Source organism: Seriola lalandi, unplaced genomic scaffold (assembly GCF_002814215.2).
Source record: "Seriola lalandi dorsalis isolate HSWRI2012SDOR001 ecotype SW California unplaced genomic scaffold, Sedor1 jcf7180002054353, whole genome shotgun sequence".
NCBI classification, from domain to species: Eukaryota; Metazoa; Chordata; class Actinopteri; order Carangiformes; family Carangidae; genus Seriola; species Seriola lalandi.
This window is the reverse complement of record NW_019524906.1, coordinates 1,189,801-1,260,713: the sequence shown is the minus strand read 5'-3', so window position 1 is coordinate 1,260,713 and position 70,913 is coordinate 1,189,801. Positions and strand designations below refer to the sequence as shown.

Here is a 70,913-nt window from a genome sequence, read left to right as displayed (position 1 = left end):
AGCTGTGTGTTTCTGGGTCAATGTCAGTCCTGTTAAAGTGAGAGGTTAGCGCTGCACTTGAGAGACGGTCCCTAGCCTTTAGTGTTGAGGGTCAACGCTTCCCAAAAGAGAACGTGGAAAATCTCCCTGCACACATCACTGCGTCACATGAATAACCCCGGCAGCTTCCTGCCAATGTCAGGGACACACAGGGCATACAAACACCCACAGCGACAGCAGGGAGAGGAACCAAGAGACACAAGAGGACACATTTGTGACAAATTTCTGATTAAACACAGACTAACAAATATAGTATTTCATTCTTTTTCTGCGTAAGTGCATAAGTCTGTGTAGCAGACAGTGGGACGGTGAGCTGAGCTCGATAGATCCAGCACCATGCAGGCAGCTTCAATAAAATGTAAATAAAATAACTGATTGCTGCCTGGCAATGAGAAAGTAGCAGGTGTGTGTGTGTGTGTGTGTGTGTGTGTGTGTGTGTGTGTGTGTGTGTGTGTGTGTGTGTGTGCTGCTCATAGTATATGACTCTGGCTCAGGCAGCGTATGAATTCATTAGTTAGGGCTTCAGGACTAAAGCAAACCCTGTGGATGAGAGTAAATTCCCCTGGTAGGTTAGCTAATTAAACCACAGAAATTATTCATAACTCAGTCATAAAGTTAAATTAATGTTTAATTTTAAATTAAATGTGGAGAGGAGTGTATGTATGTAAGAGAGAGTGAGGAAAAGGTACACTGTAGTATTAGAGAAAGGAGGAAGCTAAGAAATGTATCATACTGAAGAGAAACAGAGGAACTAATTAAAGGTTGTAGTGTTGTGGGTGAAGGTAACATAAATGAAACAAAATAATACAAAATACTACACGTAGCTCAAGGATAATACACAACAGCTGAGCTCATCCATCAAATAAAAGCTTTTAGCCCGGAACGAGCTGAGGCAGCAAATGAAGGTGCGGGTGAAAATCAGTCATGGATTTGTGCCTCAATAAAGCTGAGGTTTGCAGAAATGAAGTGAGCGAGGCGAGCGGCTGCCACGGAGGAGGAGGAGGGAGTGAAGTACAGTAAGCTGCGGGAATGTTAAGACTGTGGAAGCAACAGAATAAACAGCCCGAGTGAAGAGCACATTAAAATTTATTTAATTATTCAATGTCACTGTCATGTCAAAAACTATTTGTCCAGTGCTGTAACGGACTGGCAGCTCCAGGTCATCATCATCCTTGTCTCTCTCTCTCTCCATCACTAATAGAACACACACACACACACACACACACACACACACACACAGAAGTCTGAGCAGGCAGCCTTGGCATGTACAGTATGTCTATAAAAAATGGCTCAGATTATTGCACAGCTCTGAAAGTCAGTAAACAAATATGCTTCTTTATCAGGAAACTGGATCACGCAGTCTCATGTGGACACATCTCGCCAACAATGCACAGCTGGATGTTTATTTCCAGGCTACATGAAATCATGGATCATATTAAATCAAAAGGGTGGAGTGTTCAATTCAATCTCAGGACACAGAAAGATTGAGGCCTACTGGGACCCACAAAGCGCAGCTATATAGAGAGAATGGCATGTTGCTTATTCACGGGGGGGGGACAACAACAGAATCCTTATTAGGTTTAAATGAGGTATTGTCACCACAATTGCTTCTTTCTTTACTTGACATGCACATTTTGCAGTGCATGCATAACACAATCATTATTTTGCCCCCGGCAGAACAAACACCTGCAATTATTAAAGCAACAAGCTTGACATTCAGCTAAATGGGACTTCAGCAGTATAGTCTCTGTTGCTCGCTGCCTGCAATGATTAGATGTTAAAAATTGAAGCTGGCAGGAGAGAACAGCTTTTATATTGAATGTAGATATATATAAATCTTTTTCCACATTTTGCCTCCTATACAGCTCCTATATACGTCTGGCTTGGTGACCTCACTTGGTCTCTGCCAATGCAAATGCAAACAAGTCTTCGCTGTATTGTTATTTGCACCATCTGCTCTCACTGACACACAAGGCATACAGGCCTCCACTGAGATTTACACTCCACTTCTACAGATAAATACACACACTATTATTACACTTGCCATTTCTAACTCCAACAGACTCTGTGTCCATCCTAGCTGCTGTCAGGAGATACTGATATCAAGTCAAATAAATGTCTTGTTATATATTATACATGTTTATTATTATATATTCATGCAAAAGAAAATGTTGAATTTTCACACTGAGTTTATTAGAGATACAATATTTCCAGTTCAGATATTGTCCAATCTGCCTCCCTTATTCCCCATTTGGACTCTTATGTTGCTTATTTTTCATTGCTCAGCTAATATTCTATAACACATTTTCATTTCTGTTCTATGGACCTTGACATACTGTATATTGTGTTTATTTAACAACTGAATTGAGCATTTTTATATTAAAATTCCTCTCTATTCCCTCTCTGTGAATTGGTACAATGAATCATCTTGAACTCGGGGGAAAGTTACATCATTTATTGCAACCAAATTCAAACAGCTCATCCACTCATCATATAAAACTGAACTTGACTTTTGGTTTGACCTTGATGGTTGCACGTTGTAGCAGATAAATATCATCGTAGGAGCTACAGGTTTGAAAAAAACTCTGTTTATGTGTATGTCTAAAGAATGAGGTATCAGTTAATCTCTTCTGATCTGATTTTCCTGAACTACACGGGTGATGTAGGTGTGTGTGTGTGTGCGTGTGTGTGTGTGTGTGTTATGTAAAAGTCCACTTTTGAGTGGTCCAATCAGATCAAATGGATTTGATTTAAATACCTTTCTTAGCTTTATATACCAGTCCACATTTTGTGTGTGTGTGTGTGTGTGTGTGTGTGTGTGAGTGACTGTGTCTGCTCAGATAGAGCCATCTGTTCCAGTCTATAGATTTAATGTATTATCCACTCTTACTGTCTTAAAATATCTGCTTTTGCACAGTTGAACTGAGAGAATATATGTATGGATTTTAGCCAAATACAATAAAAATCTGTATGTGTTTCTTCCCGGAGGCAATCCTTGAATAAATCTACATCGCTTTACCCACAGTGTCGGAACAAGAACTTTTTTTTAGAGACAGAGACAGCCCATATTTACTCACCAGGCAGGAACCTTTGCTCCCATCTCATCAGATGGTAATGACAGAACTGTCTGTAGCTGTCACCCAGAGAGACATACTGGCTTTGATTAATCCACCTCTTCTCTCCTCTGTTCTCCTAATCCAATCTCAAGTCCACTCTGTCTTTTTTTTTCTTCCAATCTTAACAAATGGACTGTCCAATCCACAGAGAGAGACAGAGAGAGAGGGAGAGAGGCTGGAGGACTCACAAAAAAAACAATGCCAGGGTCAGCTATTGATGAATCCCTGAAGGTAGTCCGCGAGCCGGGACTGCAGAGACATGGAGGGAAAGAGAGATATCAGGAGGGAGAGACAGGGAGAGAAACAAGAGAAGAAGAAAAACTTGATTCAGTGTGTAAGGCTGGTCGGCTCTAAAAGTAAAGCATAGCTGAGAAACAGTGTGGAAAATGTGATCACAGTTTCAATTCGAAGCTGTCAGGAGTAAATAAAGAGTATGTGACTGCAAGGCATAGAGGGCAGGATTACTGAGCCCCGCTCTGCTGCAGCTCATTTCCACCTTTCCTACAAAAAAAAAAAAAAAAAAAAAAAAAAACCCCAGAGCGTGAGACTCTAAACTGCTTAATGCCAACAGGAGGAAGGATAAGCCAACAAAAAAATATATAGATCCGGCATATAAAACTCCAAATGCATAATGATGAAAATTCATGGGCTAAATGTGGATTATTATGAGGAGAATCCTGCATCTTTTCAAGCTTGTGCATCTGCGTTTCCTCTACCAGAGAATCAGCTGCAGATGTGATGTGATGTCACCCTCTGCAACTTCTCAGCCAAGACAAAAATAACTTTAGCTTGGATGAAAAATATGTAGCCTGTGGAATGTGTCAGCGGGGATTAAGGGAGCTTGGTCAAAGTGATACTGAGCACTAAGTTAAAATCTTCGGGTTGCTTAGCGAGGGGGGAAGAAAACAGGGGAAAGTTTTTTTGTCACAACTTTGTTCCTTCCTCTCAACAATTTTGTGGCTCACATTTGAATGAGTGAGGTCGAGCGTGACGTGAATGCACATATAAAATCGGAAATGAACGTAAGGGTTTGCATGCAGCTGGAGGCAACAGTTGCTCATAGAGACTCCTCTGAGATTTCTATCACGTCTATTTAGGCTTACGGAGAAAGGCATGCTATATCAAAGTAAAAGATAAAATAAATATTGTCCCCCAACTAAATAATAGTACATCAGCATCCCCAGAGTATCTTCAGCCTCTAGCCATATTTGCTTAATATGTGCAATAACTACAAATGCTTTTTATTTCCTGTTTGTTAGCAAACATTTTAATGCAGATCTGCCCAGAGAACAATGAACTGCAGGCAGTAAAAACATATTATGGGTTGTGCAAAAACATGTAATACAGTTCAAACCTCGCCCTGCTCATTTGGTGCCGTGATTACAGTTCTGGTGCCTTTACTGAATGATAAGCGGTTATGTCTGTGTGTGTGTGTGTGATGCCCACACTTAATGTGGAATCAGATCAGTGAGTTCACACAATAGCCTCCCACATCGTATGCAGATCGAGGCAGAGCAGAGGATAGTGGGTGGATTAGAAAGCTCTGGGGTTATGTTTCTCTTTACTGTGGTTTCCAGCCGGTTTTAACAGCTCAGACAAGAGGAATCCATGATACAAGCGAATGAACTGGGGTAGATACAATAAAAACCAATTAGATCGACACAAAAGGACACATTTTCCATGCTCAGGCTTTGCTGAAGTGGAAAAAAATGTTATCAGTAAGTGTACATTTCAGAAATTGGATTTTTAAAATTACTTTAAGGGAGCAGAGAGATCATGTTCTCCCATTGGCCTCTGCTGTTTTACTCACCACTTATACAACACACTTCTGCAGCTGATATATGTATATGGCTTTATTTATATGCAGGATATTCATATTCATAAACATACAATGGAGTCTAAGCCTTCTCATTTGCATAACACTAAAACACACACACACACACACACAACACACACACACACACACACACACACACACACACACACACACACACACGTTGAAGTACTGATGACGACCTGCAAGGCAAAAATATCTGTGACTGGCTGTTTTTTCTTGCTGACCACTGCTGCGTTTTGCTTTAAGCTTGTTAGCGCTCAGGCCAGGAGAGCCGATTAGGATGGGTGGCCAGCTGAGTTAAGCTGAGCACTGTAATGCACATAGTTCACATAAACATCACTACAAATGTCAGGGAGTGAGAGGGAAAGATAGAGAGTGCACAGGGAGAGGAGCAGGGGGTGGATTACAGAGTGGAAAAAGATGTGAAGGATGGGAAGTCCACCGCTATAAATCAGAAGTTATGCAATCGCTATAGGTACAATTGAAGACATCACAGCAGGGTGCTGCGACAAACCGAACTCGGCTTGATGAGTCATGTGGAGCTGGATCGCTGTAAGATTATTTCCACCTACTATCAAAGCCACATAAAAGGCTACTGTTGGCCCCTGGATACATTTCAGAGAGATGCGAGAAAAGACAAAAAAAAAAAAAAACAGGTTTTCCCATTGTACTGGCACTCTCTCTCTCTCTCTCTCTGTCACCACATTGTTCTCATCTGCTGCTTATTTTCAGACCTGTCAAATGGCCTCTGCTTTTGCTGTCTCCAGGTATCAGGAGTGCTCCATGCCCAACAATTCATCAGTCCCGCTCGCATGCCTCCGGCTCCTCTCTTCATGCTTTTTATGTTATGTAAGGAGGCTGCATCCAAGCAGCACGTCTACAGTTGCCAGGTTCTGTTGCTGCTACTAATGCTACAAAGCTACTCTGCCACTCTCCATCACTACATCTCTCACTCTCTCTATGGGCCAGTTTTCAAAAGCACACACTCACCCATAACAATTCTCTGCTCACTCTGGATGCTTTCGTCTTTTTTGTATCCTCATTTCCATCACGAAATATTCAAATTCAAATAATAAACACTGAGGCAGGACTGACTCTCTTTCCTAAAGCTCCATCAGTGTGGGTGCACAGGCAATGAAGAGGCCAAATGGGCTATTGCCCCTTCATGGCCTTTCACAGTTAAATCAATCACATCGCTGAAAAACCTTTTGAAGGATCTGAGGTATAAACTCACTGCGGCCAATAACCAGTAGCCAGACAGCCAAGGTGAGGAGAAATGAAAACCTATTAAAAGCTGGGGTCTCCAGACAGTACAGTTTCCAAAGAAATATGTCACAAAAACCAGCCCGTCCGTGTGGAAATGTTATTTTCTGTGGCCTAAGGCCTTTTGAGTTGTCCCAACCTTGAAGCGCTGTTGAGGCTATGAGGTGTTACCTCCTGGTTTAATTTCCTGTTGACTCACCAATCACAGATAGAAATCAACACAGACAGGAGCCAGAGGAGGTCTGAGGGAGACATTAATATACCACTTAAAATCGATAAAACCCTCACACACACACAGACACACACAAGCACACGTATCTGCACTTGCTCTGCAGCCACGAGGGAAATTCATATTTGAAATGAGCTGAATCACTGACAGGAAGATGCCCAACAAACTAGTCATTCAGGCTGCAGCCAGGGAGCATGAACCTTTAGCTCCAGTGTGTGTGTGTGTGTGAATGTGGAGATACACGCAAACAGTGAACAAGGACTACAATAATTCTGTCTGAAAAGATGACAAATCTTATTAGTGGCATTGGGCACATCAAAGATGCAGGTTAAGGATTTGACTCTCTCTCTCACTGTGTATGTGTGTGTGTGTGTGTGTGTGTGTGTGTGTGTGTGTGTGTGTGTGACTAAGAGGAAGCTTAACGTTCACTCTGCATGTTATCACTACTGTCACTCAACTCTGCCTGGCACATTCTCAAAAAGCGCAGGACTGCGTGGAGCTGCAGGAAAAAACATAATGACAAACAAAACAACAGCAGAGAGTGAACCACAGAGAACGACATCCCAAAACAACCCCGACATCTAGGAGACACACAGCAGAAGAATTTGTCATTTCTGGAGGATACATCTTAACACAAAATAAATACTGTTCTCATGAGCCAGAAAATCTGAAGCTCCAACAAAATCCTCTGCAGTGGATGTCCAGCCTCAACCAACAGAAGTGTTTACCATCACAACCCCACCATCCTTTCATGTATCTGTCCTACATTCTGCAAAAAAAACATCATCAATACAAACTCTAGTCGTAAAGCAGAAACAGTTTCACTACAAGAACAAGAAACAGCAAAAACAAAAAAAATAAATAAAAAATGGGTTAATTGGACAGCTGGTAAACAGGAAAACAGGGAAGTAGGGGATTTGGGAGAATCTCAAGCTGTTGATGGCCTAAAAACACTCTGGTGTGATGAAGAGTAAAACATGTAAGAATTGTGGCCTTTAAAATGAGGCTGTAATTTCACAATCCAAAATAAATTACATCAAAGAGCCAGCGAGTCTCCACATTAGGACTTTATCAGCCATAAAACATGATGTCACTGTCGAGCTGATTTAGAGATCAGAGACGAGAGGGGTAAATGTTGTCTCCGGATTCTAATTGAAGCTGCTCGATCCAGTTTAGAAACATTTAAACACTACATGACACTTAACAGTCTTAATGAAAGGATTTCCTTTTATGTCTGGCTCCAAAACAGTGGTTCTTTATTACTAATTATTGTCTTATCATTTAACAGCCCACTCACTTTGCTTCCCCTGTCACCAACTCTATACTACACACAATATATGGAATGTGAGTTAGTGCATTAACATCAATACTGTATCATTATAATTACTCCACAGCATGAGAATTTACTTTATGACATTTGATGTTATGTTTTAACCTGCAGTCAGTCTAAGTTATGGAGGTGTTAACTGACCATCAACACCTGCTTTAAAGGGTTTTATCGATGAACCTACAGAGAATCATCAGCTGAATCTGCAGCTCCTCACGGCTTTAAGGAGATTTATAATGAGTTCCAGCTCATTGTTTGGCAGTCCAGCCACTATACTTACTCACTGTTCTGGTTCACGGCGTAGTTTTCGGCCGCACCTGGCAGCTGTTTTCAGAGAAAGTGTTTTAAAAAAACTCACTGTTCACTACCTTCTCACCTTCTCTAAACAACAAACGGACAAAATTGGCCACTAGCTGGTGAATATAGTGGAACATTTAGCAGCTAAAACAACATTTCCCCCAGGAGTTGGCAAAGACCAAAAACTGGGATAGAAGTTACAACTTACAGAACTTACAGTCAATGTAAGACTTACTAGTGGAAACACCACTTTAATCGATGATAGAGATGCTTTGTTACTGCCAGATGTGTAAATAAGCAATCGTGCCATATCAGTTAAAAGGTGACAATATGTAAATGTTGACATCTGGGGGCTGCTGCCCCCAAGTGGCCAAAAAACCTTTTACTGTCGGTTTAACATTGGCCGCAGTGAGGCATCAAAGTTCCCGTCCTCACTGTAAGGTGCAGGTTTTACACTCCGACACCTAAAGTTGGCTTACCACAGGCTAACATTTGCAAGCGAGCTAAGCACACATAACAAAAATGAGATAGCTTTGGAGTTACCATGAGTCGCGTTCCCCCCTCTTTTAGCAGAGTCTAGCTGCCTCGTCACACCTTCAACCTGAGCGCCAAACTAACACGTCCATCAAACTCTCTGTATGACGGGAGAAAAGTCGACCCTAAAATTGTTAGTTGTTTAGTAAGTATAATGTTATCACTAATTTTTAAATTGCAGTCCCTTACATTACTTACTGATAAAACCAAGACCATCACTGATTCGCTACTTTGCTAGACTCACACCCACGCGAGCACTTCCAGTTACTCTGGACAGATCTGAACTCTGGTCACGTGTAAACAGAATAGAGATATTTCACCAAACTCTACGTACTAATAAGGATGTTAACAGGTGGTCCTGCCCCATCAGACCTTTCTCGCAGCAGGCATTCTTACGGGAACACAGGGGAAACACATTTAGTTTAACGATGGCTCCGTTCCATTAAGTGTCCCAGTAAGCCATGACAGTGAATCAGCATGAACAATACCAGGACCACGAAACTAGCTAAAACAAATGGAATGCAGTCATTTTTAATGTCAACAATTATCCCTGCTGTGTTTTTCCTGCTATGTCAAGCCAAAACATAAAAAAAAAAAAAAAAAAAAAAAAAAAAAAAAAAAAAAAACAGATGCTCGAGGGAAGTGTCAGTCAAGCGCAGTATGACACCCCCACTGTCCTGAGGCCTAATTAGCCAACATAAGTGACACACTGTGCAATGGCTTTAAGATTTAACAGACAAAATATCAAAGTATGACGTATTATGATTTATTGAACTGCCAAACAGTATAATAACTAGTTTTTATTTTTAATTTACTCTGCCCAAACAGCTACTACATTAAGATGCTAATTAAACTTTAATGCACTAGTAGTGAATAAATCAAAGATACGTGAAAATACAACACTGGCAGCATTCACTCTGCATAATAAGTACTTTTACTTTGATACTTTAGATAACACTTTACTTCCACCCCCCAGTTTAGCAGTACAGAAGCAGTATATGACCATATAACTATAATTTACTGCAGTAACAACTATGATACAGTTGTAAGCAGATATAAGGACATTTCAGTGTACGTGTTTATTAGAGCACAGTATTTGTGAACAGTCACACCTTCTCCAATGAAGACATATTCTACATGATTGCAGCTGTGTTTTACTACATTGTCATTCATTATCTGTTTATACACTGGCCTCGATTCATGGTTGCCCACAGGGGGAGTTGTAGTTGTTAACAAATAGATTTAGAAACACTTACAATTACATTATGGTGTGTTTTAAACCTTTTTTTTTTAATATGTTTATATACTGCTTCCATAAAAAGGGGGCTGAAAATAAAGTGTTTTTTGTTGTGACTATTTATACACTGTGGTATCACAGCATAAGCCGCTGTGCCAGAAAGTCTGTCAAAAACAGGTATTTATAGTTTAAATCTGTCAGACCAAACATTTGTTCCTCAATGTATCACTGCATAATGTTTTCACTAATGTAATGCATCTTCTCCTAAAAGGTTGTGCATTTGACTGTCAGCTGACTGCTGCTCATGTTAATAGATAAACAAATTTTGCTATTTGTTTTTGGTGAATGTTCTGTCATGGGAAAATCATAGTCTCACAAATCAAGCTGAAAGTGACTTTTAAAATCATCAGTCCGCACAATATGTGAACAGGTGGATGCACTGTTGTAAGAGTAAGAGGAAACAGCTGCCTTCCGATCATCACTTGAGGAATATAAATCCCTTGTACCCATTTCTTGAAACCAAAATAAAAAAGCAACAGTTGACTGGCAGCACTGTGACTGTGCTGGGTTGAGAGAGGGATACCAGTCACACTGTAGACACTGCTACTGTAACTATTGCACATGGTTACAAAGGGTGCACTCACTTCACTGCCCCACATATAAAATGAAATGATTAATTCATTAATTGCTCTGACCAGCGTCTTTTAGAGCAGCAGTTTTTGTCAAACCAACAACTCTAGTCTGTACATACATTTTTCCTGTGAACAAAACATCTGGATGTAAATGAATGGGAAAAAAAACACAGCATTCCAGCTAAAATCTCCCTCTCTCTCTCTCTCTTTTTCTCCTCTTTAAAGTACAATGAGTTATTCAGCAAAATGAGCTGGTGAAGTGATTGTTTGGGATTAAAAGCTGCTGGGGGAATGGAAATTTAGAAGAGAGGAGCACGTATGCAGACACGATCTCTACTGCAGCTGAAGATAACACAAGGTGGAAAGTGTCAAAGTGTCTTTATTCAAGAGCTGAACCTACTGTCAGTACAGTTTTGAGGTGCTGACACTTGAATTTTTTTTTTTTTTCTTTTCTTGGGATAGAAGATTTAAACATTTCAAGCTTTGACTTTGAAAGTGTTTCTCATTCAAAGTTAAAAGTACATCATATTGCAGGATGATGACATGTTCAGACTGTTAAATTACCTGTCACAGTTTACTGCATCAATATTTGTATTCATACCTTGGATAAATCTATTTTAATGTTAATACTTCTATACGTCTGACTGACAGTTTTTCTACCAGCGACTGCTTCTGTAGAACCATTTATTATTTCATGTAAATTACAAAGGTTTGGCCAACAAACATTTCAATTAAAGACAAAAACACATGTACTCGAAAATGTGGAGAAACTCGCCCACAGTCCCTGTACCAAAAATACACAATGAACACATTTCCTGAGTGAAAACTGCAGCAAAAAAACCTTTACTTTTTGAAATGAGGCTTCTGCTGTCTGAAGGGTTGAATAGATTGAAATATTAAGAATTATACAGCTGCAGCATTTGGCAGACGTTCTCATCCACAACATCTTACAGTGCTGCACAGTATTCATGATGAAGACAGCAACAGATCAAGTGAATGTGAGTCATCCGAGCTGATTAGTTTGCTTCAAGTGAAAGAGCTGCTTCAAGATTTAAAAGTCTGTAGTCCAAATTTCCATTTTAATTTCATTTTTATGACATTTATCTTATAAGTCACATGCTTAATTCTGGTACCAAAACATTTTAATATTCACCTATTTGAAGAAACACAAAAACCAGCATATCTATCCACTATTTCTGTTTGTTATACAATTCCAGTCCTGGTAGACAGTTCACATGAAGTTTGTCCAAAACAGCCATTAAACCAGAAGTGCATGCTTCCGACCACATCTGCATATGCAAACTAAAATCAACAGCATTTACCCAACAGCCTGATAATGAAACTGAACCGCCATCTTGTTTCACTTCACTCATTGAATAATAAATCAGAAACATGGGAACCAGGTTACAGCAGAACCACACTTTGCTAAAACTTTACCCAAGTTCTGCATGGCACGTTCAAATAAATAAAGTTCATCTTCTAAACAATCTGCCACGCCTCCACCAGAGGGCAACAATAAGTCAAAAGCTACACATTTCAAATAAGACCATTTAAAAAGTAAGAAATATTAAAACTTTAATCACAACACAAATTGCCTTGTTAATAAAACACAACTGTATTCCATATTGTGACTCTTACAGTCCCTAATCTGACACCAGTTAAACAGCTTTTTGGTGTGGCTAACATATTTGACATTTGACCTCTCAAAGTCAGAAGTCCTCCAGCTGGTGTAAACAAATAGAATAAAATAGAGCTCCTGAACTTCAATAATACACACTGAGCTCTCTCACCTTCTCTCCCTATCTGTGTGCATGCCGTATCTCGCCGCTCTCTGGGCATCGGCTCAGAATACCATCCCAAATGTGTGAATGGATTTGCTTACCGGCATCAGCGGGGGCTGACTTCACACACTATGAGGGCCCTGCACAATTTGCTGGTTGTCTCAGCTGTGAGTCAGAGGTGTTACCGACCCCTGGACAGACAAGGACAACCACAATCACAGATAGCAGCAAAGCCTTTAAATCCTGCTGGATTGATCAAGGAGCATGGTGAGACATAAAGTACACTCATCCAGATGAGAAGCTGAGGTGATGCTGGCCTGCAGCTCAGGGGACTTTGGGGATAAGCTGGCCTGTCATAGTTCAGGGCATCAGATTATCATGTAAAACTATTTGAGGGGGATAAAACCAACATTAAGGAAATGAAAAACGTTGCCATGTCAAATTATCTCTAAAACAAATTTACTCAATTCTGTCTTGTTCCTAAAGCTTGACATGATTTTGAGAGACAGTGGCCTGAGGTAACAGATGCTCATCCACCAACAGTTGATCCTCCATTCACTCAACAGCACTTAGATTAACATTGATTCCACAAAAATCTGACTTGCATGTAGTTTTTCTTCACTCTGAAACTTTTTGAGAGCCCTCACTGTCCTCTGCATCAAAGTGTATGACTAACTGAAGGCTGCGTCTGTCTGCTTCATTTTTCATGCCTCTTTTCCTGCTCTACTTCTCTGAAGATGATGGACGCTCTTGAAATCTACGGGGACAGCTAGTCATTAGGCTCGAGGTAAAGCGAAACACACTGCGTGACTGTGCTGAGGGGGCTTCAGAGGGGCGACGTAGAAGGTTACAGCGGAAAAGTAAGAGGCAGGGGAGTGAGTTTGAGCACTTTTGTCGGCTGACATTACAGAGTCACATTGTAATGCAGTAGATAATAGCCTGCAGGTCAGACTGGGGGGGGCGGGGGGTGCAGCAGGCACCTGCTGCCATTCATTCAAGGTGACAATAAGCCGATGTCACCAAGTCCTAGTTGTGGCTCTGCAGAGTGCCGAGCCCCTGGGTGCGTGTGTGCGTGTCAGAGAGGTTTTATAACAATCTGTGCTGCATCAACACTAAAGCTGCTCACATAAATCAGCTAAAAGAACAATAAAAAAAAAATAAAAAAGCTGTGACATAATATGAAAGCACCTGCTGGCTGCAACATAACCACCCTGCATCTGTACTGATCACCTCAACAAATCACTCTGCATGCAGCCATCCACTACAAACCAACAAGACCACCACTGCATTCACAGCATGAGGCAGGCTGCCTTTTGTTTATATAGCCCACCTGGGACTGTGTATGAAATGTATAGCCCCTTCCAGACGCCATGTTTTCACCTTGCAGTTGAAAGGCAAAGACAGAGCTTCTGGTTTAAAAGCAGTCTCCAGCTGGCTCCAAACACCAGAGATAGAGGTCGATGCTCTCTATCGCTGCCTCCGCTGAGCAGTCTACCCTTCAAACGTTCAGACAGCCATGAGACCCCCCAGAGACCATCAGTTCCTGTTCTGTATCCAGCTCTCACTGCCGCTGCTGCCCTTCCCAGAAAAACACACACATACATACACACACATCAAGCGTTTAATTCATACCAGTGTTTCTCTGCTGCTTCAGTAAGGTGGCGGCTGCCTTTTTGCACCCGAGCGTCAGGAGGTGAAAAACATCTGAGAGGGAAAGAAAAAAGGAAGTCGCAAAGTTCACTGTCAAAACAACCTCAAGTGTTTTCAGGAATTAATTGAAGGCAGCTGGATGTTGCTGCGAACTAAAATAATCCCCATTTATACTAGATTTTGTCCCTTTTAAACCAAGTGCTGTCATCAGATTATGTTATAACATTAAATATATAGACACCATACAATAAAATAACCCTCGAGTAAACAAACAGCTTAACAGAGCTTTTAAGGTTGAGTGTTTGTTGAAAATGTCAGGGGTGCTGGATTTGGATTGCGCTGTGTTTTGTTACAAGCTTGAGATATTAATGAAAAAGCACCTGTTTTCCCAGGCTGAGTACTCCTCGTGACAATAAACTGACAAACTGACAATTATGAATAAAATAGGTGAAGTTTCCTTTCTTACATAACATGCTGATTCCGACAAAATAGTCTGATAAATACATCCTCCAGCCTCTGTCACACTTAACCCTCAGTGTAAAACTTGTATGTGAACCAGATTTAAGAAGAAAAAGAAAACCTTGTGCATGGAAATTACAAACTGGCAGTACAAAATACCAACATTAATTCATCACTAACCATGATGTGCTCTCCTACATCAGTGACAATGGGAAAATGGAGCGAGCGGTAGTGTCTCATCTACAGTGTGGGAGAGTGGGTGCTGATTGTTGGACAAGGACAAGTACTAGTTCAGTCATTTTCAAGAGGATCACCTACTCCCACAAACCGCTCACACTCAGCGGTGAACGGAGAAACCGCATGTGTGCAGATGGACGCAAGAGGTATGACTCCGTGGGCGGCTCAAAAGTATGCTTGACAGCCTCTCCTGATACCAGTCATATGAGAGCCACATGGCAGCAGCTTCCCCCCCTCACCTGCAGCAGAGAGCCAGTGGGATGTGAGCTCTGTGATAACACTCATTTTCTGCTTGGATGAACTCAGGTCAAACTGAAAGTCACATGCTTAAAGTCTGAAATAGCTCTGGTTTATCCTCTGCCACACTCTTAAAGTCAACACCAACAACAAAAGAGCAGATAACTGAACAGTTTCATTCCATTATGAGTCACATGTGACAACAGCGGCCTTCTTAAACCGAGTGGAAAAGTCATTTTTGGAATGGAAACCGAGACATTGTTCTTAAATAGTCATCAACCCCTGACCTGTGCTACAAATGTGTCTCCACCCCCCCAAGCTGTCCATAAAACGGTCCTGTATGGCCAGAAGTGATGCATAATTGTATTGGATTAAACTGTTTTTATTAAAATGCCATTACATTAAAATGTAATGTCCTCTGAGGCCCAAGTATACATTCTTGCCAGATGAGCTGGTTGTTAGGACAGCAGACAAAGAAATCTGACAATACTGGGAAAATGTGAAGGTCTTAGTCATTCAAGGGTTTTCCAGCTCAAGGATTTATGTACATTAGAGGCATCCCTCCTGTAAAGCCTGAGGTTTTACACACTTAATGATACGAGTTGTAAGCACACATTGTGGATTAGTGAGGCCACAAGCCTGGACTCCAGCTCTGTCACATTATTTGGTCTGAAATAGAGCTTAAGACCATTAATGAAACTGGACATTATGACTGTAAAAAGCATGTATGCAGGCAAACACCGACTTGTGAAAACCATGCATCCTTTTTGTTTAAGTATGACAACTTGCTTCCCTGATAATTCAGCTTCTTGATTAAATGTATGACAAGTTTGCATCTTGGGGAGGAAACCGACAGTCATCTTAAAAGTGGCTGTCTATTCTTTATTTGGTTAAAACCTAATTTTCCATTTGGATTCTTAGTGGCAATCAGGTAGACACTGAAAGCATAGTTGTACTGGTGAGCACCAAATAAAGCCTGAACCAATATGTTTTAACAAACTTTAATTGAACAAGCTGCACTTGACAGCAACTGTCGATACCAGCTGCATTCAAAGAAACCCCATGCAGACTGACAGCATTTAACCACATCTACTTCACTTGCACCTCGTTTCAAGCTCTGTTGCCAAATACAAATAGCATTACTGTCATCTAGTGGGAAACCACAGCTATGTCAAGACAAAAAAGGACAAAGTTTTATTGTTATATATAAACATACAAAACAAACACTGAAACCAGCAGTCAATACGACACATTAAACAGGAGGACAAGCGACTTGAGCTGGAGCAGATGGCTCAATATCCTGCAAACATTAAAAAGTCAAGTTAGTGCATCATTCTGATCAGTGATCACTGTCCACATGCTTTAAAGACAAAAGAATCTGCTAGTCTTACCGTTTTTACATCTTCTATAACGACCACACCTTTCCCCTGGACCTCAATATCACTTTCCGTATTATTTTGTGAGCAGTACTCTTCACTCTCCGTCTCGACAGAACTGGGCTGAGAAATTTGTCAACATTAAGATGACTGATGTTTCCTTTGAAGCCATTTTGTTAAATCAAATGTGCACAATTGTACTTTTGAGTCTAGGCATTATGTTTTCTACAAAGTGAACATGTAAATGCAGATTTAGAAATACTCAAGTCATGAATGGTCATCCTGTTTAGAACATTTCCATACCAATTTCAGTTCACATGTTAAACCAACAGTAGTACATATTTGTGATCTAGCGCCAACCTCGTAGTCAGGATCCTCCTCTGGGCCTTCGTCAGCGAGCTCCTGAGTGAGTGCCTCCACCCAGGTCTGATGGTCCTCTTCCTCCTCCTCATCCTCCAACTCATCCTGTTTTCTCTTGCTGCCCTTTCCGCAAGGTTTAGTGGGAGAGACTCTGATTTCTGTTGGGAAACAAGCTCATTTAATAAAAAAAAAAAAATGTTCCCTCTCTGCCACATCTGTGTAGAAAAAGTTTCCATGACTTTCAAACATCAAATAGTAAATCAGATTTTTTTATAAAAATAAAGTGAAGTAGGAAAACCCTAGTTGACAGACTTTGCACAATTACCCCATGGACCAAGAAAGTAGTAATGTGAAACTGTTGCACTTGGCAAAATATAATCTATATCAATCTAATCTACAACTGGAATTATATACTTGCTAAGGACATAACCTCAAGTGTGTTGAGTGTCAACTTTCATTTCAGCCATTGTGACAACACAGAGTGGCTGATTGTTGTTAGGTATAAGTCATGACATCTATGTGCAAAAACTTACATCACTGGTTTTAACAGGCCCCAGGTGAAGAAACCAAGAGACTTCCTGCCACAGAGTGTTAAAAGGGTTAGCTCGATTAAAAATAGTAATTTTTACCTGGGGAGAGGGAGCGCCCAATGTTGCTTGACACGGGGTAGCCCAGGGCACCCTGCACCCAGCGGGGCAGGATGGACAGAAGCAGGCGGGTGACCCGGCGCAGGCGCTTGCGGCCTGCGAGGTTCTGGCGTGCAGGACTGGGAACCGCGTGGCTAACGATGGTCATCTCCCTTGGCTGCCGGAAGCCCATGACCCACCAAACCCCGTGGTATGCACGTACCTGTAAGCAAGAGCTGGTGTTAAAATCGGGTGTACAGCTAAAGAGGCTAAATACAAAATCTGCATTAGGTGCTGCACGTACCACGATGCCAAATGGCCAGAAGAGGCCGCGCAGCATGGAGCGAAGCACACCGTCTCTCCTCACAACTGTGTCCTACAGGTGACGACATCAGACAGGTGAGAACTACCACAGCCGCACACATGTTCTCATGTTGCTACAAGTCGACGCTAGCAGCTAGAGTAAACTGAACGGCTACAAAACAACATAGCTTTAGTTTGCCGCCCCTCTTTACCTCCGTGTTTTCTGCCTGCTCCTGCTCCATGGTGTCTCTGCGGGGTTCACAAGTCATCCTGCTGCGGGTCAAAAGCCTGCTGGACCAGCCGGGCTGCAACGAGGAGGAGGAACTGAAGGACTACAGTAAGTGCGGGTTTCGACGCGGGGAAATGTACCCTGAACTCACTGCTGTGTAGCCAATCAATGCAAAGCGATGCACCTGTAGCAATCAGGGCGGACCAATGAACAAATCCCGCCAATTAATCTGCAACAGACCAAGGAGGGTGGTCACGTGACCAGGTTGGGCTATGGCTCTATACAAAGAGGTTCAAAAAATGATCATAAGCTGCACATTTTGTGATTTACTGCCATGTGGATACAAAAAAATTGAATATAACCATAACCATATAATAATATGGTTTAAAATGATCAGAATTCAAATAAAATAAAAAACAATAAAACAAATAGGCCTACTTTTCAAATGGTATACATCCTTGTTTTAATAATGTATGACTGAATGAATGATTATGAATGCGACATCTCAAGTGAACTTAATGATGATTTACATTACAGTTATTTTCATTTAAAGGTTATTTGGTCAGATTATCAATCATTGCCCTAAACTGTATCCTTGCATTTCAGACATCATGACTGGCACATAACTCTGTTCAGGAACATATATCTTGCAGCAGTATTCACTCATATAGAATAAAACAACCTTTTTCCGTATGTGACCGTAAATGAAAACTATCTAATACTATACTTAATACATTACAGGACATCACCTTAGGCATTAGGAAAGTGTGATGGGACACTATTTTCTTACATTCTATAGACAAAACATTTTAATTGATTGATCGAGAAAATAATCAGCAGATCAACTGATAATGAAAATAGTCAATAATTGTGGCCCTACTGCTCAGAAAAAAAACAGGCAGAAAGTATTTAACTGTGAAAGGTTCCTTGATTAGTTCTAAAAAAAATTAGTAGAATTGGTACAAGTCTATACATCACTCATGGAGCCACCAGATGCTCTGGGAGGCAGGATGATGCTGCTGCTCTGTCTGCTCTTTAGCATATGAAGAGACTTAAGAGCGAGGCCACACGATTATGCTTCCATACTTGAGAAGCTCCCTAATTGGTAAACGTTTCCGGCACTGGCTTTCGTCACATTTACGTATCTGTTGATGCATTTGGTGGAGGACAAAATGCGGTCAGTATAGATGTATAAAAGCTGCCTGTCATCAATCCTCTTGCCAATCTACAGCCGAGCCTGTGTGCAAAGAGAGTGGAAGACAGTCAGACATGTATAAGAGCACAGTCACACGGACTTTCAGCATTGGAGCTATTTGCAGCAGAACCGAAGCTTCGGATGATTTCTCCACAGAACGCAGGCACAGCAGCGCAGGGATCCGTGCGCTCTTGTGGGCTACCAGCAGTGCAAAGTCCTTTGGTTGTTCTCTGGGATCAGACTCCCAGACAAGCCGGGAGAACATTTTTCCGAACATCCTAACACCCAACAGCATCCCACAGTTCACTATACCAAGTCTGTCTGTGCAGAATAGCTTAAGATCACTGGACAAGGAGACAGAGGAAGATGGTGAGGAGTCAGAGGAAGGCTTGGGGAGTTCTAGGACACAGCAGGAGTCATCTGTATCAGTCTCTCCGATCTGCTCCACCCTCTCATCAGCCACATCATGCTCAGGCTTCAGTTTGGCTCTGTCAGAGCGCAGAGCTGAGCGGAGTGTTTCAGACCCTTTAACGCAGAGGAGGTGTCTCCTCCAAAGGGAGGGGTCCTACCCATGCTCCTACACTGAGGCCCAGCACTGCCTGGACCCCGCCAGCAGAGCTGCCCTCTCCCTGCCACACCTGACCAAAGTCACCACCCCATACGGCTTCATCACCTTGAGTCAGAGCCCTCAGATGGCGAGCGAGGAGGCACTTCTCTGCCAAGCCGGGCTACGCCGCTTAACCAAGGACGAGGGGACTGCATGCGGTCCCAGGAGAGCTCCAGGAACGAGGACAGGAGACATTAAAGTCAACTCCTCCCACCTGTCTGGAGTCAAGAAGAGACTGTCCAAAGACTCAACTGATTCACAGACTAAAGGAACATTAGTAAAGGCAGAGATAAAAGCTTCTGCCTCCTCCACCAGTGCAACAGTGTCAACTGCCTCGGCAGCCAGACACACAGATGGCAAGATTAAACGCCGCTTCTACCAAGTTATAAGGAAACATTTCACCTCCTGCCATTAGGAGTGAAAATATGGCACAGTTTAAATTATGCATTTTTTCATCTAATAAGGCGCTGACTGCCATTAATCCTCTCATGAAACACGTGTTTTTGTCTCATGTCAGTAGACAAAACTGTCAGTATGACTAAGCTGTAAAAAGTTATGAAAAATATACCAGTTGTCACATCAAAAAATAAAACATAAACAAATAGCCACAATATTGTGTGTTTCTATGTGAGTCTTTCATAATCAAGCTTTATTTCACAGTTCCTTTTTCTTGTCTACCAAAAACAGTTTGCTCGGCAGCAAGATCAAACTCTTGTGTTGAAGAGCACGGAGGGTCACCTTTAAGATTCTCATAATGTTCAGAGTGAATACCTCACATCAGCCATGCGTCTAAGGTTAATGAATTCCTCCACCACTTTTATGATCTTAAATGTCAGTTCCTCTCAGGCCGCTCTCAGGCTCCTATTCACTCCCTCTGTTGAAGATGTCTTTGCTGTTTCCACAGTTAGCCTGAACTGAGTCCTGCAGCAATGAATGTGTGCTGATGCAAGAAAACAAGCCATTTTCCTTACTCCTTAGCATATGAAGCGGTTCAGTAGAGAGACCCTTAATGATGGTCACCTAATGCATCCTTAAAGCCTGTGTTCTCAACTCTCCCACGCACTGAAATGTAGCGGGTAAATATCATTATGACGCAGAACGCTCCATTTTAAGTGGAGGGCGAGGGAAATACAAGAGTGAGTCCCTGGACACAAGAATGGATTAAGGTGATCTAAATTTATAATCACTCACTGTGTTGTTTGTTTATGTGTGTGACCTTTCTGATTTTACATTAACGCTAAATAAGGTTTTCCGCCTTTATCAAGTTCACTGACATTTCAGTTGCTCAAAAGCGTCCATTAAAAGAGAGCAAGTTGCATTAGTTCTCTTCAGTCTACTACGCTTCATCCCAGAATATAACTGTATACTTTTATACTGGCCCTCACCCAATGATATAATAGTAGAAATACCATATCAGTACAACACAATAAAATACAATACAATATTATAATCATACAGTGGAGTCAACACCTCTCTGAAACAGTTTCAACATAATCTGAACATTATAATAATCATGAGGGGAAGATTTATTAGGACTGTTTTGTTAGTTCTAGCAAGGTGTACCTGATAAACTGTCAACTGAGGGTTTATTTCTCTTGCAAATTTATGTGAAGTGAAGAAACCTTAGATATTTGTTGTTCCCAAAACTGAAAAAAACATTTTACACTCTCCTGCTACATTGACTGAAAATTGAAGAGCAAAAGAAGCTTCTTCATACTTTGGATTTGACTGATTATTTCCATTTCATGCTATTTTATACTCATACTTCACCACATTTCACAGGGAAATATTGTTCATTTTGCTCCGCTAAATTTATTTGACTGGTTACTTTTGTGATCAGCATTTTACATTAAAAAAAAAATTATTTGTTAAAATGTCATTGATGTCTGTGAGTTGATAGAGTCCTACCACAGTGGTTTCCCCTATAAACTTAAATCAGGTGGTTTCATTTAGGTAACTGTTTGAGGCCCAAATTTAAATTTATTTAATATTTCACAAAGTGTCTTTCCCGTTAATCATCTCATCACCCCTCAGATTTATCTGGTGACCTCTGGACTGAACTATCTAACAGTATATAAAGTAATTAACCACGAGCTACAGCAGTAAAATGTTGCTTATGTAGCGGCTTTGTACTCTCTCTGCGTTGTGTAGTTAAAGAGACGAAGACGAGCATCACAGTTGGCAACTTGCCGTTTATTTCGGACATTGGCTGGCCTGGCAGAGGGATTAATAATACAGTCAGTTCCGGTTTTCCTCTCACACACACACACATACACGTCAGGGGGACAGTGAGGTCCGACTGTTCAATTAGTTTCAAAATGAACATAAAATAACACACAAACCGTACCTGGCAGAGGGATTAATAATACAGTCAGTCCCGGTTTTCCTCTCTCACACACACATACACGTCTGAAAAAAGTAAAATGAAAAGAAAGTGCAGGTTAGCTAACAACGTGTAGCACTAGCCATTTTGTAAACAAAAATAAAAGAAAAACACCGTCAACTTTTTATGAAAAAGGACCTGCTCGACCGTTCGGGAGCTATATGTTTAAAAAAAAAAATACAACTTAAACCACCCCTTAGTATTAAAATTAAAGTAATTAATATGACACAACGGCGGAGCTCATAGCTCACCTACCAGGGGGACAGCGAGGTCCGACTGTTGCTGCCCCCCGGGGTGCACGACCCTAAGCCACAGGGGTGCTGCATTTAATTACCATAGGACAAACAAGTTTGCGTGTTGTGAGATGAGTTTTTATGGCAAGTGGAATCACACTACTTCTTAACTCCGTTTCACTTACACACTGATGCCATCAGTATGAACAATATAATAACTTATTAGTCACAGGGGACAGGTTTCTGAATAGTGAGCACTTTTAACTTTCATTGCAATGCAACTCAGTAATGTATCTTGTTATTTACATCTGTGTTTTACAAGTCAATAGTGCTGTGAAAAAGTCTATTCAACTTAATGTTCACTTCACTTTTTCCTGTGGTCACCTGCGCCCCCCTGCTCGTCATATACTCCCCTGATAACATGAAGACATTCAAAAACATTTTTGACCAATAACACAGGGACACTGTGTAGAGCAGGTGACTCAGTGTGATCCCATGACGTGCGCATCCTTCTCCTGTTTTCTGTTCTCAGATGGAAGTGAAAAGAAAGAAGTTTATCTAGCTGCCTTTACCGAAGAAAAAGACAAGCTGGAGACATTTAACGCTGAAGTGCTGTTTGTTCGCTACAATACACATGCAACATTTCTATATTGTATTTTCTCCCTTCAGCTCCTCATTAGGTTGTTGCATTTGGCATTGCATGATATCGTCAATCACAACAGGTCTACACATTGTCATCATGTTTTTCAATTAGATGGTAAGTGTTATGGTATAAATATAGCAGAACTGATCATGAAAGAAATGGCTGCCCTTTAACACAGGGGATGTGTGAGTCATTCTGGGATGCCAGCACTTCATCCTCAAGAATACACTCTATCAAGCACAATAGCACAAATAATGACAACACTCAGATAGTACAATATAATATCATAGACATTTGTGTGGGGGAGTTTTCTATTTATCACTGACATCACACAGGTGCTTGTTACACTTGGATATGATTGTAAATATTAATCAATTCAGAATGATCCCACATCATCACCATTTATGGTAGCGTAACCCTTTAGTACAGGGCGGGCCCACTGGTGGGCTGTAAAGGTATTGCAAGTGGACTGACAAATTTGCAAAGCAGTACTATTTTGGTCAAAAGATTTCATTATAAAAAACGTAATTGTTTTTTTCTTTTTTCTCATATTACTGTGATAAGTCAATTATAGGAACTTTTATTTTGTCAACACCAGATCACATTGTGTAGGCTATTTTTTGCCATCTCAGGGTGATAGCACAATAAAGATTACATCCATGGCAAAAACTGGAGTATCAAAATGGATACCTGTTTAACATCAGAAAAAATTAAAAGTTAAGAGAGTCAAGAGACAGATGGTGAATCGACAAGTGATCTCTCATCCAGAAAGTATTATTGTTTTATTATCTGTCTTTTTCTGCTTAAATATTTTACCTTTCCTTTAAAATCAAGATGCAAGCACCAAGCCCTGAAGAGCTTATTGCATGTGCAAAGGCTAAAACTGCATCATCCAGGAGAGAGTTCATGCTGAGGTTTCACATGGCGAATGTAGATCAACTGCGATGGAGAGAAAGAAAAAAAAAAGAGTGCAAATTGAAGGGCCTCTGCTATAACTGCTCTTCCCTGTTCTGCCACGTTGAGGTTAGCTCACTACAGACACTACCTTTCCGGTGCCAACCTCAAGCTCAGACAGAAAACGATTACAGCAAAAGATAAGCAGAGCAGTCTTATGAAAATTAATTCATTTTAAAACACACAAGAGAGAGTGACAGGCAGAGAAAAATTATCAGGGGAAGTAACTGAGAGACAGGAAGTGTTTCATTTTGAAGCTGAGTTAGCCACCTGTAAACTTCACGTACACAGTGTTCAGAGACGGCAGTGGTTTGTGAGAGAGGTGGAGGAGAGGGCAAGCTGCTGTAACTTTGTAGATTCCTGATGGCGTCTGGATCAGCCAGCAGAGTGGAGGAACTGCCACCAGCGCTGCCTGTCAAACAGCACAGGTAAGACCAACAAACAAAATATTTGGTCAGTCTCTTCCAGATCTTAGCAGTTATTTTTTACTATCCCACTGATGTTCTCATTGAGTTTTCATTGTGGTTAACCCTGATATTATCAAAAAATATGAATTACTTGGGACACAGGTTGATTGTACAGCATAGGATTCTGCAGTGGATGCACCACAGACACTACATAAGAATCTATCTTTTTCAAACTTTTCGAGATGCTTTTTGCAGACACAAAGTTTTATTTGAGAATAGTTGCAGTCTGCTTATGCATAGCAGATGTATTCATAGTAAAAGGGTAAAGGTTTTCATTACGCTATTCTTTTTCTTACACAGGAGTCACTCCAGCGTGGAGTCTGACTGTGTTATGCTCAGCCCTGTTGGACTCCAGCACCAAACCTACGCATACAATGATGTCTTTGCTGAACCTACTGATTGTCATGCAGCCCAGTGCCCCATACACCAGCGCTACGGTGGGTTTACAGAGTGATGAAATTAGTTTAAGTGAGGGAAAGTAGTCACATATAGTAAATACCATGGTAAAAACAAATCAGTTTAATGTCACCTAACTTAGTGCACCTCCCAAAGCGATTTGGTTCTCCAATTCTAAAAATAAAAAACGACTGACGTATAGAACTGTGTAGGAAAAAAAGTGTGGTTCAGCCTTCTCAGTTTGCCTTACAGTTCGTGAGAACTGAAAGAGAGGAAGTTACCATCTCAACCTTTTACTTGCTACAAAATGCATGCAAAAAAAGTGGTGCTTCAGTGCTTTTGGAAGTGTGGATGAAGACATTCTAGAGATGCTGTGTCCAAACTGTTGTCTCTTCATCACTCGCTGTTAGTCTGACCTACATCCCTCCCACTGTGTTTGTCAGATCCCTCTCTACACCAGGAGAGATTTTTCTCTGACGGCACCCCACCACCTGTTCCAAAGAAGAGGTTAGCTCGCACTCTCTCCCTCCCTGTCCCCAATGCATCTCCGCTCTCTCCTTTGTCTCCCCTGTCTCCACTGCAAAGGCACCCTCGAAACTTTGATAACCCTTTGTACATGCTGGCCCCAATACCTGACAGCTGTTTCCAGCTGGACACAGAAGAGGTTACACCAACTAGAAGGAGTCCTGTCCCCTTACTGTCTTTTTCCCAGCTGACCTTTGACACCCCAGACGAAAATCTGCCGTACCTCTTCAGCAGCTTTGATGACCAGAGAGTTGTCTCTCAGGGGATTCAGCATCGCCATCTACTCTTTCTGAGAAGCATGGCACAGAGTGTGGAGGCCCGGATCCTGCTGCAAGGAGAGGCCACAGAGAAGGATGTCAGCTCATACCAGCCTCAGGATTTCCTGCTGAATGAGGGCAGCCAGCCAAAGCAGATCGGAGATGCTGTTTACTACAGCCTGCACAGCCCCAGGTTCCCACGGAGGGTACTTGGTTTAAGGGTAATATTACAGCTCTTTTATCCACCCCATTTAGTCTTTAACAGGTTCTGTGTGCTTTTATGCATGACTATTTGGATGTATTCTACTATCATTACTTGCAGCAACATTGCTTTATAAATTTCATGCAAAACAAAGTTTTTTTCTTATTGCACATGACAACCAGTAGTACAAACATGATCTTTATCAACATTGGCAACTGTAACACTGACTTGCGGTACAAAAAAAAAGCACTTCCTCCAAACTGTCATCAGGTGTCACATCTGTAGCAGGAGTGCACAGTGCATATATTTTTGTATTTTTAACAGTGAATTCATTATGATTCTTGATTATAAGAGTTTTCTTTCTCTCTGTGCAGGTACACAAGCAGACTAATGAAGCTCCCTCGGCTCACGCCAAACACCAGCCATCACATGTCAATGTGCAAAATGTGGTTGCACATTTCCAATCCAGCAACACCCTGAAGAACAATTCCAGCATGTTACAAACTCAAGCTCTCCCTAGTCCTTTTAGGTCAGACCGCACTGCTGCTAAAGCACCAGGTGGAGGCAGCACTGAGTATGTCACAGATCCTATCAACATCAATGTGACTTCAGTTCAGTCTTTAATCCAGAAAGGACACTCTGTGAGCGTCGAGAGAGACCTGCCACATGCCACTCTAGAGGACTTTGTTCAGGACAGCAGCACACTGCACAGCTCAGATTGTTTTGTATACGACAGACAGGTGTGTGTTCTGTTGCTGCAGATATTATTGGGCTCACAACATCTGTACAACATCAGTACCACTGCAGCTGAGCTCAGACCCCAGGAGATCTTTCTGCTGTGGCCCAGCAGCGAGGGGGAGGAGGGAGAAAACAAGTTACAGCAGCATGAAATGAAGAGAAGTTTCAAGACCAGCAGACCGAAAGAAGAAACGCAGTGGGAAAAGACAGAGAAAAAAGGCAGGATCCAGATGCTATGGAGAATACAAGGTCCGCCTCGTGTAGTGTTAAACCCGCTGTCTTCTGCTCTCTCTGTACCTCACTCCCTTCTTAACATCAAAGCCCAGATTGGAGCCCTAATTCAATACTGCTTAGCCCCACAAGAGAGCTCAACATCTCTGGACTCACGTCCAAGTCTGTCCAAGTCTTCATACCGAAGGGGTCTTCTTCATCTGTCCTCCCAGCTCCAGAATGGGAGCAGCGGGCCTCAGATAGCAGATGTGGTGGCCACACTTCAGGTGCTCCTCTGGGGCCCTCGTGTCCCACTCTTAAATCACAGAGGCTCCACGACCACAGCTGTACACAACTGGCTGACAATCAAACGAGCCCTACTGGTGATGAAGTTGGCAGAGAAAGGGCTGATCCAAGATCAGTCTGCTCTGGATTGGGAGGACTGTATGAGCTTGCAGTACCTGTCGTTTACAGACCCTGAAACAGTTGTGAGTGTGACCAGTCAGCCATGGCTCACTGACTGACATCTATAGTCAGTACGTGAAAACTTTTGAGTCGGTCAAATTAAATTGTTCCTACATGACTCTTAAGTAGCTACAGTCCAACATAAGTTGTAAACTGTATGTACATTATGTCAATTAGTGACAAACACACAAAGTTTTGATTGAGGGGAAAAAAGCCTTTTCCACCCTTGCTTCTTTTAACAATTAGGATGTTCATATACTGCTCTAATAATGTACAATTGGTCTGATAAGATGCTGCACTTTGAGATTTTTGTTGCTGTAATATTAGGATTTAAATGCCCTGAAGATTTATTTTCTTAATCAGTGCTTTAGAACGTAACTATTGTCAGCCAGTTCTGCAGTTACATTTTTCTCTGTTCCACTCTCACTGATTTGAAGCAGGAACTTTTGATAAATAATCTCTTAATACATTTGTTAACTTTGATTGTTGCTACTGTACACACAAATACTTGAAAAATCATTGATAGTTACAGAAATACTTAAGTCTCTTGCCAATCAAAATCTTCGCTACAGTTCTCTTGCTCGTCAACACTTAACTGTATGATTATTTTCTAATAAATCAATATGATCACTACAATAACAGCGCACTAAAGGCCTCAGTATTCTTAAAAGGAGGTGATTGTCAGACCAACTGATAGCATCTGAAAACCCCTTTCCAACAGCAGAATTAAATCAGCATTTTAAATGAGTGCGACCTTTTGTAACAGATGTACACACTTCTTAACATGTGGTCAGACGACACAGCTTGGCCTAGATCCTTCGAAGCATAGAGAGTATAACTCTTACAGACTGCATGTCTACATGACTTCACAAGACCACAGATGCCACTGTCTAAGGTGAGCACTTTTATTTAGTACAGTTACAACATGCAGATTTTTTATCAAGTGAATCAAAGCAACAAATGAAAATCATGCACACATTAAAAAAAAAAAAAAAAAAAAAAATCAATATAAACAGGAGAATCAACTGATAATTACCATGAAGACACATCTACTTACATGAGTAAGATGAATTTAAATTTATCATAAATATTACACTGTGGAGATGATCACCAAGGAGTTCAGGGGGTGGGGGGTGAATAGGAAGTCATCACTACACATCATGAAGGGTAATACAGTGGTGAGGACACAATGCCCGGATATTATGTGGGCGCTTGCTTTACATTCCTGGTATATTAACATCTTACCCTAGTGCAAATATCATTGAAACACAGCACATGGTAGGTAAAGGGAAAAACAAAAAGGAACCTGACAGGAAACCTCAACCATACTGAACTTGGATAATATATTCATTTCCAAAAATTATAAAGATGTGTGGGTATGGATCGAAATAAGAACAACAAACATTTGTAACTGCTCAGCGTCATTTAATCGTCATCAGAGGAGTCTCGTTCGATGCTGTAAGCCATGAAGAAAGCGTCAGGGCGGGAGGGGACAAGGGGATGACCCGGTCTCACAATCTCAAAGCCCAGGAAACTGAATGTACGCAGCAGGGATGCTGAGGAGAGACAAGATGCAAACATTTCATCTAAGCTCTGATGTAGGAAAATATTTATTTTGATATTTGATAAAGTCTAAATTGGCAAAAGAAAGAAGGCAATGAGAAATTGTCAGCAATTCTTCTAATAATTTACTAACTGATTTTGCCATGCTAGGGGGAAAATATAGAAACAATGAATCACGTAAATCTATTCTATTCTAACTGTTAGCATTACAAGTTTGTTTCTTGCTATGCAGTTACTCTTCCTCGGTTTGTACTAGCATGTTACCTTCTCTTTGATTTTAACATTTATTTCCTTTGAAAACTAATAACACATCTAATTATAATTAAGTCAAGTTATTTTTTTCTAGAGTATCTACAAATTAAACAAGTGAATAAGTTTAAAGTGTATTTTCTAAGTTTTACCGTAAATTTCACATACAGTTATTAGCTATCAACTCTAACTATTCAGATGGTTCAAATTCAAACAGCTGGTGCTTTATCAAGGTTTTTATTTCAAGCATTTCCAGTTCAGGAAACCAAGTCTTACCTCTATCGTCACGGTTCTTGTGAAAACAGATGAACACATGATCAACCTGCAGCTGCTCTTCTGCAAATTCCAGAAGAAGGGCAAAACTGTGATGAGACAAAGCAAACAAAAAAGTGTTAATGTATCATAGGAGAGATGTTAATTCATTTCACAAGAAAAGAATTATTCATCATGGTCAAAGTACATTTCTATGAACCATAACAATTCATAAAATCAGATCTTAAAGATAAGGTTACCCAAAGACTTCATCCATTTCATACATTTATCGCATTTTACAAATGTCAACATTTACAGACATTTTTATTTTGAACAGTTCGGCTACTATGCAAATGAAAACCAAGGGTGAGTTTTACTTTGGCATTTGACAACATATTTGAATACCTTTTGCAATTGGTTAATTACCTTTTGTTTCATTACAAAGATAAATATAATTTTCCTTTTAATCACAAACAAAAATGTTTTGCCTACTGACCTGTCTTTGCTGCCCTCGGGCAAAGCTCCAGGAGGGATTTCAACGTAAAGGTTCCCCCCTTTCAGTGCTGCCCTCCAGACACAGTGCTTTCCTTCAGAGCGACGGGGCTCAACGAGCAAGAAACGCACTCTGCTGTTGGCAGCTGAAGGCTCCTCAAGAACCAGCAACTGAGCATCCTAGAAGACAGCAAGGAAAGTATGAGACAAGGGAAATACTTTCACATCAGATGACATCAAGAACAAAGTTACAATTAAAGAGTGCAGGAAGGAAATGCAGTTATGACTTTAAAAAACCGACTTCTCAAATTCACTGACTGTTGATAAGAAAATTATGAAGACAATTACAAAAACTGTCCAAGGCAAGTGTTATGACTTCATTTTGATCAAGATTATATGACAACAAACAAGCAGTAAGTGAAGTAAGTAACTAAAAGTATGTAAAGTGTACGTAGTTCAGCACCATTAACATAGTTTGTGTGCTGTGCAGAAGAGGACAAGCCTTAGCTTAGAGGCACACAAGGCAACTTCAGGTTTTTAAGTAAACAGATTAGGCACACAATATTTTGCCATCCCAACTTCATCTGGGACATCCTGATTATCATCAAACGTGTTTTGATCACCAGCCTTGTAGAAATTATGTGTCCAACCTTAAAGTTACATTCAGATATTACAAAAACATAGCCATGACACTCTAACAAAAAATTGACACCATTAGCTTCATTGAGTTGAGAGTGATACAATTCAAAAGTGCTGAATTGCATACAACCACCTTTGTGTTAGTCTCTCTCCCAGGCAATAAGCTTATCTTTCTACACTGATAGCTCAAGGTAGGTCCACACTGGCCCCAATCAAAACACATCAGAACATAAAAATATTTAAAAAGTGGTTCAACTAACAGAGTAGAATAGCTTAGCTGAAAGATTGCGATCCCGCTGGTCATTCCCTCGCCCACCTGGGATCTTCAGGGGTGGGAGAGGGGCATCAGGAGCACCACAGAGGCCCCGGACACGGGTTACTGCAACAGTGGGAGCACCTCCTGGGACTGGAGATACTGGAGGGTGAAACAAACACACACACGGACGGAGCCATTAAAAACTGAGTATTCACTCAATGTTCTGAACCAAACACAAACCAAACTCTCAATATAAACAGCAGGCTAAGCACACATTACACTGTTGGGTGATTCATCTGTGACATGACAGTAAAACATTTTCTAAAACCCGAGGAGCACAGTTCAATCAGTAACTGACCCCTTAGGCAATTTAGGCTCAGACGTTTTGTATGTGTGACTGATAAGGAACACTTGACTTGTGCACATTAAATCAACGGAGAGGAAGGAAGAGTGGTTTATGTTGCACCAGCACATCACTGACTTTGACCTTCTGTCAAATATTCACTACAATCCCTCAAGACAAATTTAGTTTTCATCAGATCATGTTCCTCGTCACTGTCCTGTGTGGAAAATGTCATGTAGGAAGAGTAATGTTTCATTTCCAAAACTAACAGAATCTCGTGCCTCAGTTTCTCTGGGCCAACTTTAAACTTGTCACATGATTCTTTGGGGAAGGCTGCCAGAGAAACAGGCTCTGTTTGTCTAGCCATTAGCCTACTTCAGTCCTGCACTAACCGTGTTGCTCTAGTTTACAACAGACAGGGACCAACACCAGTTTTACCAACTGCCACAGCAGCTTTCAGACATTCACAGGCGGTCTTACGCAAATGCCACTGCTGTGGTATATGTAGACCAAATGTGTGAAACCCAAATAAAAAACATTGTAAATCACAAAGTTCAGGTAACCCAAGTAAATTTGAAGTATCCAGCCTAATGCCTCATCATGCATAGCACTGGAGATTGCACACCAATATAGGTTCTCCCTAAATCCCATTATCAGATTATGTAAAACAGCCAATTACCATCTCTACAGAAAACCTTGTCTCTTTTTGCTAAGCCAGCACAAGGTTTTCAATCAACTTCTCCATTCAGCAGTCTTTGAAATCCCTATGTCCACAGCAGGCAGCAAAGCATATTCACACCCGTGTTGTCCTGGTAAAGACAGCTGCTCTGGTCACATGAGCGATGAGTCTCTCTAGCCTCTGCTTGCGTAAGAGCACCATTGCCATGCATGAATATCTTGTAAAGGACCACTTATCTCTAGGAGGTTATCATTATGTAAGTATTGTTACAGCAAAGCGTTGCCGCTTCAGATTGACAACATGTTGTTATACCAGCCTTTCGTCGAAGTAGATGACAACATCAATAGCGAATGAGTACGTAAATGAGTTTATAAAAGGCACCTGCTGGTGTCTAAAAAGCTGGCTGAAAGAGAAAACTGCATATTTTACACAATCTTCAAAAATCTCTCTCATTGGAGTATTACATAACAGCTTATTGAATAAGGAATAGCCTCTGTGTACAATATGTTATCACTGGACTCAAAATTCCCCATACCACCACCCCCTCCTTTGCAGTGCAGTGGAAATTTCCTATGAGTCCTTCACAATACAGAGCCAGACAAACAGCCCCGACCAAAATCTCGTCAGGACACGACTAAGCTAGAAAGAAAAAAAAAAAACCCCGAAGGCTTAAACGTTCACCTGCTCTTCAAAATTATGAGCCATATTATCAGGTAACAACCCCCCCCCCCCCCCCCCCGTCCTGTCATCTCCGGTCAATCAACACAATCTAATGGAAGAAAACCCGCAAACAAGGCAATGGATCGTCTCCGGTCCATTGGTTGGCAAATGTCCCCACAATGGTTAATGTAACACTAAACACTTAATTTGAAATGATGGTTAGCTATCTCGACTAATTGCGCAACTGCAAACCAAACTGGTTCATCTCATCCTTTACGAGAGCTTACAGGATGTCTCAATGTTTGCTAGCACCTGAGCCCGGGGCGAAATGGAAAAAAACAAGCCATGAAGCCTCCAATGATCAATTCAGCCATCATTTCAACTAGGTTTGTTAGCTACAAGCTAACTTTACATAATCTATATAAATATGCTTATTGGCCCGTGTAATCTCGCAAGAGCAAATAGTCAATGTATAGTATAATCAAACTATTGTGGTATTATTACCGCTGGCCGTTTTCCCTTCAACCTCGACGATATGTAAACATTACTGTGTTGTAATACTAGAGCGCTAGCTGTGAGCTGCTGCAGTTAGCAATTCCCCTACGTTGACGTACATGTGAAAGCACATCCACCAGCACACACCAAATAACCGAAAAATAATACAAGTTATTTGCTCTTTTTACACACGGTATATTGGAAAAATTACATAAACTGGAAGAAATGCTATTTTCAGCAGCTAACTCGACTCTTTTGACGTAAGCTAGGTAGCTAGCGCCACAGCATTTCACTAATGCGTTTCTATGGCGTTTCACATATTAGCTCATAGGTTAGCAATAGCTTGGCTAGCTAGAGCATGGATATCAACAGCAGCTTTGACCATGATTTTGTCTATTTGCTGGATACTAGTGTCCAGTAAACGTTGGTCGGAGCGGATACATTTCTGTAATTTAGGGTGACTTACATAAGCGTTTAATGGAAAGGTATCCAACAAAACCTGATCGACCGTCTTTTAGAAACGTCAACAAGAATAAATAGTGCTGTTATGTAAACAAGAAATATGGGGAGCACTGCTCGCTATTCCTGGAAATACACTGTATCTCTTAGCTAGGCCGCGGTTTTTAAACTTAGCTTATCATGCTAAGTTAGCGTATAACAATTCACACCGACTACAACAACATACCTCTCGCTTTCAGGTTTATTACTGGACTGCTCAATAACAGGCATCTCGGATAAGTTTCTCTCTTTTTCTCTAACAAAACAATGACTATTCAAAATCGTCTGTAGGTTAGATTTAACCATCCGGCCAGCGTCCACACCAGCTGCTCGCTCTATCCTCTCCTCGTCGCCGACTGTGGGGGTGAGAGACTGCAAGCTGCGGTATTTGTCAGGGGAGTGTCCTATCCTCCTGACGTGTTACTGTCAAAATATCACGCAGTTAATGACCCACTTCACCACAACACTACTCAATGTATGGCTGCAGCAGGTAAACGCCCTGTGTTGAAAAAGATGTATTAACGAATGTACTTACACTACAAGTTTTTCTAAGCTCTTGTGAGAGTAACACTGGGGTACATTTCATTATTACTGATGCATTAATGTGTAAACAGCATTTACTCCTGTAGCTGGTGGAAGTGGTGCCAATTTTGACATAATTTACATTCATATTTTTTGTATGCAAAATTTACTTGTAAAGTGGTAACTCTGGCTCTCAAATAAATAGTGGATAAAAAGCAGTATTCTTCTCTAAAAATGTGTAGTAGAAGTATGAAAAAATAGTAAATAAATAATGATAAAAAGAAAATACTCAAGTAAAGTGCAGGTACCTGAAATCTGTGTCGAAAAACAGTGTATGAGTAAATGTACTTAGTTACTTTCCACCACAAGTACAAAAAAACTAAAACTAAAACACTACATCCCTTATTACAAGTCCCTATTACATTGGTAACAACGCTTTATTTTATTCTTCACTAACAGGGCAAGGTTAATAAATCTTTCTCATCAGCAAATATAGGCAAATGCTGAAGACACTTGTCCACCTGTGGCCTAAATGCTGGTAAGTATCAATAGTATGAGTACACACTATGAATGTTTTCCTTTTTTCAACAACTCTCATCTGTGCTTGTCAATCAAGAAGCAAAGGAGCACGGTGCAGGGTGTGTATGACACCGTCTCTGGTGCCTGCAGATCAGAAATCACCATCAACACAACTGTACTAACCTTCACTTTTATGGTGAGGAACAACTGAAGAATCAAATCAGGTAACAATTCTTCTGTGTAGAGGTTCATACAAAATTAAACTGAGCTTCCTCGAGTCACATTTGTCTTTTTCAACTAACTAGCAAGTGCCTATTTTAAGCTGTCTTATGTTAGTCTATGACATACAGTATGGCAGCGTAGTTTGAAAGACTGTGCATGTGGGAGAACAGGTGCATATACTTTGCAAAAACTGCGATTTTCAACTGTTGTTATGCAGGACAAAAACTGAATTCTTCATCTTAACTTCCAGCCTCATTTTGGATGTAATTTTAAGACTTGAAGCCCCAACCTAAAGGACCTAAGGAGCCAGAGTTGGAACATCTGAAAATATCATAAGTAAGAAATATGTTCACCATAAAAACAACTGAATTTTACAGAAACTACCGTACATGTATCTGACTCGTTTGTGTCTTTCCAAAGTGTCTTATGACCGGATTCTGTCCATTGAAAACCTGAGTGATGTTCGAAATCCATGGAAGGGATTCAGTATGAACCGCTGCATAGTGCTGGCGCTGGTCGTTCTGCTTGTGACCTCAGGGGTGAATGAAATGCATGGTGAGTACTGTAATGATGCATACAGAAAGAAAAGACAGCAGACAATGGAAATGTCTTGACTAAGAATAACAAACAAGCTATATCTAATCTTTACAGAAAGTTTTATTGGGTGTGTTTGGATTATTGCAGCAATATGCTACTTGGATTGTACATATATACTGCACTCCTGCTTCTAACAATACTTTCTACTTTAGTGTATTATTTGAGCATTTTTAATACCACACTTGTTGGTTGATAGTGTTTGTGTAATACCTAAACTCCTCCTCTGTTTAAGTCAACAGAGCTTCAGTGTCTTTTATGTTTTATATAATTTTATATTATTTATTCGTAAGTCACTTTGTATAAAAGCGTCTGCCTAATGAGTAAATGTAAATATTGTTTTGTTTTCTAGATGCTCTGGATTCTTTTGTTGATGACTCAGGTATAAGGTCTTTCTTTGGAAGTCTGCAGGATGGATCAATAACTCAGGTATTGCCCATGACTGTCATGCGTTTAATCATGTCAATGGTTTCAGAGTGGTACAAATTAATACAGGCCTTGATATATGTCCCTGTTTGTAGCTTGAAGATATAGCAAACTGAATGGTGAGATAATTTATCTCATAAGCTCAGTTAGTGGATATGTATGGGGTCAGTATCAGCTCTGCAGGTACACTAGACATATTATATCAAGCTTATTCAGATCTCTTTGATCACTAATGTGATTTTACTGGTGTAAACAAAGTACATCATTTTAATGCCCTTTTGAAACGACCTTTTTGAGCTTGAATGAATCCACCCTCTTTCACATGTTTGACAAAACAGATTGTTTTACATACAAGATTAATATCAGGCTGAAGAGTGCAACATATGAAACACTGTATTTCCCTACCATTGAGCGGAGAGCATCTAACTGATCCCGTAGACTTCAACAGGGAATGGAACCTGATTATTTTATTTATTTATTATGGGGATTAGAGTTGGCCAGCAGCACTGAGAGATGCCAGGAGTTACAGATATTTATTGTCTCAGACAAAGCTGTTGCTGAGCAGTTTTCAAAATCCTCTATGTGTTGTAAGAACAATCATAAGGAAGTACAATTATGGCAATACTTTACTGCATCATTCTACAACAGTATATGATATTTTACAAGGTCAAGGTCAATATTTGTTATGATTACTTCATTTTATACAAAAGTTTCTTAAGTGATAAGACATCATGGTGCATCCTTTGGCACTCTCTGGGGAGCTGCTCCAAGATTTGTCTCTGTATTCATCATCACTAATCAGTCTGTCTGTGGACATTTAGACGTCAGACTTGACCAAATGAAAAAAATTAAATTAAACTGAACTGTACAATCATATAGAATGACAGATAAAATCAATCCCATTTAGGGTGGATTTCCCTTTAAGAACAACAAAACAAAACGGTCATATCAGATCCTTGAAAGGACCATACAATAAGCAAGTGGATTAGGTTGTATAAAATGTCTATTAAGGCCATCACTATGTGAATCAGTGTGTTGTGTGTTGTTTCCTGTTGTCTGCCTCCAGATCTCCATATGGGATCATTTCATGTGGTGGTGGGGATCTGAAGAGGTTGGAGCGATAAGAAGAAGAAAAAAGCTGATTGGCAACAAAATAATCCTGAAACCCAAAGCTAAAGCATAAAACCTACGCAGCTGCTGACAGGAGAGTGAGAGGCAAAGAAATAAAGGTCATGAGCTGTGACAACGGCAGTTTTCTGAATTAAGAATGCAAACAGTTTTCAGTAGACTTTGCATTTAATAATATAAAGTTAGAGAAAGTTACATTTAATCATTTTTTGTTTGTATTGTAGAGCACCATGTCTGCATATTTGAACTTTTCACTCAATCAATTAATCATTCTGAAATTTGTTTCTTAGAACAATATTTTTAATACGGGGAATCTTCATTATAAAACAAAATATGGTGTTATAGAAGAAGTTTAAAATAATAAATAGCTGTTAACACATATATTTTTGTCTTCAATAAACTTGATTATTTCTAAGTGTGAAACATTTTTGCTGTGTGCATCTAGGTAGGTTTATAAAAAAAGTCTCTCTGAATTAACATATGTGAATAGGTGAATAAAAAAAACATTAAATAACACTTTTCCTCCACCTAACAAGCTACAGTCAGTGACTATCAAACCAAACAAGTGAAATATCTCTCATGTCACAAACACACTCCAAAAAGAAAACAGCTTCAGCGGCATCCACACTCCTTTGCTACCATATCTGGTATCATGGAGAGGTAAGTCCCATGTTCATTCAAACCCACCACCTCAAGGGGTTCATAGGCAACAGGCACACAGCACGGAGCCCGCTCATCCATATTCCCACTCTCAATGTGGAAGTGGAGCAGGACAACATGGTCGTTTGCATTGGTCAGGGGGAAAGCACAAGAGCCATGGCAGTTTTTGATGTTGGCAGCGCTTGGACCCACAAGACGCCTTTCAAGGTTGACGGTGAGGCTTCTCACACTGCAGACACTGCCCCTCACCGGGTTATTGGTGTCCGCTCTGGTGGCTCGCAGTCCTCTCTGCAGCTCGTACTCACGGGCCACTGTCTGCAGGGCCTTCAGCAGAAGAAACGCACAGTACTGGCTCCGTCCTGTTACATGCAGACGAGAAAAACAGACGCATCAGGTAAAAAGTGTTAATACAGGATCTGGAGTTTAAATTGAACACATTTAAAACATAACAGGTGGTGTGGATGAAGGGGCACTTGAATTCATCTGATAGGATTGTATGGAGGCGTCTGACAAAAACAAAATACTGGGGCATACTGCTGTAGGTCGTAGGACACTTTTTTCATGTGCACATCACCTGCTGCCTGTTCCATCGTCGGTAATGCACTGAATTCTTGAAGCCTCTCCAGCCTCTCCGTGGCCCTGTGACCCACCTCCTTCTCCCTTATTACTTCCATTATCTGCATCCCAATCTGCCCCAATCTCTGCCTGACCTCCTCCACCAGTGCAGGAGACATGGCCAGCTGTCCAGGATGCACCTGAGAAATGGAGCCCCATCTAGCGAAGGAGAAGACAGTAAGGAAAGAGGAGTTGATCAGTCCTGCCAGCAGGGTCTCACTGGAGGATAAGCCCAGTGACAGGGGTGGCATGGAGGGTAAGGACTCCAGCTGGAATGGAGGGGACTCAGGGTGGTGCTGAGGCAGGACTTCACCTAGGAACCGTTTCAGCTCACAGAGGAAGGAGAAGGTCTGTGAAGAGGCCAGAGATGAACCTGAAACGTGTGTTTGTCTGAGAAAGAGAGTAAAAAACAAACGTTCAGCAGCACCATTCTGACAATAGTCTGGTAAATATTTTAGTAGGGAATATGAAAGCTAAAACAACCTTGTATCAGTTCCCGTTCCCCCAGAGAAAAGCAGAAGTAGAGTTATGCTGATTGTACTTCCTGTTTTTTCACCAATGAGGAGGTCTTTTAGGCTCTTCTCTAAAATGACAGGAAATATTAGGAGAGCATGCACATGAAAAATGAAAATGAAAGCATGAGAAGATGGGATCTTACTCATAACAGGGGAATTTGTCTCAACAGAAATCCTCCATTGCTGGTGAACGGTGCCCTCTGATGCTTTTCCTGTCAGTAGTATGTACTGTGTTTCTCCTGAAATGCACGCAGACTGAAAACAACAACAACAACAACAGGAAAACTGGGCGACAGCATTTACTGTAGGTCGTGAAATCTGCAGGTGTCACATACAAACAGACTTGACAATTTCATTCATGCAATATTCTGTACCTGTGTGTTAGGCTGCAGAGACTGACTGGTGAAAGTGACGTCCAGGTCTCCTCCTTTGAATGGACTCTCAAATGCCAGGAGCAGCACAGGGCTCTGCTTGAGCAAGGGAGATGGTGGGAGGTCAAAGGTCAACCTGAGTGTTTCTCTGTTGTCTTCCTCTGCCACAAGCACTGATAGAAAGAACATTCCATGTTGTGAGATAAAAAAAAACAAAAAACAAACAAACATTCAAACAAAAATGATTTCAATGGGAGAGCGCTCGTACCTCCAGTCGGATGCAAAACCTCCAATCCGTTTCTCTGGTTTCTGCTTGTTTCGTTGGAGAGCTTTAATAAGACCGAGCCTGCTGAATTGTCAGACACTGTGCAGATTCCAAACAGAGTCAAACTGGCATTTGTGAGTTCACCGTCGTTCCCAACACCTTCACGCAATACTGCAAATACGTCATCCACAAAGCAAGGTGCATTGTGGGTGGCGTGATGAGAAACTATGGAGGCCGATATGTCCATATGTGTATATATGTCCAGATGTCCATATGAGGCGTGCCGGGGCCAGCAGAGTATCAACACTCCGCAGCAGAGAGCATTCACAAGCTGCATACTTGTGCCTGTGTGATCAGACCTTTCTCAATCGCTTCTTTTGAATGGTTCAACCTCCAGAGGATGGGAGTTATGTACACCCACCTTCCTTTCTCTCTAACTGGGGCTGCCAAAATCATGTGTCCTTGATGATTTTGACTGTGGATTCAGATTAATGATGGTGTGACCACACACATCCTTGGAGGAGATTAAAGACTGGACTTCTGTAACTTTCTCATGAACCAGTCACCGTCTAAAACAGGCCCCCAGGCTGGGAGGTGAAAGGTTTTATTGTCTAAATCCTTTATCTACATTATTCAAAGACAGACGAGTTTCGGTGCTGTGCAGCTGAGCAGAGATCCTGAGGTGAAAGTAAAAATCTATATATAATATATTGCCCTTGGTGGAATGTAATACATTTACTCAATTACAGTACTTAAGTACAAATTCAAGGTATTTATACTTTCCTTGAGTTTTTCCATTTTATGCAACTTTAAACCTTCCACTACATCTCAGAGGTAAATATTATACTCTTTACATTTGTGACAGTTTTGGTCACTGCTTTCTCTTCAGATAACAATTTTCATACTGTTCCTGTCCAGTGAAAAGCATGTAGATCCAAATTTAGTGATTTTGAATTTTTCTGATAAAAAGAAAGATTGAAAAAAAGAAAAAAGAAAGTATTGGCTAATAGGTTGAAAACATTCTTGTACATCTTAAAATAGATAAACTATTTTAAAAATCTCCTCTTGGATCAGCTCAAAAACAAAGATGAAACCAGGTTGTTTTTCTGAGCTCATGAAAAGTTGACTTTTCCAGAGATTTTCAGGTTCTCACAGGACAGTGATGCTACAAAGATATGATAATCATATATAATGATACATTCCTGTATATTAAACTACCCGACAGTATGTAAAGTAGTTCATATTTGCTCAACCATAAAAATCTACAACAGTAAAATGCAACACGTGCATTAAAGTAGCTGTAATACTGATCTAAAAACATCATATATAATAGTAAAACACTGACAGGGAACATTTGTCTTTAGAATAAGGTAGTTTTGCTAATGCTTTTACTGAATTAAGGTCTTGAATTCAGGGCTTTTTACTTGCAGTGGAGTTTTTTCACAGTATTAGTACTTTTATTTAAGTACAGGGTGTTAATACTTCTTCAATCAATGTATGTTGTCCTTGCAATGCAATTAAAATACTAGTTTAATAGTTTGAAGTGATCTTTGCATCACAGCCTCTTTTAGAAAACACTTGAATGTTGCCTCATCTAAAAATGATGCTCTCAACATCAGGTCACCAAAGCGATGTCCAGAACTACAGGTTTACGGGACGGAATGTGCTGGATTTTTTCCTTGGCCAGAAGTCTCGCTCTACCTTCTCATCTAAATCTCATCTATGTCTCTGCAAGAGAGTGAGGAAGCTCATTAACCAAAACGTTGAACTATTCCTTTAGTAGAAACGCCTGACATTGATGAGTCAGTCATCAATGATGATTGAGAGGCGATTTATTGTTCATGGCAAGTATTTTCTCCTGTGGTGTGCCGCTAGTTATCCTGCAATGTGTTGATCTCTCTAAAAGCCATCAGACTGTCAAACCTGGAGGGAAAGGACTGGAGTAAAAAAAAAAAAAAAAAGCAGCATCTGGATGAACTTCAAACAAGGTGGTGGTAGAGCTGCACGCAACAATATGATTCACAGCATATTGTCCTAATGAATGTGTACAATAGTATCCATTACTACTTCTGGGAGGAGAAAAACATTTAATAAAATCCTGCACTGAGAGTGGAACGGAGACAGGAGATCTGATTCCTATCAAAGACGCTTTACTCCCATGTCTGGTCTCACAGCTGCAGCTTTGTTTTGCAGACAGTCAAGGTCCCCGAGCCCTTTAGTGGCTGTGTATCCCAAGAGATAAAGCCAAGGTTCACTCTTGTTCGTTACAAATCTTCAGTGTGTGACGAGAATTATTCATTATTTTCTAATGTTATCAACAGAGCATTTGTTTCAATACAGGCTTGCTGGGAGGTTTTCTGTGAGAGGCATTTTGGCACAAAAACAAGCACACACACACACAGACTTCTGTGAATAGTGGTTCTAAGAACTCTGGCCATTTGTGAAGAAAGCAAGAATGCAGCAGCACTCCATCAGAAACAAGTAATCTAATCATTTCAGTTTGATAGAATTAAAACACATGGTGGAGACATTTCACTGTTATATATATATATATATATATATATATACATAGATACATATATATATATATATACATATATATATATATACATACACATATATACATATATATATATATATATAGATATATATATATATATATATACATACACATTATTTTTGACAAGTGTTGCCTTTTTACTTCCTTAGCATCACAGCTGTTCTTCGCTAGTTCATTTCAAAATAAAACAGAGACAACTAATTTTAATGTGTAAACTTCAGTTTGATCTACGTGTCTTCCATGAGGGAAAACAGAACGGAATCAGACATAAATGCCACTACACAACAAAATTAATTCAAATATTATATGAAACATTTTTTATTAATAATCATAAAACGCAGAAAAAAAACATTAATTCCATTTTTTCATTATAACATCTTAGGATAAAAGCACCAACACCTAACAGTAACAATTTTTCCATGAAAACCCGGGGCCTTTTGGAAAGTAGGTTTGCCGTTATTGCACCTCAAACCTGCCCTGGCTTCACCAATCAGAGATCACAACACACATACTCTAGTTCACCTCTGTCCTTTAATGTCCATTAACCCCACCCGACCACCCCCAACGAATGGAGGGGATCCCAACAAAGGACGGTGAACCTCCTTCTTAGTGACACAAATCTAGACGGAGGCAATTGTGAGATGAGGAAGATGCTGAAAGTCATAGCCATTTCACAGCTTCTCGAGATCAGACTGACTCATAAAGCTTTATAAAGCTGGATTTCACTGGAGAGGCTGGATGTATGTGATAGTGAGAATGACTCTGAAAAGACAAATGACTAATTTTTATCTTGAAATACCCTTACTGAGGGGTTTGTCTTGGTCCTGAGTTGGGTTTGAGAGGGACTTCATCATGCCACACGATGGTGAAATAGGTTTGTGACATGCAGTAGTTTGAAGAGAACCATTTACATCATTTCAAGTCAATCTGGGAAGTTCCTGAGTTAAGACCTTTGGCAGGATTTAGAGTAAACAGCCTCGACTGCAACGCTCTCACAGATTATCTACCAATAATGTACCAGGATGGAGTATGCTGGAGAACTGCATAGAAGCTTTAAGTTCAAATCATGATCATACACCAAAGGACTTTGAAAACAGCACCTCATCCCTTTAACTGATTATCCAAGTAGCTACAAAACTGGTTGCAATCTGCAACGAATATAACATCTGCCGTTTCAACAAACTATTCTCACAAACACATACACCACAGCGCCCAACCAGGTGAAGCGAAACTTCCGCAGGTTAGATTGGACCATCCAGATAGCCGCCAGGCAAGCTTGTGTTGAGGATTATTAAACCGTAAAACCCTGCAGCACAACAGGGGAAGAGTAGTATTTTAGTATCAATAGCTGCAATTTCCTTGTTTTAAGTGAAGGAGAGCACCGTGCTGTCTGTCTGACTAGTAGTATTAAAAACTGACAGGAATCTGAAGACAATTAAAAGCATAACATGTAACTGCAATTGTATCAAACACCAAGAATAAGAAAATCATAACAGCATCAACAATAATTACAAAGGACCTCTCAGTGCTGGTAAATGGACTCTATCGTCTCTAATTAGGTTCTAAAATGACTTTCTTCTTTTCACTTTAACACTCGCAGGTGAGAAACACATCTGTGTTTACAGAGTGAGTGCAAAGGAGAGGAGTTTACAATAAAGCTTTGATTATTACTCTAATCTTCCCTTAGATATGCACTGGCAAGTGGGAAAAAAGGACACACACACAAACTGAGCTAAGTGTATTCCCACTATCAGAGACACAAAACAAGCTTGGCTGCTCTCACTCCCAACCAAGTGATGCCTAAACACACCCTTAACTCAAGTGTTTTCACCAGCATGTCTCACAGTATGCTTACATTACGAGGGAGGGCCTCGTCAGTAAGACATCTACAGACAGTGCGTGTAAAGAGGTTGACACTTAATTCTGTATGCACCAGTAAAGATTTAGTCAGTAAATTCTGAATTGCCATTGTCTGGAAACAGAAGCACCATTTTTTCCTGCAGAATCTGGGTTGGTAGAAAAAACAATTAAAAAAATAAAACAAAGACGTTAAAACATCTGATAAAAGTGATAAAAGTTCTAGTGCTGGAATCTAATTGTGTTTAAGCCACGGCATCTCTGTGTGTTAAACACACACAGCTTCTGAGTTTCTAGTTCTGTGGTGAATATATCACAAAGACACAGGCGCTGTTGTGTCGCCATGTTGTTAGGCTCCATTTGCTAAGGTCCTGTGGTGGCAATGCTTTACTCTCCTTGGCTTCAAGCCTCCTGTTTAACAGGTTGAAATTAAGGGTCACAATGCCAGCACCAAAACACCCCTATTCACTTATATATATATACTCAAATATATATATATATATATATATATATATAGACTGTATATAGATACATATTTTATATACCTTTCTGTTTATGATGGAGACATACAAGGAAAACAAAAAGTTATTTACAAACAGTGTGTCTTGTTCACTTACAGATAAGCAGCTCGCTATTGAGAGCAAAGCGGGCTGATGCATGGTTAAAACAGCTGCGTGAGAAACATGAACAGAGGCCCCTTATACCTGTTTACTGAGCCAGCTGTTGCAGAGTAGTTTATCGAAAATTGGTGTCTACCGTTGTACACTCGGCATTCAAAGAACCAGACAATAGCATATTAAATATGAGAAAGGAAATGCCAAAAAAAAAGGCTTTACAAATGTCCCTGTGTACAGCACCAAGTATTTGATTTGTTTTTGATGTTTTCACTATAGAATAAATAAATTCAGGCACAGTCCAAATTTAGCACCATTGTTTTCAGACTGTGAGTCAAGTACACACACTATTGCATTCTACAATGTCAACACATTTCAGGATTAAAAAAAGAGAAAAACAAATACCAAGGCAAATGGAGAGACTGACAGCATAAATATAATAATCTAAATTATACACAACTATACAGTTGGAGAATTAATCACATTCACAGTACAAACATTGTTTACAAAAAACAAATTACACAATTAAAAAAGCAAACAAAAAGGTGTGAAGAGTCCAGTAGTTTGTTGTGGTTATGGTTAATCGTGTTTTCCCAGTGTGTGAGGATTTGCATGCATGAGTGTGTTATGTGTGCTTGTTGTTGTATAAACTAAATGCAGTATAATTCCACATACACTTGTCCACATTTGAGCCTTACACATTTTGCTTAAACCTGCATTTACCAACAGCAGAAATAAATATGAATAAGTTTAGCTTAAGAAAAGTTAAAAATTCCTGCTGTAAGAATATTTCTGCCGTGGCCCCACAGAGTAGTGTGATTTAGCAAACTGACTTTAGAAGAAAATGTTAATAAATACAGAAATTAGTTAAATCTTCTGTGGTTTTACGGTTACTCTTTTACACCTGGTTTCAGCTTCACTTAACAACAGTGCAGCCACAACTCTCACTAACACTAACAGTGGGTTTCTACGAGAGCGGCTAACAGTATCTACACAGAGCACCATCTCATTAAATGAATTTCACTGGGTCTTTAAAAAAAAACATTAAAATGTATTCAGCTCTGCTCTGTGTTATTGGCACCCCTGGAAATGTTGCTAATTCACCATATTTCTAAAGTTGAAATCAGAGCATTTTGTGCAAGGACATCATACTATACACTGATGTTCTTCCATATTCTTCATTGTATTGGAAAAGTTTAGTGATTTTATTTTTTAACTTGTCTTCTTATTGTAATGGGAAAATGTATCCATCGTATGTGTCATGTAAACTCATTTGAACCTCTTTGTAGTTGATGAGCTGCCCAATAAGAGCTGGATTGCCCTTGACTGTGGTAAAAGAGTAGTTCTTGGTGAAACCATCAACTGCCAGCTAGAGGCGGATACTCCCACATCTTTGTTTGTGACAGTATAAGAGACTGAATTATTCCAATTTCAAGGCTGTCCCTTTGTGAGGACCTTTGGTCTCTGTATAAGTGCTGAGCCCATTTGCAAATGCTATGTTGAATAAAAACCACAAAGACAGGCCTGAGTCTTTATCTTTTTTTTAAGATTTCCACAACATTCATCATTCAATCATTTAGATGTGAAATACGCCTGATAATTCCTCCTTCCTCCTTTTTGCGTAAACAAAGAAACCGTCACTGATATGTTAAATATCTTAAGAAACCCTGTACCACAGCTCAAGAATTATTTTCATAACTCAGAATGTTTTGCTTTGCTCCAGTTAGTAGCAAAGAAAGGAAAATTATTTATCTGTTTCGTGAGTCAAAAAGGGCAGCAAGAAAAGTGTTTTAGGATTTTTTAAGACTTTGCTTTTAAGCAAAAAACCTTAAAAGTGAGTAACCAAATGTTTTTATTTTTTTCAATATAAAAATATAGCAAATAATCAACATAACCAAAGTTTCAGGGGTGTCAACAATCCAGCCAGGATTTCTACATTTTCTGCTACATGAGAAACTATTTTACTATCCAGTGTGAACTTAGACCAAAATCCTCATCTTGTTTCATAGTCAAATATGCTGCAACAAACACTGATCTGATTTTCACTGAAGGAAGAAAAACATAGATAACAGAGCACACATGCAGAGAGGAAAAGCTGCATGACATCTGAACAGAGTTCAATGCACTGGCCTGCATGTGTGTTTGAGTGCGCACACACATGCACATGTATGAACTGAAACTCTGGAGGGAGGGTGACACTCAATGAGATTCAGCTCAAAAAGGTTGACTGTGTGCTTCAATAGGTTGTTAAATGTTACAAAAAGAATCACTCAAAACTGATCATTTGGCAGAACACTAGACGCTGTATCCTGGCTAAGACAAAGAAATGACTAACTATGATACTAATGAGCACCTTAATATTAAACCATATGTGATAATTCAGTTCATTCAGTGCCTGGCATTAGCCAGCACTTATTTCCATGTTGTAAAATCTTCAAGCCAACATATTAACTAAAACTCCACACATAAACATGACCAGTACCAATGAATTCTGCTCAATGTGACCATAGTGGTGGTGGTGGTTAGTATGTAAGTGAGTAAGCATGTATGTATGTGTTTGTGTGTGTGTGTGTGTGTGTGTGTGTGTGTGTGTGTGTGTGTGTGTGTGTGTGTGTGTGTGTGTATATGCGTGTGTGTCAAGAAATCCCAGTACAGAAGCCGGTCTTGGAGGCGGTTGGGTAGTGCAGATGTTTTGAAGCACCAGTGAGTGAGGAGAGTGCCTTGGTCCACACCTGGACATTTGCATAGTTTATTTAATGTTGAGGTAGTTTTCATCAATTACCTGGTGGATCAAAGAAGAAAGAAAAAAAACAAAACATGAGTAATTCGGTGGTTAATAGATTCAACACCACAATAAACAAAAGAGCCACAACTGTAGTAAATCCTGTCACTTTCAAAATCCAGATCATCCAGTACGATTTTCATACTTTAAATCTAAAACCCAAGAAATGTCTTACCTTGTTCAATCAGAACAACAGCTTGTAGGAGCACAGGGAAAACAGGCATCCTGTCCCACTCACTCCCTACCAGTCTCTCTCTCTTTCTCATTCTCTCCCTCTCTCCATCCTCTGATTGCCCTTTTCCCTTCCCCTCTCCAGCCCCCCCCCACCCCCTTCCCCTCACCCCCAAACCCTATCTAGGTCTTGAGCCGGGGAGCTGGGGGGTGATGTAGGTACCATGCATGCCCTGAGTCCTCCACATGCTCCCGCCACCACCTGAACTGTTGGCTGGTGGTGGAGGGGGCAGCCGAGGGGAGTAGTGCACTGCGAATGGACGAGACGAGGAGGAGATTGACAGAGAGGACGAGGAGAGAGACGCAGTAGCGGCAGCGGCAGCAGCAGAGACAGAAGCAGAGGAGGCAGAGGTGGAGGAGGAGATGGAGAGAGCGAGGGATGACTGTGCTCTCTGGTTATGAAGAGAGGAGTGGGAGAGACGGGAGGAGTGGAGGGAGTCTGATCGCGAGGATGATGGGGCATCAGAATGCGTGGGTGCTGAGGAGGAGGGGACGCTGTGTAGGGGTGGTGGAGGGGGCAGGGAGAGCGTGGGAGGAGAAGGGCTATGCAGGACCGACTGGGTGCGACTGTGCTGAGCCTGGGAGAGGGAGAGGGGAAGAGGTGAGGACACAGATGCCAGGCGTGTGGAAGCTGGTTGGGGGGTGGTGTGCTGCTGGGTTTGGGAGGAGGTAGAGGAAGAGGAGGAGAGACTGAGCAGAGAGCTGAGGCCTCCCGGGGTGGGCAGCGTCGCCCCAAACTGATGGGAGGACACTGAGGGAACCACGTGGTGAAATATACCTGCAAATCATACAGCAGAAAATGGAGGGAGGGGCAGGGCGACAGAGTGGAGACGGGGAGGGGGGGCAGATAATAGTAGCAAAGAGAGCGAGAAGGAGGGGGACAAAGAGAGAAGCAAGGACTGAGCCAGGTTGTGCATAGCGCCAAGCAAGTCTTAGACAAGCACACAAAAAGCAAACTGAGTCAGTCCACTGTGACTTTAGTCAGATGAAACCCAAATCAATGAGGCCAATTCAGGATTAAACAGGAGGTTTTATCACAGCAAAGTTAATTTATGGGTTCATTTTTGCTTACAAGTGAACTGACTCTGACATATAACTCCAAAAGATACACCCACAGAAAATGACAAAGGGGTAATGTAATAATTATGTAAAACATGTTATCAACTCAGATTTTTCTAATTTCAGCTTTTTTGTTAAGCATTCATTCTACTGTAAAGCAACATTTTCCAAGGGTGTTTCCAACTGCAGCATTCAAGCAGCCAGTCCATGGCAAAGCAAGGCAGCACAGAGAGTCAGTCAGTCAGTCAAACTGTCAGACTGAGGCGGACAGAACGACAACAGCACTGGGCCTCCACTTACCTGACTATTATCAGGTCAATTCCCTCAGACTATTCTTTATCAAGTTGACCCCAGGCTAAGACTAGGACCTCACTCTGACTCTTCAACAATCCCAAAACAAAACTTTACCCAATCAGTTTATCAGTGATACTCACCTCCAGCCGCTCCCCCTGCCAGCCCAGCACTTGAGAAGCTTCCCAGGGCAGAGTGTCCGTTGACAAGCCGTGGGGTCCCACTCACCGTGGATCCGCCTGTCTGGGCCCCGAACAAGGACTGTAAGACTGACGTCCCTCCAAGTGGGAACTGAGACCCCAGGTACTGTCCTACAGATGACCCTGTGGTTGAGGAAACTGATACAGGACTGCCTCCCACCTTCCCACTCAGAATCCCCCCTCCACTGCTGGCAGCAGCAGAAATGAAGAGATTCTGACTGGCCAGGCTGTTGCTTGTCTTCAGCTCCCACTCGCGAGGGGCCTTCTGCTTCTGGAGGGCCTGGCGTTGGTCTGAGGCACTGCCTCCCTGGGCTCCACCACCACTGCCTCCACCCCGGTTCCCTGGCTCCTGACTGAGGAAGGGATTGGGAGTCATGTAGCTGGACGATTCTCCATCGCTCCCTTTTCTCATCTGCTGATGCTGTTGTTTGTGGTCAGAATCTGAGTCTGTGCCCCGGGTTGATCCCCCCATGCCAAATGGAGAGCCCCCCTGCCTCAGGTCAGAGTTGGGTTGCTTAGGGTCAGAAATAGGTGAAAAGGTTGATTTCCACTTGCTGGTAGAGGACAAAGAGGACGAAGAGGAGGCCTCACTGCCTGTGCTGTTTCCACTGCTGCTACCAGATTTTCTGCCTGGTGATGGAGGAGAAAAAGAGTGTTGTCATCAAGTAGCAGACATGCAAGAATTTTTATTTTAACTTATTTCACACATTTTCTTATCTTACCTCTTTCACTATCCCCTAATCTGCCTGGTCCATCTCTGCTCTCCAAGGATATAGTGGCAATTTTTCTTTCAATTCTAGAGAAAAAGGAACAACAGCAAACAATCAAAACAAAGGCAGTCACAGGCGATTGTGTGTGAGCCCTATAAAAACCGCAAGTCATATTAAACTAGAGGAGCAATTTGCAATAAAAGCAAGGAAAAATGTTGTAAATGGTGATCTGGTTACCAAGCAACAACTTCAGATAAAAATAAAAATAACCTGTGGCTCTAGTGGAGACCTTATAACAAGGACAGCTCAGTAGGTACATTGTTGATATTCTTATTTTCATATCGTAATGACTGATACCGTGAACTGGAGCTGTCAGCAGGGTATCCTGAGTCCTCATCATCAGAGCTGGGGGCTGAGGAGTAACGACCTGTGCCATTGAGCTCCAGGGGGCGTTCTCTCTTCAAGATGGGAGGCTGGTCCAGGTCAGGCCCACATGGGCTGCGGCTTGATTGTTCTGGGGAGGAGATGGCAGAGATCTCCAGAGGCTGGTTGATGTTGCTAACCTGTTGGAACAATGAACATGCAGATTACATCCAGATGACACTTGTTGATAAAAATTGGCCTTGAATAATCACATAGCCCATAGATGCATTGGTGGCAGACATCAGAAACATGCCTGTGAAGTCCAATTATCCAAATACAGCATATGGCCTTATTATAATGACTATGATTACTATCATTGTTCGACATAGTCCAATAATCATTATGCAGCATTATAGAATCATAATATATTATAAACTGACACCTTAAGAATCAATATAGTGTCATATTGTTCCCTGCTGGTTTCCATCCCAAATGCTTTTGGTGACTCACCATGGAGTTTATGTTAAGTGGCGATCCTGAGGAGTGGTTGTTGGAGCTGAGCCCGGGGAATGACCTCCTCTTTGGGGATCCGCTGGCTGTGACAGCCCCTGCAGAGCTGCGTTTCCTTCTCCCCCGCTTGCGTCCCTCTTGAGAACCAAGACTGTGAGAGGAATGTGATGACAACGTATGTGTGGGTGTGTGAGTGTGCTGTGTGCCGGGGGACTGGTGGTGGTGGTTTCCATGGTTACTGTGGTATCCCTGCTTGGCTGAGTTGCCAATGTGATGGTGGAGGCGCGATCCTCCAGCCGCGCTGCCTCCACTGCCTGACGAAGAGGAAGACGAAGATGAAGAGGAGGAGGAAGAGAAGAAGATTCTCCTCCGCAGTTCACTGTCCTGGGGCTCGTTGTCTGATTCACCCCCCTGACGGTCTTGTCCGTCTTCTGGGAGAATCCTTGGTGGTCCATCTGCATACTGGAGCACCCCTCCAGTACCGAGTGGGGGGCTCTGGATGGGACCTCCTCGGCCTATTGGTCCTGTCAGAGAAGTGTTGCTGTGTGGAGGAGGTGATGAAGAAGCACCATTATGCTCCTCTGGGTGGGGACCTCCATTCATCAGCCCCGAGCCGGATGAATATCCTAAAGAAAGACCAAACAGATGCACAAGAAGAGCAGACAGCCAATTATCAAATTCAGGACAAAACTGATTTAATGCACTTATTTAATCATATGTGAGGAGAGAATGTGGTGTAGAGAAATGTCATGTGTCCTCCTAAGGTAATAATACTAAATATAATATGTGGGCAATAGACTGAGTGGTTGAATGGTAATCCTTACCATTGGTCTGACCTGCCTGAGAGACAGGACTCGGAGTACTTCTCTGAAATTATTAGCACATGAAACAACAGCTGTTAATGAATCAACAGCTGTTAATATTACATCACTCTTACTGATCTTATCCGACTCTGTGTACACCAATCAAATTTTTCACGAGAACATTTTATCTGCAGGGTACTAATGTAGGCAGCCTAGACTAATGCACAAGGGGCAGAAGTGTCAGACACTTTAACCACATGTCCTGTTAAATGTGTCCTGCAACACGACACTGAAATTAGTCACTGTAACGAATAGAAACTGATGTGAGGGCACTCACCAGTCTCTCAGCACGACTGGGTAGCACCACGCTTGCCAGTGGGATGCTGACTGGTAATTTACTTGGGTGGACAGTGCTCAGTGGGATGCTAATTGGAAGGCTTGTGATACTGTTGTCACCCTGAACAGACGGACTCCTCTCCTTACCACCCTTTAACAGAGAGCAAAAGTAAAACATCTTAACGGGGAGAGAGCCAAAGACTGCATGGAAGTTAGAAAACCGCATGCTTAAAGACAGACCAAAAGTGCAAGTTGACTGACAGCAAAAAAAGATAAATATTTACCCTCTCTGAACCTTTCTGTGCATCAGATGCATTAGGAGAGGGGCAGTTCTGTTTGGCTCCAAGGGGAGAGTTAATACCACCCAAATCCCTGAAAAACAAACAAAAATAGGCAAATCTAGCTTCAACTATTAACCGCCTATTGCTTCAGGAAGTAATTTGGAGACTTTCAAATTAAAAAAGTTAATTATTGAAAGCACCTACTAACCTGTGTGTGGTCAGCCCCGAACCTCTCAAGTGAGCAGAGGCAGTTGGGTCCTGGTTAAGGTGCCTCCGCAAGGCAATCTTGGCTGGGGAGAAGCGTGTGTAGTCAGGAAGCGCGTGGGAGAAGCTTTGCTGCCTCTGCCGAGCATCAGGGATGGCAGGCACGATCTCGTGATCAGGAGAGATGGGCAGGTAGCGAGAAAGAAGCTCCCCCTTGGTGTTGGCCCGGTCAAAACAGGGTGAGCTGGTGCCATTGATAGAAAGCTCCGGGCTGACACCATTGAGGGCTGGGGCTGAGGACAGGCCAAGCTTAGAGGGGTCCATGTCAGTGGAAGAGCGTGACTCCAGACTCTTTCTGTATGGGGAGCCCTCGCAGGGGCTGTAGGATTTGAGCTGTAGTAGCTCCTGCTGCCTTTGACTTTTCTCAAGCTCCACAATGCTGATCTGCAAATAGACAACAGGGAGAGCAATAATACAGAAGAACAGGACACAACAATGTTTACATGTCTAGGAAAATGTTTGACAGTAATTCATCTAATCTTCCTTAGAATTGGGTGACAACTTTAATTCCTGTAAATATCACTGAGGAGCCAGTGGGACAAATGAATGGGGTGCAGCAAGTGGTAAGAAGACACCAAGGAACAATGTAAGTATGGAGGAGCGTAACAGAGAAAAGAGATAGATTCAAGCATTTGGAAACTGATTTAAAAAAAAAAGAAAAAAGGTGGACTGTGTACCTGCAGCTCCAAGCAGTGTCTCTGTTTCTCAGAGATTTGTCTGCGCAGTGCCTGCTTCTCCTTTAACAAACTTTCCAAACACAAAGAGCCCCAATCTAGCTTCAGCTCCTCGCATCGAGACTTCAGCTGGAAAACAACAAACATACACGTTTACTGTTATTTATTTGATTTTCATTGCCAAAGTAGAGAATGCTGTAGTAACGTGAAACACTTCAATACTGCAAGCCAGAGTAGTAAAAACTAGATCTGAACTAGGACTTCAACCACCAAGACACAGATGCAGAGTGACAGGAATGGCACCAGGTGTGAACCACTGGTGATGATGCTGGAATAAGAGGGTGGACAGTAACAGGCTCTGAGGTCTCACCAGAAGCAGGCTGTGGTCTCTAAGCAACGCCATGTCTCTCTCAAGCTGCTTAGTCTGCTCTTTCAGCTGACGGTTGTGAGCTGATATCTCCTTCTGAGCCTGCAGCAGATCCTCCACAGTCAGGGCTTTCACTCCCAGCTACTCACCACACACACACAGACAGACAAACACAGATGAACACAGACATACATCAGCCACAATCACATAATGCATGAAGAGCAATTTAACATAACTGAAAATCCTGTCTTTGCTGACCTCCAGTGGCTAAAAGTTGTCACCCTGCTGCAGTAACAAGTGTATTCAGGGTGTGATCACTTTAACCTGACATAACTCAGTTTTACTCAGTGATCACACCCTGGGTACAACATTTAAAAGAGCACAAGTTTGATCACGCCCAACAGAGTTATTGTGTGGTCTCAGATGCAACACGCTTAAAAACAGAGTAGCTTATTGTAATACTGCAACACAATGTGTTCTCCATCTATCACATATAAGCTGTGTTTCAATATCTGTTTAAACCATGTTAATCTGCAAATAGGATATAAATGGAATCAATCTTACAGTCTCCATAAAAATAGCTGTATTTAAGCACTAACTGTTAGTACACATGCTAGACTTGGCAATGTTAAGCAATCATGTTTTCTGTATATCCTTGGATTATCAAATTGTGTCATAATAAAATAACTTTAGAAGCATGGATCTTGGACAAGACAGGAGATAGGAAACAAGCGAGGCAAATTTCTGGATGTTAATATCATATAGTTTATAGTCATGTTGTTGACTGTGCCCTGACAGCTGTGATATGGTGACAATAAAGCAGTCCTTCCTACCTCATCTAGTTTGGTCTGAAAGAGACCTTTGATCTTGTCCTTGTGAGACTGACAGACAGAGTGGAGCTGCTCCGCCTGCCCTGACAGGTCCCTGTGTTTTTGCTGGAGACAGAGAGGAGATGCAAGAATACACTTAAGAGGGTGGACAAAACAAACAAACACACAAAAACTAAATGCAATGTTAGTTACATCATTAAAGATACTTTAGAAAGATAACATGTACTTGAATACATGCTACTTAAATTGGAAATTTCAAACATTTTCAGAGGATTGTCTGTTAAGTCACAATCGCAGAGTGAGGTAACACAATGGTGATTGAGCCTCTGACCCACTGATGAAATTATATAGAAGTCCTTGCATTTTACAGTTTTATGAACTGGGTGTATGGTGTGACTCACCCGCAAAATCACAAGGAAAATGAGTCACTAACACAAAGTTAGTGACGTGTGTTCCACACGACTATGGTTGAAATACAAACCTGCAATTACCATGTATCGCCATAGATGTCACCAGAGATAATGAAACAGAGATCTTTGAGATTGCTACTTTATTATGTGTTGTCATGAGTTCAAAAGTTCAGGGAAAATTGCAGCAGTAGCACATCAGTTATGTGTGTAATGACATAACATAATTACCTTCTCCTGCTCTAACAGCTGTTGCAGGTTGGAGCGGTACTGAGGAGTCTTCATGTAGGTCATAAACTGGAGGTATTGAACTTTGATGTTATCTGTGAAAAGATATGGGGAGCAAGGAAACAAGAAACAGGTTGTTGAAATAACTGAACTAAGAAAGACTGACATGGAATCTCTTACCACTTTCAGGCCAACACACCGATTCAGGACAAAGTCAATTTAATGAGTGTTATCTGATCGGACTTTGTGACCTCTCATTTGTAAAATCTGCTCTTGATATCTACAACACTGACATTTTTGTACAGTGTAGGCTGTTGTGTTAAACTGTCATAAGGAGATCACATTTTCCATACTGTCTGTACTTAGTGAAACTCCAGTTTTAATCAAGTGGTAAATATGGTAAATATTTTGTTTATAGATTTGTACAAGATTATACATACATAGATTTGTCTGGTACAATGTTTCTGATTTGACAACAACTATGACAGATAAAACGCACTGAATCTTCATAAGCTCACCAAGCAGTTGTTGCAGACCAGGTGGAGTCGGGCTCAGCAGCAGTTGACTCGGGGGATAGTGCTGGACCTTGGGAGGTAGCTGGTAGAAGGGACTCTGAGGTGGGCGGTATGCATCTGTATACACAGCAAGCATAATTAAATTCAAATGAGCCATATATTGGGGAAGTAAAGAGGACATTAGTCTCTTCTGTAATATGAGGCAGCTTTAGATTCCCATGACTACTCATATGTTCCCATTCAGGAGAAGAAAATGGATAGCAAATTATGTGTGTACGTGAATGTGTGTGCGCGCTCTGACCCTGAGGGGGTGCTGCAGAAAGGGTCTTGGCGTGCAGCAAATCCAGCGCACTCTGATTTTTCTTTTTCCTCTCAGCAGCCGGGGCAGCTTTCTTGGGGCGACCACGCTTCTTGTTGTTCAACTTACGACCTTTGGACAAGAGTCGGGCTCTTCTGGGTTTGGCAGTGGGCTTGACCACTGTCACCAAGCTAGGACGCTCCTCCTCACCACAGGAGTCCTGCTGTAATACACATACACACACAAACACATATTTAGACAAAGAGCACAGAAAGCTCTTCTTGCTAAGTTAAGCTGACTGAGGTGCGAAATGGCAAACACAATAAAATTGAATGCACTCAATTCTGGCAAATCTGTTAACATCCTACCTTGTTTTGTTCTTTCGGTTTCGTGGGCGTGGTGGTATTGCTTTTACTGTCCTTCGTATCCTTCTGCTGACGTCGCCTAGCTGCCTCTTGCTCCTCCTGATACAAGATGAACCATTTTCATTGTTTGACACAAAATTTTAATAAGTACAGCGACACTGTCAATACACTGAAGAAAAAGATGACTTACCCTGAGTTTAGGATTTTTGAGACTAGCAAAATAGTTTTCAAGCTGAAAAACAGGACAAGAAAAAATTGTATATTAGATATCATTTATGATTAATTTTAATATTATCATTACATCCGCCAAATAGATGATCTTTTCACCTGTGCTTGTTTATTTGTCAGAAAAAATTACATAACTGACATGCACCAAACTTGGTGGAGGGATTGTACATAGGCCAGGGAAAAATCCATAAAATTTTTGTGCAGATCTGGTAAAAAAGGAAGATCCAGAAATTTTCTTACCACTTCGCTTAAAATTGCGAGGTAGGGAAATTTTCTGCATTTACGTCAATTTCTCAGGATATAAGGTATAGATCTTGATGTAAAACAGCGTTGGAATCTATGATTTTCTACAAGTTGGTGCAGATCCTCAGAGACATGTGTAGGATTGTTCGGCCTTTGCCAACATGACACTGCAGCAGAAGTTAAGCGTGGTTGAACTTGGACAACTCTGCTTTTCTTTTCTTTTTTAAGCAGAGCTAAAATCAATCTGCATGCGGCCTAACACAGTTACACGTGTTTCACCAAAAGCCATTCTATGGAATGTACAAAAACTACTACTACTACTACTACTACTACCATGTGACATTGACATTATTATTGCTGTGGTTACATTTTGAGAAGCTCCACCACCCTCCACTGGGTAAAAATATAGAACAAAGTCTTTGAGGAGTTAGATGACCTCAGGTGGTAACAAGAAAAACACATCAACAGAGTGGGAGTGTCACCATCACCTTTTAGGCAGTGTGCCAGCTTTCTCACCGGGATTCCCACTGATAATCAGGGACTACTTTAACCAATTACCAGAGAGATACACACTTCAGTGTTATCTAATGGGCTCGTGTTACCTGGTATAACCCTGTTTGTTCTCTCCTCCGATTGTGTACTCCTGGGACACAATACCATTAAGATAATACCAGCTGTTATTATGGTAGCCTATCTCTCCAGTTGAGGTTACTGTTACAGTTTTGCTCTGCTAGAAAATTCTAGTCTGTGCACTTGGGTCCTCCTCTAATCATTGGTTACAGGAGCAGTGATGAGGAAAAGTTTCAGGGCTTACTATGGTGCGGTCTATGGTATGCAGGTAGTAGGAAACTGGTTTTCCTGTCCAGGACACTGAGCCCCTCAGTGGAGAAAGCTCCACCACACGCATTATTGTGCCAATATCTGCAGGACAGAGAGGAAAACATGCACGTCAGATACAAAACAAAGGAAGCTTTAGACATAAAAATTTGCTTTTTCACTTATTGCGATACTTACCACTCAAGTTTCTACTGTTTATTCTAAAATTTAAAGGTGCAAAAGGTTTGGAGGATACAATTTTCCCACCTGCAAATAAAAAAAACAACAAAGAGATAAAAATAAATACAAAATTTTCTTTCATTTTCTAGATGCTATACACTGACCACAGGTCCTATAACTCACTACATAAAGCAAACATAATATGGAACACAATCGCTTCCTCGATGAGACAGATTAAACCATAGACACATTATTCATAGTGTCATGTTTAAAATTTAAAACCAAGAGTCAAGTTCCAAGAGTTATATTGGAGAAGACCCCTCACGCTGCCCTTCCTTGTTTACACTGAAACAAGCAAAGCCAGCACAATGCCACCCCAGTGTGATTTCAAATAGCATGGTAGTGTTCCAAAATCACAGGCATAACATGTAACACGTAACACAACAGTGTCTGTATCTGTTCCACCATGTCGGATCTCCCTCTCACATAGAAGTTGATCCAGCTCTGTGACGAGGTGGAACAACAATGCCACCCATTCCATGTTCGTACCCTTTATGGCGAGGCAGAAAGACGCTTTGAACAGGTTGTGTAAAAGGGGCTAGTGGCTACTTGATACCAACAGCCATTGTTATTTTAATCACCAGTAAAAACAGCTGAGTAAATTCTTTTTACACTAAGCCCAGGCGTCACTCCCAGAGCTACGAACACAAGCCCTTGATGTTTTCTCAACAAACGTAAAACATCTGTTGTCGTGAGAAAAGGCTATTAACGCCTGCTATTTAAACGCCTTATTTGTCAACCTTTGATGAGATTACCCATGAGGCCGCGTAAAATTTCTCAATTTAATCATCAACTATGTGTTCTGCAACCAACATTTAAATTGGCATTCTAACAAATGCCATACGATGCCATTTTTGTATCTCATTGCATTGTTTGGAGAAGCTTCCCGATGTTAAGTTACTAAAAATATTTAAAGGGTCAGTCTTGACATTAGCCTTCAAGTCCTACTACTTTCCATCATAAATAGCCGCCTATCTACCCAGATTTTAGTCATTAGTTTTGTTGGTTAAATGCATTCATGTGCATTCGAGACTTTCATGTAATAATCCATCTGCATTTTCAGCCCATCCCCCAACAAGAGCTGCTCCCCCCAAGAAACCAAAGCAAAAATACTTGGGAAAAAAAAACTTATTTAACTAATTCATGTGCACTTTACAGTGATTTATGGTCACGTTTTTCTCCTCTCCTCTGCTTTCTGTTTCACCATGTGTGTCTTAGTGGCTCCACACACACACACAGAAAGCAGAGGAGAGATAGCTTGACAACTCGTTAAGTGCAATGAAAGTCAGGTCAAAATATCAGCATTTTTTAAAACGTTTGCAATCTGGTGACAGTGCCGAGGAGGCTATGGATGATCATAAAAATAATTTTGTGAAAAATACTAACCTTCCTTCATGTTAGCAAAGCGCTCCTTCAGCTGGTGATCTACCTCTGGACCAAAGGCAAAGTTATTCACAAAAATAATACTGCAAGACAGACAAAGAGGGACATATTTTAGAACTACAGTTGGCAGAAAAAAATTACCAAGCAAGAAAGTTTCAAGAGACGAATACATTCTAGCAAAATAGGAAAAAAGGCACACATCTAATAAATCAACTAATTCGAATCAACCGCAAACATGACTGCATCAGTCTAATATTTCATAAAAGCACAATCTTTCTCTATGATCTTGGTCTGGCTCTTTATGTCACAGAACAAAGAGCCAGTGACAATAAAAAATAAAAAGCTTCCCAGTGGTAACATTTATTACAATTAATTCATATTACATATGACTGAGCCATTCAGTCACATATAAGGTATTTGCTTGCATTACAACTGCATTGCTGTGGTTTCTATTTCTATACTGTGATCACTAAATTAAGCTTATACATGGTCTTAAAATAATGGAAATCGTGTCTTTCATATGATGACCAGGTTTGGTACACCACCTTGTGTTGGCGATCCTTTCTTTCCATTCTTCAGAGAGAAAATCTCCTCTCTCCAGCTGAAAAAACATACAAAAAAACAATAGTGACTGTAAAAACCCTGAATGCCCGTGTATCTGCCGAAAACCCACTATTTAAAATAATTGTGTGTATTATGAAAAGTCTCACTCAGCGTAAATGCCACACCGAGAGTCAACTTACTGTGTACTCCCCATGTTTCTTCCCATACCATTTCATCCACTTCTTAAATTCTTTATCCATGGTCTAAAAGAAAGAATTTAACAAATGGTAATTTTTTTCCAAAAAGCAAAAAACAGCTCAGCTGTGTATGTTCCAGAAAAAAGAATTATCGACTTAACTTTCGGGGTTCAGAGAGATTCAAACTCTGTTTCTGATATCAATATGACTGAAAACCTGTGTATTTGATTATCATAACTAAATCTGAGTTTCTCAGTTGGATTTGCAGTTTATTAGATTAACTGAAGTTGGGCTTTTTGCATATAAAGATATATTCAGACCAAGAATAGCCCCTTGTACTATTGTGCCGAGGGACTATTCTTAGACACGTTTATTCCCTGCTGGTATAAGCATGTTGCTACAGGGAATAAGTGAGAAAACACTAACGAGGAAACCAGTTTGAAGGCTGGTCAGACACAAAGACACCACAAAACGGAAAGACTTTTTGCCAGACTACTCTATTTAATTGCCAGAGCTGTCTGCGGTGGCAACTAAACTGCGCCAACAGTTATTTTACTACAAAGACTGAGGATGCTGTTTTTTGACACAGTGCTGTTATTGGAATGAATGCAGCTCTAGTCTCGCTTGTCTGCTCCCTTTCTGGAACACCCTCTGGTCCTGTGAGATTTTAGTAGTTACCTCTGCATAGGTAGCTGGAATGTCTGCTTTCTCTACACCATAGTAGTGTTTGCAGTTGGTTGCTGCTGCAACCTGCAGCACTACCTGCCCCACTCCTGTAAATATGAAACAATTAAAAAAGTTAATTATAAACTCATATCTTACACCAAACATACAAAGACACCCAGGCTGTCACTCTTGCCACCTACACCAGCATCCTGACCAACTCTCACAACTCCATACACCTTTCTTGTGTTTCAAAAATCAATACCATATAATGTCTTTATTACTATTTGTTTATAAACTCTGTTCCCACTATTAATTATTAATATACTATTAACCTAGACATACAGGATCTTTGAAACTATTTTAATTCTTTCTGAAACATTAATGTCCCAAAAGATGAGCAGACTAACCACTGCCAAGGTCAACAAAGGTGTCATCTTCCATCATTTCCATCTCGTCAATGATCTGAGCCACCAGGTCAAAAGAGGTCTCTCCGTACACCTCAGGGGAGAAGGGCTCATAGTTGTTCAGCTTCTCCGGGTCAGTCACTGAGTGGTTGTACACCTGCTGTAGGATGTGTCTCAGCAGCCCATTAGAGGGGCGCTTGTTCAGCTTCATGGGCTGGGTGGTTCCCTTCCACTATAAAATGGGAATCCCGCTCATTAATATATTTATTCACAAACAAAAATACATAAAGCAAGGCATAGTGGCATTCATCATACATCACTATGAAGACTGCTTTATCAACCGGCACAAGCCAGTCAAAGATATATCTGAACCACATATCTGAACAAAATTCAAGAATGTATTGTTTTTTTGGACACAAATATAGAGTATACTAGAGAAAGCTGACTCTCGAATAATCTAGATTAATGACGAAAAACCAAAACAAATAAATACAGTATATATAGAGGACAGAATTAGTCATAAATATAAAATTAGTCATGCATGGCACATATTCAAAGAACACCGGAATACACTCCAAGTACACGTATACAGTATATTCCACTTTTAGTGACTAGTGTTTTCACTTTCATTGCACCTACACAACACTGAAAAACCTTCGCACAAATGGACTCACTAGCTGATGAATGCTGTCAATGGCCCTGTTGTACTTGTCACAAAGTCTCTGCATACTCTCGAAGCTGTGAGAATAACAAGACACAAAATTAATGTCATAATTTTTACAAGATGAAATCCAACTTTCCAATCCATCTGTTTTACTCTTGATTTCACAAAAACAATTTTCACCTTAATGTTACTGTGAAAATGAAAATATTCCACTTAATGTGTGTCAGTTGTGATATACATAGCACTCAAGGAAAAAATGGATTACTGACAATTATAGATTTCAATTATATTTTTGGTCTGAGAGGAAAGTTTTTCTTATTGACTGTTTTTGTCAATAAAAAAAACAGTGAAGTCCCTACAGCATGACTTCAGGTTGTTTTTTTCAGTGTCAGTGTCTCACCTTTTGGTGTCATAGTCAATGAGAACGTAGTTTTCCATTGCCAGTTTGAGGTCTGGGATCTCCTCACACACCCACCTAGAGAAAGTACACACATAAAGTCGTGACTAGATCATACACCCGACAAAGTCACCTACTGTCTGCGTGACTGTGAGAGCATACATGAGTTGAGTCAGAGAGCAGAAAGGTCATTTACCGAATGGTCTCGATGATTTCATGAGCAGCATCATGGTGTTTATCCTGAAAACAGAGAGGAGGGACACATTAACGTTAAATTTAACAGCAGCATAAATTACAGCCTCCAAAATGACTATAAAGTTTAATCATCACCTCTAAAAATAAAGAGTCTCAACAAAAACTGGACATTATACCTTTAATGACAGCAGGATTTATTGTGAGACTGTTTTATTAGACTGCACTGGTTTGAGCTAGGTGCACCTAATAAACTAGCAACTGAGTAGGCAGCCTAAAACAGTCTGTATATCTTCCTTTGAAATATTAAAAAAAACCTCTACAAACCAGGCAGCAGCACTATACGGAAGAATACTAGCATCTTTTTCATATTATTTTTTAAATTGATTTTTTGATTCAACATTAAACCGCACATATTGATTTTCTTTTCTTTTTTTTACCATTTCAAATGGGTAAAATCTGATTTCATCGTACAGGTGTTGATTGTAGAGCTGCATCCCATTGATTTGCTCGCCCTCCCCTCCTGTGGGTTCACTGGTCAGTCATAATATGTAAACAACTCCTCCCCCAGCTACCATCACAAATATAATCTAATTCTGTGGCATGGTGCCATGACAAAGCTTTGTTGAAGCTTGCTGAGGTTGTGGAAGCATGCAGGCTGGAGGCACACAGGAGTAGCCCAACACCACCATAGCAGCTGATCCACTTCATTGAGCACAGACGCAGAGCACAGAACTTCAGCAAGAAAGGGGGATCATTCCTGGCACCTTAAATGACTTAATCACAGCTTCAACTTACTACAATGTGATGACCACAACAACTATTATGTCTGATTCACCCTCTAAATGCAGTAACATCTGACAAACATAACAACCATTGCAGACATAAGTGTGAGCACCACCAGTGTCAGTGAATCCAGTTTTGTCAACTAATAAACTCTGTCAGTGTTTACATCACTACACACTCTGAACGAAGCAGACTCTTAACCTTTGGAGTTTATTATTACACAAGTCTGTATATTCACAGAATTGTCTGTCTCTGTATCAAAGCAGGGGTGTGTACACACAGCACTCAAATTTATGTATAAAATGACCTTATCTAGTATAGTCTATATGGTTTTAAAGTGGCTTTATGAGTAACTAATTAGGATTAATTACTTCTCAAATATGCAGTCAGTTTACAGTCAGTCCATAAACAGAATAGAAAAAGACTAAACAAAAACTTTAATGTGAAAAGAACTTGGAGAAAGAGCAGTATAGGCTGTCTTCTTTGTGCCAATACAAGCTTGGGCTCGAGCAATGCAATAATGCCTATTGCATTGTTCTTGTAATTGTAAAAATGCTCTTGGAAACAAAATTATAGTGTATCGTAATCGTAGTCTGTCTTGCAGTCCTTATTTGCACTGACAGACAGCATCCTTGTAAATTTAAATTAAAGCTCAATTTCACCTGGAGTAACTCTAACCCTCCCACAGGAACTCGGTTCAATTTATTCAAGACTCAGCTCAATCAAACCATTGTAAACCACATCTGAGAAAACCAATTTAAGTTACACTTTAGTCTAGAACAAAGTTTAATAAAATTAGATAAGATGAAGTTTATTAATTTTGTACAGGGAATCTATAGTTAGTAATCTTAGCTGGAGTGTGCTGAGCAGCTCTCTTTGAGTAATAGGACTCAAGTTACACCCCTAGCGCAGCCAGCCTGAGCCTGTTGCCTGAGCTGACCCACAGACCCACTTTCTGTCTCCTGCTCCAGCACACTGCCAAGGAGAGCCTCTGGTGGAGGGAAAGAAAAGAGGGAAAGTAAAAGAGGAGGAGAAACCAGAGGGTAAAAGAAAAGAGGGTAAAAGGAAAGAAAGTGAAAGCGAGAAAAGCTAGAAACTGGGGAGAGTGAGGGGGGCCAGAGAGAGGAGGGGAAGCCCGGTATTTGTCAGCTGTTTGAGGCCTGGCACAGCAGCCGAAGCTAAACAGCTCACAGCCTCCCGGCTTCCCGCTCAATACTGCCCGCCACTACTACGCAAACTTCCGCCAAAGCTCAAACATGCATGCGCACACACACTCAAATATGCATGGTAACACAGGAAATTCTCTTACTATTTCTGTCAGCACAGTGTTCCAGTTGCAACTACATTATCAAGTGAACTACTAGCAGTGCTGCTAATAAGCAGAATGAGCTTCAAATATTCTTGAACATGCAGCAGGAAAAACAGATTTAACACACTGTGTTCCACTAAATAGGGAAGGTATACGAGGTGTGTGAGTGAGCGAATGAGATGTCGAATTTGGTAGGTCACCTGATCACACAAAGACAGAACACAGCTACACCAGCACAGGGCTGCCGCTAAAAATAAACACTGTCTGAAAGCACAAATCAGACAAAAAGAACAGGAGACCCTCCTCTCTCCCCACTGTGGGTACAAACTGACGTATGTAACTCCTCCTCTGAAAACCACCTCTTCATTCAATCATGTCTCACATCAGTGTGACGCATCGTGGGTGTTGGGGTTTTACACCACACACTGCTCCACTACGTATACCTCAGCAGCCCACGAGAAAAAATGACTAAGGCAGACGTGCTACTACACTTACACTACTTGGACTTCACACGAAATACAGCTTATTCTCTTGGTGGCAAACAAATTAACAGCATATCGAAAAAAAGATACTGGTGCTTGCTTATCTTTTCTGTGGAAAATTCTTTTGTGTCAAGCATCTGGTGATTACAAACATACTGCTATCCAGAGAAAGTGTCTTGACATGACCATTTGTTACATGTTGTCACATGTTGATGATACTTAAAGGCAGCAAATCAACTGACCTGCACTGGCTGGGTGCTTGGCACCAACACAGAAACACTGTACATTAAAATCACTTCCATAACCACAATGCCAAGACTGTAAATATGATAGTTACCTTTTGTTTTTTTCCCATTTCAGGGCTGCAACAGCACTTGAATCATGACAGTTATGCCCTTGATTTTACTACAGTAATTGAAGCCTTGTAAATAATAGGAGAAGTACACAGGTGAGCACTAAACCAAAGACACCCAGAAGAACTTAAACAGCAGTGCGTCTTTGAAATATTATGTAGGGCTGGTTAGTGCCCACACCCAGAACCAGATGGACAAAGAGCCGCACCACTCCAGAGGTGCTCTTCATATGGAAGCATTTATAGATGCACAGATGTGGGGACTTAGCGAGAGACAGGGAGAAATGGGGAGAAACACAGATGAAACCCAGAATGAAACACAGAACCAAACAAAGAAAGCCTATTTTTATGGACTTGGTTCTAACAGCAAGCCTTATACTGAAATAGCCTGTACAACAGCCATGTTGTGTGTATCAAAACACAGACATCACTGTGCCCATGCTCTGTGGGTGAGATAGGCAATCTTAATGCTCTGTGGGAGAGAAGAATGAATCTACATGAAGGGGGATCTTTTGCTACCAGCAAGCAGTTCAACAAAGCTAAAAACTGATCATTAAATGTGACTGGAAAAAAACATTTAAGCACACATACTGGGCATTGAATTCTATTAGTATAGCATTGCTGAGTAGGAGCAGTTGTTTCTATCCTCCTCCCTGTAGAGTTGACCATATGGACATGAGAGGACATGAGAAGAGAGAGGATGCCTTTCCCCTTTGAAAACAGGAGGAGAGCATGGCATGAATAAGCTCCATATTGCAGAACTCCACATGAAGAGCCATCAGCTGTTTCTAATTCAGTGCATGACATCTAGTCCCAGTATAACTGCTATTAGGCAGGTCAATGGTACATTAAATTCCTGACATGCTTGATCTTGTGTTTATCTTCACAGACCATAACATGAGGAAATGGGCGAGGCTATAAATCCGGGAGGGGGAACTGAGAGTGTTATCAGACTCTGGCCTGGTGTAAAGGGAGGGTCAACTTTGTCATCCAAAGCAGAATGGAGCAGCTGATTACATCAACTAGTTATTCTGACTCATTGACTTGAAACCATTTCGGTTCATATTGTGATGATGTATAAACAGAGTAAGCGATGAAAATTAAATAACTAGACCGCCAGACTAGATACAGTGTGGGTGGAGAAGGACCCCACAGACATTCAGAGAAATTCAGCTTTTTTCAGTCAGCACCAACTGTCTCACCGCAATTACTATAAATGAGAAACTCAGTTTAAACTAACTAAAAGACCACAGACCTTGCAACCGCTTCCCTTTCCGTTCATCTCCAATGAGTCAACTGCAATCAGACACCGACGTGCTGACAGCATGCTACATGGAAAAACAACTAAGAGAAAATAAGTCTCTTTCTATGCAAGTAAGACTATTACTGTCTAGAGAACCGATAGATCGGGGGCTCAGTGGATGTATAGAGTTCAAACTGCCAAACAGCTGGTCTCAATCATACAGATGTCATGAGATACAAAACACAGAAAGCACTCGAGGAATGCAATGCTACAATGAACACGCGTGCATAATCAAGAAACACAGACTTCATACACAAAACATCTTGTATATACCTCTATATGGCTGTGTCCTGTGAGATTGTTTACAAGTATCAGATGGTGTATCTGTGCAGAAAAAAGCAGGTCTTACCGCATTTCTGTGCGACTTGGATCCACTAACATGTGTTTCAGTAATAGTATAAACATGAAGGACCACAACTGAGACACTAAGTTGTGGACAGACTGGCACGATGCTGGGTGGGAAAGGTGTTTTGTTTGAGTCGCTACAGTTTCAAAACACCTTTTTATTACTGATTGTCAATGCCTGACTTGTACTTGTCGCTACTTTGCTTTGCTCAAATGTACTACAGACTGTATCTTACCATTTTCTAGGAAAGATTTACAGTAGCACGGATGAAAAACAAGCTAAATATCTGATCAGTCACCATGTCTGTCACCATCCCGACCAGTATGACCTGATTCCCCGGACTAGCGTGCCATGGCTCCCTCAGCTAGCCAATGTTAGCAGAGCTAGCTAACAAAGACAAAAACAGAGACAAAATCTAAATCAGTACACAGAGAGTTTTTAAGGTTTAACACTTACGTATACTGGTAATGGCCAAGGATAGCCAGCAGGTTCTGCTCCAACCGGCGATTTGAGCTTGAGCTCCAGCTTTTCTCCCATTCTACACTTCACGGCGGCTTGGCTGTGATGGATAGCTAGCTAGCTAGTAACTGCTCTCTGTTAGCCAGCTGGTCGGTTAGCGAGCGAGCTACAACGTGAACATCTTGTGAGAAAAAAACGTTGAACCGCGTAAAATAAAAAAGACGTCGACAGTCGTTACGTGGTAAACACACATACAATACGAGCAAGTGTAAAAATGTATCTGACTCGGTTTTAAATTTTGAATAAAATTCCTTTTTATGTCCACTGGCAATAACACCACGTCCGTATCGCCGCCATCTTGCCCGGCATGAATAAATATGGCAGGGGGCCACTGGTAGCAGAGGGGACACAGACGTCATCGAAGAGACCGTGATCACAGCGCGTAGGCCAGCAACAGAGAGCACGAGCGAGCAACCGTCCCACGGCGCGTGACAGCATAACATCACCTCAGTTCATCACAGAATAACTATAAATATAACTATATATAAATAGTCTTTCAATCAAGGCTTAAAATAGAATGTGTGTTTATATATTTATATATATATAATAGGTTTTAGGTCAACTTCTCTATCATTGATTTAAGAAATTAAGACTGTTCATCATGAGACAAACTGCACCCAGTGCTGTCTTTCACTATTATTGTTTTTTGATGCACTTTGTACACTTTTTTAGACAGTGACAATTTAATCATACATTATACATTATAATGTTATACATATGTATATGTTATATTATACAATATTATTTTTGTAATATAAAGGTTTGAGCCAAAATTATCAGGTTCTGGCTGAATAGATGCATAGTTCTGATGCATAGGTCTTTTTTTTCTGTTTCCAACCACTTATAGAAATGTGTAGAATTGTTCTTATTTTAATTCATTAATTTTAATTTGTCCCTAAGAACACGTCCCTCTCTCCCGTTTTCTCATTCATGATGAATGCTCTAGCACTATAGCAGAAACTTGACATTGTAATAGTAGTTGCTGTGTTCCAGGTGTGCCACTTAGCCATTATGTACAGCATCATGCCCCTGGTACACCTATATGTAATGCACACACATCTGCGACAAGTAAAAATATCTGCAGTGAGAAAGGTGCATATGGGCTACACAGTGACTCACAGCAAAAGCTGTTGGAGCTGTGTGTAATTTTCTCCATGTCTCAATGAGACGAGGAAGAGACAGTTATGAATACTGAAGTCAGAATCAGGCACTTCTACTTACTTATTAAACTTGTAGAACTGACATGCAGCTGACCTTTGATATATAAACATGAATATTTACACACACACAGAGGGTATGGGGGTTGCGGAGGGGGAATGACAAATATGTGTGATGTTGGCAGATCTGAATCTGGATCAATGGTCCTGGACTGATCACAAGTCCTAAGTGAAGACAACTGTCTCACTACAGCATTTACAAACTAACATTGTTCAAATGTTTTACACTTTTAAAATAGATTGTTTAGATGGACAAAAGTCTACCTATAACATCAAAAACTATAAATGTTCAATAATGGACAATATTTGAACAATCAAAATGGAGGAAAATTAGACTCATAGTTCAGTGTAATATATGAAAAGAAACCATGACTGCCATTAACAAGACAGGATTACTTTTCCAAGATTATTACAGAGAACACTGAAAACTTATCTTATTCTCCACTATTGTCCAGCTACTCAATTCACATTGTTCTTCCATAAGAAAATAACTTCAAATAGAGCCAGTATTACTCCGCATGTAAACACAGTGGACCTCAGCAGACCCTGTAAAAAAAAAAAAAAAAAAAAAAAAAGATGTAACCATGAGGAAAATTTACCTATATTACATCAAATTCCCTGTGATTTTGACAACAATCTGCTTGATGCATCTCCAACAAAAACAACATGCATCAAACAATAACATTGTTGTCCAGCTGTATATGAAACATTAGTCAGTCATAATGATCAATTAATGCTCTGCATAGTTTATAGAAAATGCATTGATAATGCCACACACTATACATGTGTCATGCATGACATGGGTCTCAATCAAGATATACTGTGCAGTTCAAGCTAATAAGTTGTTGTCATTACTTGAACACAACACATACAACTAAAGGGCTGTGAAGTATGTACAATGAATGATTTATGTTGTATTCTGTGGTTGAGGGTAGGGATTGTCCAGGGTGACTAGTCTAATGACATGTTTGATGCGAAACAATTTTATGCAACAAAGCACAATTAAGAGCATCTAATCTGCTGTTTTTTTAAATACCATTTTTGAGTGTGGCTATTGTTAGGTGCATTTTTAATGAAAGAAGAAGAGATTAAATGTGAGGATGAGTGGATGTGTTGATAGCTCAAGTAGAGTCCAAAGAGAAATGTCCTCAGCTCATTCACAGATGAGTTGGCCGATTCAGCATGACAAGCTGACAAACAGAGCCAGTATTGTTTAGAAGGGGGTTTATCATTTGCAGCATGAATGTGACCTGAAATTGGTCCTTAAGCACAAAAGGCAAAGTTAAAAAATTCATATTAATTTTATAACACTGCATGAATGGCACAAAGACAAAATAAAGTACAAACTGAGCTGCTATGGAATCTTGACTTATTTATTTATTGTATTTATTGAATACATACAAAATAGCTCCCAAAAAAAGGCAATGTTTGCTTAGTGTCCTTTAAGTATAATAGATATAACACAATCAAAGAGATCAAAACATCTCATATAAAAGGGAAAATGTCTCTCTCTGCTGCTGATTGGCGAGTTAAAATGAGACGATGATGCGGTGTCAGCAACAGCAACAAGATCGGCAGTGAAGGGAAACAATCACCCTCCTTTTAAGAAGTGACACTGAAGGTCATGACAGTCAATATGAAGCTGAAACACTACAGAACTGTGAGCTGTCATTGAGGAATCATCCACTGTCCCACATTGTGCTGGGACACAGGCTCTATAACAAAGGAGGACAAGACACAGCAGGCAGCAAGTGACAGAGACACTGCAGGGTAATCAAGATGATAAACTCATATGACTAAGAGCATTTTTAGTCAGCTATACCAAGTATGTTAATGAGAAGTTGACTGTTCGTTTCAAACAGCATCATTCTGAACTGATAAAAACTGAGATTGGGGAAACAGATTAATCATGCCTTCTTTCTGGGATGTAAAACCACAAAACAATTCTGGTTATTGCACTGCGCTTACATTGCTCATCTCTTCCTCCTTGCAAGTCATGTGAACATAAGTGAGCGTGACCAATGTTGTGTGCTCATTTCTCTGCTCCACCAATACCAAATTCATAAGTGTCAGAAAAAGCTACAGACAGACGAGCTTGTCCTGGCAGTCGTGAATCTTACTGTTGAATTGCACCATGTAAGGCCTGGCAGAGCATCACTATTGGCTCTAACGATTCTTTTCTATCACATTATCTTGGTTCATTTTGTCTGACTGAATTTACCCTATTTTATTGATTGTATTTCTTTTAAATGTGATGATATAAATGTGTGTCCTTGTTTGGTCTTTTGTCTGCTTGTCACAAGTTGCCAAGCTTCCTGAAATTCTGGTGCCGAGACGCAAATATTTCACTCTCAGCAACCTACACGTACGAGGCCATTATTAGCTTTTTCTGTGGTTGAATGCAGAGAGGTGCAGGTTAGACAGAAGCAATTCAGATAAACCATTTTACTTGAATCTAATATGAAATGCCCTATTCCTAATACACCGACCACTTATCCCAAATAATTGACTGACCTTTATTTCAACCATGGCCTACATTGTCACATTAAAGCACTGGCCTGCTCTATTAGCAGAGAATCTACAGACAAGGAGACCCCTCTCTTCATTTCACTGCTGAAATCCAGACAATTAAAATCTGGTCTGACTAGTACAACCCTGGAAACACAGAGAGGGAAGAGAGCTCTCAGGTTCTCCGCTGTGTGTAAACATGTCAGTGCATACTCTGCTGTATGTTGAGGAGAGGGAGAGATGGCAGCTTGCCACAGTGAACTCGCTGACCGGGCCCCCCTCCAGCTCCCTGAGCAGAGCTGAGGCCAACTTTGGGATGGGAGCCAGTAGCAGCATAGCAAGGCTCAGGCACAGCTCAGCCCAGCCAACTGGAACACAGTCGCTATGTAGATTTCTGGGATCTTTCACAGTGTGTCAGATTACACTGAGCCCTGTCCTCTCTGTTGCCTTGCCGGAGCATCTTCTGCTCATGCTGCCATGCCAGGGCCTTTTTTGGATCCACGTTTCAGTGCAAGGCACAGACTTGGCAGTAAACAACACACATTCATGGGCTATAAGAGGATGCA

At 40.9% G+C, this 70,913-nt stretch overlaps 5 protein-coding genes and 1 long non-coding RNA gene across 9 annotated transcripts; 2 read left to right on the top strand and 4 right to left on the bottom strand.

Annotated features, from left to right (window-relative positions):
• Positions 1-15,862: 15,862 nt before the first annotated feature.
• Positions 15,863-17,934, bottom strand: org (oogenesis-related gene). The gene is made up of 6 exons (XM_023407977.2): positions 17,753-17,934; positions 17,542-17,613; positions 17,241-17,460; positions 16,612-16,769; positions 16,267-16,374; positions 15,863-16,175 (listed from the first exon to the last, which is right to left on the bottom strand). Exons 1-6 carry the CDS (start codon positions 17,807-17,809, stop codon positions 16,128-16,130), a joined length of 663 nt encoding a protein of 220 aa, XP_023263745.1. The 5' UTR covers positions 17,810-17,934; the 3' UTR covers positions 15,863-16,127.
• Positions 17,935-23,876: 5,942 nt separating this feature from the next.
• peak3 (PEAK family member 3) lies at positions 23,877-28,047 on the top strand. Its single transcript, XM_023408053.2, has 4 exons — positions 23,877-24,212; positions 24,552-24,688; positions 25,091-25,650; positions 26,006-28,047. The coding sequence occupies exons 1-4, from the start codon at positions 24,148-24,150 to the stop codon at positions 27,101-27,103; spliced, it is 1,860 nt and encodes a 619-aa protein (XP_023263821.2). The 5' UTR covers positions 23,877-24,147; the 3' UTR covers positions 27,104-28,047.
• oaz1a (ornithine decarboxylase antizyme 1a) lies at positions 27,929-33,544 on the bottom strand. The gene is given in 6 exon segments (XM_023408054.2): positions 27,929-28,600; positions 29,133-29,218; positions 29,605-29,780; positions 30,500-30,586; positions 30,588-30,654; positions 33,358-33,544. Coding segments are annotated over 6 exon segments (666 nt in total). The 5' UTR covers positions 33,477-33,544; the 3' UTR covers positions 27,929-28,469.
• A 101-nt stretch (positions 33,545-33,645) lies between these two features.
• LOC111656363 (uncharacterized) lies at positions 33,646-37,004 on the top strand. 2 transcript variants are annotated; one of them, XR_002760860.2, is made up of 7 exons: positions 33,646-33,660; positions 34,152-34,230; positions 34,312-34,435; positions 34,684-34,769; positions 34,854-34,988; positions 35,380-35,456; positions 36,520-37,004. It is a non-coding gene; the product is annotated as an uncharacterized LOC111656363 (long non-coding RNA). The 2 variants fall into 2 exon arrangements; XR_002760859.2 differs by having other exon boundaries at positions 34,309-34,435.
• A 93-nt stretch (positions 37,005-37,097) lies between these two features.
• amh (anti-Mullerian hormone) lies at positions 37,098-41,531 on the bottom strand. 2 transcript variants are annotated; one of them, XM_023408052.2, is made up of 6 exons: positions 39,011-41,530; positions 38,746-38,915; positions 38,515-38,626; positions 38,340-38,439; positions 37,816-38,246; positions 37,098-37,600 (listed from the first exon to the last, which is right to left on the bottom strand). In XM_023408052.2, exons 1-6 carry the CDS (start codon positions 39,342-39,344, stop codon positions 37,194-37,196), a joined length of 1,554 nt encoding a protein of 517 aa, XP_023263820.1. In that variant the 5' UTR covers positions 39,345-41,530; the 3' UTR covers positions 37,098-37,193. The 2 variants fall into 2 exon arrangements, with proteins under 2 accessions (XP_023263820.1, XP_023263819.1); XM_023408051.2 differs by having other exon boundaries at positions 38,340-38,626; positions 39,011-41,531.
• A 326-nt stretch (positions 41,532-41,857) lies between these two features.
• On the bottom strand, positions 41,858-66,918 carry dot1l (DOT1-like histone H3K79 methyltransferase). Of its 2 annotated transcripts, XM_087174449.1 has the most exons (29): positions 66,560-66,918; positions 61,530-61,573; positions 61,337-61,411; positions 60,947-61,010; positions 60,276-60,504; positions 59,881-59,975; positions 59,206-59,268; positions 59,008-59,063; positions 58,466-58,545; positions 57,038-57,106; positions 56,838-56,944; positions 55,743-55,784; positions 55,556-55,651; positions 55,191-55,410; positions 54,893-55,006; positions 54,378-54,469; positions 53,743-53,844; positions 52,913-53,050; positions 52,546-52,671; positions 51,813-52,252; positions 51,608-51,695; positions 51,325-51,474; positions 51,009-51,051; positions 50,185-50,810; positions 49,669-49,874; positions 49,324-49,397; positions 48,545-49,231; positions 46,996-47,829; positions 41,858-46,820 (listed from the first exon to the last, which is right to left on the bottom strand). In XM_087174449.1, exons 1-28 carry the CDS (start codon positions 66,638-66,640, stop codon positions 47,171-47,173), a joined length of 4,866 nt encoding a protein of 1,621 aa, XP_087030575.1. In that variant the 5' UTR covers positions 66,641-66,918; the 3' UTR covers positions 41,858-46,820; positions 46,996-47,170. The 2 variants fall into 2 exon arrangements, with proteins under 2 accessions (XP_087030575.1, XP_023263818.1); XM_023408050.2 differs by lacking the exon at positions 46,996-47,829.
• Between the last annotated feature and the right edge of the window lie 3,995 nt (positions 66,919-70,913).

Excerpts from the sequence above, each read along its gene's own strand:
- org (XM_023407977.2), bottom strand. The coding sequence starts at position 17,809 with ATGACTTGTGAACCCCGCAGAGACACCATGGAGCAGGAGCAGGCAGAA. Across the intron at positions 17,461-17,541 it reads TCTGGCCATTTGGCATCGTG|GTACGTGCATACCACGGGGT; the intron begins GTACGTGCAGCA and ends TCTTGCTTACAG. Across the intron at positions 16,176-16,266 it reads TTATAGAAGATGTAAAAACG|GATATTGAGCCATCTGCTCC; the intron begins GTAAGACTAGCA and ends TAATGTTTGCAG.
- peak3 (XM_023408053.2), top strand. The coding sequence starts at position 24,148 with ATGGCGTCTGGATCAGCCAGCAGAGTGGAGGAACTGCCACCAGCGCTG. Across the intron at positions 24,213-24,551 it reads CTGCCTGTCAAACAGCACAG|GAGTCACTCCAGCGTGGAGT; the intron begins GTAAGACCAACA and ends TTTCTTACACAG. Across the intron at positions 24,689-25,090 it reads CCCCATACACCAGCGCTACG|ATCCCTCTCTACACCAGGAG; the intron begins GTGGGTTTACAG and ends TGTGTTTGTCAG.
- amh (XM_023408051.2), bottom strand. The coding sequence starts at position 39,344 with ATGCAGCTTGTGAATGCTCTCTGCTGCGGAGTGTTGATACTCTGCTGG. Across the intron at positions 38,247-38,339 it reads GGAACGGGAACTGATACAAG|ACAAACACACGTTTCAGGTT; the intron begins GTTGTTTTAGCT and ends TCTCTTTCTCAG. Across the intron at positions 37,601-37,815 it reads GACGATGGAACAGGCAGCAG|GACGGAGCCAGTACTGTGCG; the intron begins GTGATGTGCACA and ends TGCATGTAACAG.
- dot1l (XM_087174449.1), bottom strand. The coding sequence starts at position 66,640 with ATGGGAGAAAAGCTGGAGCTCAAGCTCAAATCGCCGGTTGGAGCAGAA. Across the intron at positions 59,269-59,880 it reads TTCCAGCTACCTATGCAGAG|ACCATGGATAAAGAATTTAA; the intron begins GTAACTACTAAA and ends TCTTTCTTTTAG. Across the intron at positions 50,811-51,008 it reads TCAGGCAGGTCAGACCAATG|GATATTCATCCGGCTCGGGG; the intron begins GTAAGGATTACC and ends GTCTTTCTTTAG.